This window comes from Centropristis striata, chromosome 13 (assembly GCF_030273125.1).
Source record: "Centropristis striata isolate RG_2023a ecotype Rhode Island chromosome 13, C.striata_1.0, whole genome shotgun sequence".
NCBI lineage: Eukaryota > Metazoa > Chordata > Actinopteri > Perciformes > Serranidae > Centropristis > Centropristis striata.
The window spans coordinates 19,765,417-19,837,505 of NC_081529.1; the positions used below are offsets into that span (position 1 = coordinate 19,765,417).

Consider the following 72,089-nt stretch of genomic DNA (forward strand, 5'->3'; position numbering starts at 1 on the left):
CACACAGAAGTGAGGAAGCAAACATCAGGGTTTTCTGGGAGTTTTTCTTAAAGTTTCTAACTTTTTCTTTCTCTATTTTTTGTGCCTAATCACTAAATGATCCGTGGTGAGTTTGTGATGGCCATCACCTACCAAGAGAATCCATAAATTATCTCTCCTTGTCGACAGAAAATGAGCTTTCACGCACTTAAAAACTGATGTGATCTGAGGTGACATGTTGAAAATCTGATGTTCACAGCACAGGTTCACGTCTGCTACCATTCCCTCTTATTTATTGCACACAATTTCCAGGTATATCCACTATATTAGGGGCACTGAATGTACAAAATCTAGTTACAATTTAAATTTGATATATATATATTTTAATAAATTAGCTCACTTTCCTCACATTTTGCAATTTTTCATCACATTTGAGACAGAAATTATTGTCAAAAAATGTGTATATGTAATTGTTATCAATATCTTTATATGTAATAAATAAATAAATGTTCAATGTTCAACTTAACCCTTTACCCCAATTTAAATATAAAAAAATATGCAAATTCTCCTTAAAAACATATGGAAAACAACTGTCTAAAACATGAGGAAATTACTAAATATTGAAAACATCAGCTAGAAAATTATCACCAAGTTTTTACATTTGGTGCCCCATTCTCATACTCTTCTATACAAACTGGAAAACCTTCACATGGACTCTAAGGTGACTCACTCCGGTTCACTGAGGTCACCTTCATTGATTCCTGTCCTGACCTGTGACGTCTCGTCCTTGGATTTTATCTCTGACAGCTGATTGATGTGGGTTAGTTATTGTTCCTTCAACTGCTTTGTCTACTTTGTCTTAGTCAGCCGTCAATCTGAAATACCTTCTACCTCTTCCTAAACTCCTCCATTCATTTGGATTCCCATAACAGTGAAATTTGTAAACTTATCTTTCTTGCTCTGTCAAAAATATGTTAAAATACTACATTAAAATATGCTAATTGATATGGTACATGCTGTGAAAACATTCTAAGTCCTATAATTACATAATTTTTACCTTTTTTATCTATTTGATAAAAGAAGAAGAAATTATCAAAGAATAGAAAATAAACAAGATAGAGGCTCAGTTGAACTTAATAATGAATGCTTTGGTCAACAAAAACAAACTTGTTAGGACCACATACTACTTACAGACATAATTTGGAGTATTTTTTTTTTTTTTACCAAGAACCAATATTTATGCTCTTTTTAGCTCTGTTTTTGGTTTCTACTAACTCCTGAGACATTCAGTGGCTTGTTAAAGCCTTTTTGTCTACAACATCTGTCTCAAATGTCACAAGCTGTGACAGAAAATGACTCTCATAGCAGTGGGAACCCTCATGTCATCATACCTAAATTACATAATGAAACAACATATATGACGGGGTTTTTAAAAATACGTAATTGTGAAACAAAACTAGATGGTTAGGGTTAGGAAACGATGGTGGTTTGGAATAATATTACTTCATAATGTAGTTCAATTGGTGACTTTGTGCGTCATTATGCATGTTAGTTAAAGTTGTTGGCTTTTTAAAAACGTTGACTTTGGAAGCATCCACCCCAACCTCCTCCATACATGGACTTTGTCACTCTTTAGTCGTCCTTCCTCCTATGCCCCAGTCATACCACCACTGGAGGTAGCCACTATAAACATAAATACCATATTTCCTCAATTTAAAGCCGGGCCCCTGTTAATGACCGGCCTCATTTAGTAACCGGGTGTAAAAACTCTTTTTAGTAAATAAAAGCCGGCCTCTTTTATAAGCCGGGTGTCTTACGGTGTTATGTCCAAGTCTGTCTAGACATTTTAAGTCCTGCTTCAAATGAACATTCAGCGTGCTGTTCATTATTTGTTTACATCCGAGTACTTCCAATATGGCTGACACCCGGGTAACTGGCTACAATGCGCTGTGTAAAACACTCTAAAAAGTGCCGGTCAGAGCTGCTCTGATTTTCTTTTTTTAATAAAAGCCTCCTTCAAATAATAGCATGCCCCTATTATTAGCCGGGTCCCAAACAGATTTTTTATTAATAGAAATCCTGGCTACTATTTGAGGAAATAAGGTATGGGTCATAATATAGGGCTTGCACAGATATTTTGGGTGAAGGTGGTCTGACGGAAACTGTAAAGCTGCCTTTTATATTAATAAGTATATTTTGTTTGTTTGGTGTGTATGACTGCACTTTTGATTGGGTTGGTGTACAAGCATGACTTGTAAGATATAGCTTTATAATAAACATGTACACTGTTCTGCTGCAACAACAACCTTTTGTGCTCCAATAGGCACAAAGTGTCTGAACTGTAGGAATATTTGAAATAAAACTTCCATGAAAAAGCTGTTTGAGATCACTGCTGTGTTACATCAGTTGAAGTCAAGTAGCAAAACACACTTTTTTCCAAGTGTTACCTTAATGCAGATCATTCTAAGACTTCAACCTCAAGTAAGATTCTTATATATTATATATTTTGCAGTTTGCATGTTTTAAGCTCTTGTGCAGAGCAACAACACAATCTATACTGTACTTAAACATTGTTCAGGCTGTATATATTAACAGAAGGAGCGGAAAGACTCTTTCACACAGCCACATTAAAGGCTAATTCACCTTAAGTACACACACTCCACACAGGCTTTTGTATATTTCTGGCCAGGGCTCTAAGTGCATATAACAAGACTTTTACACGTAGAGCAGTGCCCGTCTTCCATACATAAAACGCCGCTGATGCTCTTTGATGAAACTTGTATGGAGGTTCAGTTTGAAAGCCTGAATGGTAGCACAGAGGCTGGTATTCTTCGAAAGTCGAGAGGTTTTTTATGATCCGGTGATCTGCTGGCTGCAGACGGCCAAATATGTAAAAATCAATCTGTCTGACATCAAAAACAAAAATAGAAAAAGGTGTTAACATCTTAAACTACACATGGCATTAATAAAAGTTTTTTTCTGCTCAAAAGGCTGTTGGTCCTCTCTTTCTTCTAACATCCAAAATGGACCAAACACATGAGTCATCACAGAGTCATTATTAGATAACGCTTCAGAAAAATCATCAAATTATTCACTTCAAGTGTGAAAATCGCCCTTTGATTGTATCCTTCCGGCCAGTGAGAGGCAGAGTCCTGATGATTCTGGCTGCTTTCTCACCTGGAGCACCGTGTTCATGCTGACACCTGAAGGTCACCTGCCCCCACTTTTACCTTTAAAGAGGCCGTTTGAAATGCCTGTTATTTCTCAAATCTCTTCTCTTGGCTGAATACTGGAGCTTCCTTTTTAGGGGGTTGCATTAAGATTCATGTCTCGCCGCACCCAGTCAGTATTTTTAAGATAAAACATAATCCATTGGGGAAAATAGAGGTAAATGTTAATGCATGTTTAGTAGTTCAGTGTTGGCAATGCTGCAGTTTACATCATTGCACCTTTCACCCCTTTTTAACCAAGGCAGTTCCAGGGATGGTTCAGAGCCTAAACCTGAACCTAGGCTAGGTTTGCATTGTTCGAGAAGGGGTATAAGAGACCACAGGTGATTGCACGATTTATGTTTGAGTTTTTTCTAAAAACGCATGAAGCTAGAAGGGCACTCTGAAAGCACCAAAGTGTGCAATATTAGCTTGACCTATAGAATAAGAGGAATTTTCTACTTTGGTCGACTTTGTGTTCTCTCTGTGGCTAAATGTACCAAAAAAGTGTGTTTAAGGAGTCTGAATGTGTGTATTTATCTTGGTTGTTGCACTTAAGTATGAGATGTTTTCTTGCTGTGTGTGAGCTCCTGACAATATAAAGACCGAGTGACAATCAGCTGCAATTAAACACCACATTCAGCCAGTTAACAAGACTGCATGAGATGAAGAGAAGCAGGGGAAAGAAAGAAAATGTGTTGTACCAGTCGTGGATACTCGCAAAGCCATGAGCAACAACTGTAAATAGACGATGTAGTCTGCAATTGTTGTTGGAGAAGCAAACCGGTTCTGAGAAACTAGCACCAGCACTAGAAATAGGTTTGCATTGGTCGAAAAGGGGTATAAACACCACAAGTGGTTGCACGATTTAAGGTTGTTTTTTTTAAATGAATGTAGCTAGAAGGTGAAATAATCTGTTTCCTGTCTCTGTTGTCTGTCTCTGTGCATGAGGGTCACTATCTGTATCAAAGGTCACTGTCTATGCATGTGTAATTCACTAACCTTGTCTGTGCTATCTCTCTCTATGCAATTATGGATTAATCATGCAATATGCTTTTGATACAATGATTATGTTTGTGTGTTAATATTGGTTTAGAAACTGATTACTTTAAATACATGCATCCCAACTGCTTAAATGTTTTATTCTATTACTATTATTATACTGTGATTCTATTATCACACAAAAATATATTGTATGTTTCATATTTAATGTTTTATATTTTGTCTGCACATTGCAAACATCTTTGTCTCCAATTATATCTCTGTAAGACATAACAAGGCTGAGAACTTTGACGTCCCCTGCTCATCATTCCCCATCAAACGATCTGAGCAGAGAAATAGGTGAGAGGATTTATTTTTGGAGTCAGATAATTTTATTTTAAAGGTTTCCTCAATGCATTTCTCTAACAAAGGGCAGCCGGAGAGCCCAATATCATGATGTAGACAATGTTCTGCCTTGAGGGGGCATTCAAGTGACTTTTTTCCAATAGGGATGTTGTTTTATTTTTTATTTCCACAGCACATGGATGCAGAACACATGCCCAATTTTGCAATTTTAAGAATGAGAATGAAAAATGATTATAAATGTGTATCTGATCCAAAGCTTAATGGGTTCTTTTTTGGCCCATGCTACACCTTTTCATCAAGTTTCATGAAGATCTGGCCAGAAGTTTTGCCACATTCCTGCTGCAAAAACAGAGCCAAAAACATTACCTTCTTGGCAGAGGTAATAAGAGTGAGATGAGAAGATAGATACTACTTTCATCTTTCATCTGTATGTTAAATGTGAAGCCAAAGCTCTCCTTGCAAGGATGAATTAAACCTGGTCACATGCATCCTCGTGGTCAGTGTTCATGTGTTGGATGTTTTGCTGCATCTGTTTCCAACAGGACGTCAGGAATTGTGGGGTCGTTTTTTAGCTGAAACCTTGAGTGTTGGATTCTCGTTTGTTGCACAGGATTGCATTTCATTGGAATCGTACCCTGTATAATGTCATTTCACAAACAAAATTGATTGTTTTGATTGATGGATGTCAACTCTGCTAATGACAGGCTTTATATATAATGACACAGGTATCCTGTGTGTAGGTATTTAGTGTGCTCATAGGTGAAGCGAAAACAACCCGAACAGATTCATACAATCCAATAAAAACAGGTATGAAAAGACCTAAAGTGCAATTTCTGATCATCCGGTGGACTTCTCTGAAGACGATGATGAGTCATTTTTCTTTGATGGCAGATTATATTTATTCCAACCACAATACAAAGATGAGGAGCCACATTAAATGAAGGAGAAAAGAAGAAGATCAGAGGCAGAGATTTCCTGATGTACAATGTTTTGACAGAGTCATTTCCCAAATCTGTATCATGGAGGAGTCCAGTGCAATATTAGCTTGACCCGGAGAATAAGGAGAATTTCCTGTAATTTGGGAGACGAAGTCGACTTTGTATTCTCTCGGTGACTAAATGAGTGAAAAAGTGTGTTTTAGGATGATGAATGTGTGTATTCATCTGGGTTATTGTATATGAGTGTGAGGGGTTTTCTTACTGACAATATGAAGACTGAGTGACAATCAGCTGCAATTAACCATCACATTCAGCCAGTTAGCAGAGTGTATGAGACGAAGAAAAGCAGGGGGGGAAAAAGAAAATGTGTTGAACCAGCCATGTTTTGATGCCAATGTAGGCTCGCAAAGCCAAGAGCAACATTTGTAGAGAGATGATCTAGTTGTTGTTAGGAACATAAATAGTGACGTAATGAGTCTCAGGCCTGTGGAGAAGCAAACAGGTTCTGAGAAACCAGCACCAGCCCTAGAAATAGGTTGCATTGGTCTAAAACAGGTATTAGACACCACAGGTGATTGCACGATTTATGTTTGAGTTTTTTCTAAAAAAAAAAAAAAAAAAGAAGGACATTTGGAGAGCCTCCAATGAGGCTTCCAATATTAGCCTGACCTATAGAATAAGAAGAATTTCCCTTAATTTGGGGGATAAAGTCGACTTTGTGTTCTCTCTGTGACTAAATGTGTGTATTTATCTTGATTGTTGAACATAAGTGTGAGGTGTTTTCTTACTATGTGTGAGCTCCTGACAATATGAAACCTGAGTGATAATCATTTGCAACTAAACCTCAAATTCAGCCAGTTAGCAGAGTGTATGAGACAAAGAAAACAGGTTCTGAGAATGTTCGCAAGTTGAACCAACTGCAAACTGTCCTGACCCGGCTCAAAGGAGATGACAAAAATGGGAGAGACGCGGTGCACAGCAGATATAAAAATAGATTAATTTAAATAAAGTAATACAACCTAAAGTAACACAAGCATAAGGTGTGTATGTCAGTGGTTTCAGTCATGTAAATGTGGGTGTATTGGTCATGTAAGGTATGTTGTGAAGTGGAAATGAATGGAACGCCAAAGGGACCAAAAAAGGTGCGGACGCTGGCGAGGGAAGCTAGAGAGAGCGAGCTGACAGCCAGCAGTCCTTTTTATCGAGCTGGATAGGTGCTCCAGATCAGGTTGATGGCACCAGCTGATCACCTTGGAAGAATAGTTACGTAGTTACGTCACCAGAGTGAAAGAATAGGCGGAGCCGTCACAGAACCAGCACTAGAAATATGGTCACATAGACAAGGTGATGATAAGGGGTATTGGACAGCACAGGTGATTGCACAATTTATGATTGAGTTCTTACTTACCATGCATGTAGCTAGAAGGGCAGCTCGAGGGCGCAGACTTCTCGTATTTTGTGGGAAACAGTCAACTTTGTTTTCTCTTTGTAGCAAAATGAGTGAAAAAGTGTGTTTTAGAATGATGAATGTGTGTATTAATCTTGGTTTTCTTACTGTGTCTGAGCTCCTGACAATATGAAGACTCAGTGACAATCAGCTGCAATTAAATCACACATTCTGCCAGTTAGCAGACGGAGAAAATCAGGGGGAAAAAATAAAACGCTTTTCCCAAAATCCAAGAACATCAGGGCAACATTTGGCTGTGTGTCCTCTGTTCAGTTTCAGTGTGTCAACATTCCCACCTTGACAAAAACCCAGCAGTAATCCCAGACAGTGAGCTGTCAGATCAACAGGAGTGTGGCACACTTTGTTTTCCCGCTCTGATAATTGGGCAAATAACAAACGTGTCAGAAAAGAGATGTGTGCTGAGCTATTGATCTGTTTATACTGTCCACATCTTCTGCTTTCCCACAGCATCTATTAGCGCTTCTTGCCCCTCTCTCTCTCTCTCTCTCTCTCTCTCTCTCTGCTGCCTTTGACGTGCCGGAGCAGGAGATGGAGCGCTGTGCAGGCCATTGACGTCACACGAAACCCAAGGTCCATCATTAGTGGACCACAGATACCTTTTCCTCCACTGAAAACATGTATAAAATGCTCTATTTTTACTTCACTGTGCTGAATACACTACACGTCCATGTATATTAACACAATCGGATGTTGTGATCATCAAAGCAGGGATATGCATGTGGTGAAAAAAACATAACGTCACTTTCCTCCCTGAAAAAAACATCTGAACAGCTTCAGCACATGTTTGATTCATTTGGAGAGAAGAAATGTTTCACCCCGACATGTCACTGACCTAGATATGTTCAAATCTCCTCATGCTTCATGATAGTGTGCAACATTATTTATCCAAAAGCTGTTTAACGTGCACAGAACACATCTGTCCTCTGCACTTTAGTAATTTAGCACGAGAGGGAAACAAAGTGTCGGCGAAATTGATGCCTTTGTTTTTTTGTGTAACCTTCCTAATTGGTTTATTACTTAATAGACAGTGTGCTAATATTTCCTGAAGGACACAAACACGACACTGCAGACATGCTGACATTATACGTTTCGATGCTCAGACTCCACATTTTTTGTCATGAATACAGATGCAAAAAAACTCACTTGCAGCAAGACTTTATTCGTCCCCACTGGCTGCTGTCTGCAGCTGGAACAACCTGTCTGACTGAAACGAGCTGCCCTTTATGCCCACGTCTGTTTGTTATGATTGTTGCTTGATCCTCAGAGAAACAATAAGAAGACCATGTACTCAATGCTGATAATAATATATCATTATACCTGTCTGACCCACCTTTCTGCCACTCTTAAGTTATTACAGATGCTGAGCGATTCTGCAACACAATTAGAATTAATCAGAAAAACAAGCAGATTTTGTGATTATTCTGAAAGGTTGAAAATCTGTGTGCATAAACAGAGTCAACATCAGCAGGAAGTTCGCCTCAGTGTCGATGTGACTACTAAACTAAGGCAGCCGTTTAACTTTGTGTTGGTGCACAGAGCCAGAAGGAAGAGTTAAATTTGGGCAACGCTGGAGAGGTAAATGTGCTGCAAAAATCTTTCTTTTTTGCCTTGAAAAAAAAATACATTTATTTCATTGCCACTGTTTTTCTGGCCACTGCCTTAGTTTTGTGTCCAAATAAAGAGAATAAGAGCAGAACAGACATTCCCATTCAAACGAACATAAAAGGATGATCAGAGCAGCAGACGTTTTTGTACCGTGACCATCGTAGCTGGTTAACATCTGAAAAAAACTGACTCAGATCACATACTGACTGAGGTTGTGCAGTAACATCTAAACAAGCAGTGGAATAGCATGAAGCATGTACAGCAAAATTTAACAACTTTATGCTTCCACAAATTGTTGTCACATAGGAAAGCATGTTGCTTTCACCAGATGGGCGAAAAAACTTTGCTCCAGTTTTGGACATGTGCATCACTTTCTGCTTCTTGTGCATGCATAGTGACTTTTCAAAATAAACTTCTTTAGGCAATATAACTACTTGACTAAGGTTGGTGTAAAAGAAAAGGATTGGGCTTAAAAACAGCTACTTCTGCACTTAACTGTTGGATGCCGTTACACAAAGTGACTCCAAATAACCATGACTCTTGTTTCCACACAGGAGGCCATCTTTAACTCCAAGAGTATAATCTTCATATACATATGCATATATTACATTACAGTCAACAGTCGTGTTTCCATCAATGAATTTCTCTGCACATTTTGAAGATTTGCATGAGAAAAGCTTGATGGAAACACCAAAAATCAATAAAACTTTCGAAAATGTGCATAAAGGTTTTTACGCTCGTTCGAGATGTTTTTGTCTTTTTCAAGAAAAAAACAGTTTCTGTGAATAATTAGATAAATAAATACATTTTTTCTCTCATGGGTGACCAAAGATGTCCGATTACCAGCCTCTTTTCTATTATCTCTTCCTCTTCTACTGTTTACTGACGGATTAGCCTACAGCAATACATTACACTGTCATCTTATGGCCAAAGTACGTTACTGCAGCTTTGTGTATTCGCTCTAAACCAGCTGATGGAAACGTCCCTAATTTGCATTGTCTTTTAATGCAACATTTCAAGATTTAGGCTCAAAATTCTATTCGATTGAATGGAAAGCTGTGTATGAGCGTGCATACACATGCTGAAGGGTGCTTTGGGCCTCAGTAACACACGCCAAGGGCCGGGACAAAGCATCTGCAGCTTACAAGTTGGGAACAAGGCCGGGCTGGAAAATGAGCCCAACAAAGCTCTCTCTGCCTCTCCTCCCGCCGCTACGATAACTATCGCCGTCTGTCTCCAGAGCTGCCGACGAACCTAACAACCATCCAGACACCATAACAACAATAACCATTTTGTACAAGCCAGATAAACACAGCACACAGCAAAATGTTTGTTTCTGTTACGCTGAACGAACACCTCGGGGGGAAGCTGTGGATAATGTCGACAGACCCTTATATTTGTCTAGTTTTGTTAAGTAAATTAAGGAAGATTCCAGTAAAACACATCAAGTTACGGGAAAAGTGGAAACACCCTCAAAGTACAAACTCAGGACAAACAAACAACACTGAGTAGAGTCAGTATTTCTCCATTTAAAGATGGCTAAAAGAGAATTATGAATATCACATAACTCTGCATTTCCATGGGTGAGAGAACCTTTATGCTACGCTTGTTTGCATGCATTCCCCCCAGGATTACTCAACAAAAAGCTGTAAATATGCAAAGCAAATTAATTAGTTTCCCAAGGTCACCTGTACAGAAAAGGGCTCCATGCGTTAATATGCGATTTGTCTGCAGACGGCTGGATGTCTGCAGATGAGTTGCTGCACGGATTTTATTGATATTTGCTTAGGAGTTAACGAGGCTCTGTGCGAGGCTTCATTTGGCCAAAAAGTATTTCTGTATAATCCACAGCCTCGAAAAACCGCAAGGGTTGGAGTTGTTAGAGCATCTTAGTTCTGGTGGCTTTAACCGGAGGGTGTGCGCGCTGCACCTCAAAGTCCACAGTTCATTTGAATCCAGTGCTAAAGCCCTGCCAAGCCTACAAACTCAGCGTGCTGACTCAAGACGAGGCTTATTAGCTCTAATCCCTGGCAACCCTCTGTGTTTGTGTTATCAAATAGGATTAGACTGATACCTGTATGTCGCTTTACCAATCGGCTCAACTTTTACCTTCATAACGCCAACAAGTCAAATAACCCACCAGTGGTTACATAGTTTCTCTTCGGCTGAAGACAAACATCTGGGAAACATGCAACTACATATCATCTGCACAGAATATTTGCATTTTAAACGGTTTCAATTGCAAATAAATTATTTTTTTAAAGGCTGAATGTATGTTAAAAATGTTCACGATCAACTTTCTTGGTTCGTGGTTGGGTCAGATTGTCAAATATGGAAAACAATATTAGATATCAGCATGAAATTTCCCCAATTGATTTTTAACATTTAGACAATTATTTTTGCTTTCCAAGTTTTCTGAAGTTTAATGTTTAAATGAAGCATTATCAAATTAAATTTGTGCTAATTTGCATTCATTTCCAAAGTAGATATGTGAACACTGGATAAAGTGGGGTTCAAATTTCCTGTTTAATTATGTTGACGTATGAGAGGAAATTTAGGACTTCTCTTTTCATTACTTTTACGATCAACAACCATTTAAAAAAGGTTAACTTTCGCCATGTTTTTAGGTATAAATGTTGCATAAATTGCGCTATAAATGATTAATGTACAGACCCTTTTGTAAAACCTTCGAATATATGTATATAGGAATGAAACTGAGCCAGAAATCTCCATTTTAGTAGCCAAACACACAAACAAAAATATTTTTTCATAAATCGGCCTTCAAAGACATGTATTGTAAAATGTTATACCTTCTAATTGTATAGGGTAAAATTGTTATTATGTTGTTATTATACTATTAACTAGTCTGGATATCACACTAAACTTCCCCAGTTTATTACTTACAATAAGACAGTTATACAATATGCAAAATGAGGCATTCTCATGCAAATTACTGATGAATTTACTGGAAATCTACAGACGCAAATAGACAAAGTGTTGTAAAATAAACACCTCAGTGTGTGTTTTACATGTTATGGAAGGGAAACAGCTCGAAATCTACTCATGGACGAGGCTCATGCTTGTTGAGGCCCTTCAACATGCACACTTTGTTCCACTTAGTGATACAGTTGTTGGGTGTATTCTGGTAGAAAGAAAGTAGTTCCCACATGAAACTGCTCACAACAAGATCTGAGGATTATCTTGAGTAACCAGGTCATCACTCCTGGAAGAGACATTGTTTGTGAAGCTCAAAGAGCCAAAAGAATACAGCTGTAAAACTCAACACAAGAGTGCCATCTCGCTCCATTATGTTTGAGTTACAGAAGACAAGTCCACAGCAGATATCTCCAACACTCTGTAATGACAGGTAAAAGCTAATATGTATTTTTAACTGTGATTTCTGCCAGTAACAGTTCAGGAATTGGTTCAAAATGTAAGAATATTCAATTTATTAACACAAAAAAAGATAGAAAAGCATTGAATCTGAGCTGGAAGATGACTATATTTGGCTTTTCGCATACATTTCTGTCCATCAACTGATCAGTTAATAGACTTCTATTATACAAACCCTTATATCAATCAACCTTTTAGTACATGCACCATGTTTAAAGGCACATATCTCTTGTCTAATCGTGATTAAACACACAGTTATACGGAGGTCTGCAGCTCTGGCTCATCTCTCAGCAGCTTTACTCAGCAGTGTGAAATACCCTCAGATGACTATGATCAAGTGAACGGGATACAACCCACTTAAATGGACCATTAAGGAGAATTAGGCACATCATAATCTCGAGGTACTGTAGCACATTACATGGAATGGTTAATTAATTTCTCACATGTGGCTGCAAAATAAAAGACTGTGATGCATAAGGCACGTCAGAGTGAGCTGGAGGTGATTACAAAAACACTGAATTAACCGATTAATTAACTAATCCTGCAACTGCGACTGGATTCAATCATACAGAAAGCAAAGCACATGGCAGCACTGCCCTCTGTTGGATCGGGTGCCTCATTGCATGCATTGACAGGCTCCATCATGTCACTGCTGCACCACAGGATGGTGCATCTTAAACAGCAGTAATTTAATGACTTCATGCAGGAGCTTCAGTGTTTGCTAAGTAAGTACAAGTATCAGCGCTGAAGAGAACGGTTTTTAAAAAGCTGGCCAGCTGCTCTGCAGAGCGTAATCGTGTTAAAGGGTGAGCTCATGTTCGGATCAATGGCGACATACTGACACTTGTGTCTTCCCTAAAGAGCACACAGGGACTCAGATGTCATACCAGGGCTGTTTAATGGAAGCAAGTGTCATGTTGCAGAAACACCCCTACTTATGTTCCCGCTGTGAGCTTTTTGAAGGGGAAAAAAATCCTAAATTTGACAAAAAAAACTCTACCCTGCTATTTTTAAAGGGGTTAATTATGCTACACATTGATCTCATGTTCAGCAGGACAAAACTACAACTTGCAGATAATTGCTGCAGGGTACTTTGGGATCAATACTGTGCCAACATATCAGGGCTGTATTGGAAAGTCTCTGTATGGGTGATTGCTTGCTCCATCAATCCGGCTCTAACAGAGAGCCATTTCCCTGCCGCTGCCCTGCCCTGCTCCTCTTTGTGTGCAAAGAGTACAAGCCAATTGAGGCAGATATTTTTCCCCTCTCATTGTCCGGTTCCCTTTCAGGCTTAAACAACAAAAACCGGAGCTGTTGGTGGAAGTTTGTGAAAGTTAATTCACCAACCAATGGAGACATGAGTGGTTTGGGGTCTGTGGCTAATCCTCTGGGGAGCGGAAGACAAGCTCTTTGCCCTGGATGCAGCATCAGGAGTGACCGCCTGCGATGGTAGATGATGGTAAGGGGATGGTGGTGGTCACAGGAATCTGTGGAGGAGGTGGGGATAGCATAGGAGGGTTTTAGTGTTTAGTGGGGGGGAATCTGTAGCTCTGCATTTTTACTGGTTTCTCTGGTCGCACGGTGGGCGGAAAAAATTTACTCGGCGTCTTGCTTTTTAGATTTCTGGATGTTTTTCTGATGGTTCAGAGGTTTAAACTTGTTGTTCATTCTTCAAAAAATCCAGACAAAGAACACCAGATTTTCCAGGTTTAAAGGTGGGTGTTTGTTGTTTACTTCTATTCGTCTGGTTTGAACAGTTTCCAAGGAGCTAACATGTTTAGCCCTGACTTTATTAGATAGAAAATGTGTTATTCTAACAGGCTAATTTGGAGCAGAATCAACATTTTAACAATTAATAAATGCTATCAGTATGAATAAAGAGGTGGCTTCTTGATCAGTTATCTGCACTCTTGATATGATTTATTAAGAATTTAACTATAATTTAACTATTTTATCCATTAGTGGTGACTTTCTGTATGAGAAATAGAGCCTCAGAGTCACGTCTCCAGTCACAGATTGCTCCTAACGCCACTTTGCCTCCACAGAGTCACCCAGGAGGCCATGCAGGGCAGCCCAGAGAACATCCCCCTGGGAGAGTGCACCCTCTCCCAGTCCCGGGACCAGCTGACGCCCCCGAGCCGCACCGAGAGCACCGTGTTCAGCCTGTCCCGCAGCGAGTCCATCTGGACCACGGAGGCGACCCGCAGCAGGTGTGAGGAGTTCTGGTTCGCCATCCACCTCATGTCCACGGGGGGAAGCTTCCTGGCGTGTGGCATCATCATCAGCGGCCTGTCCTTCGCCGGGCACTGCAAGAGCGTGACCGGCATCCTGGGGCCGGCGCTGCTCTCCATCGGGCTCATGGTGTTCGTAGTGGGCGTGGTCCTCATCCCCATCACCAAGGAGAACAGGAAGCAGTCGAGCATGAAGAAGCCGCTCAGTTACTACAGGCCTCCCATGTTCAACCTGTGATGGACAAGTTCTGAAGACTGTGACTTTTAAGAGCACACTGGATTTGATATTTTCAGCATGGGACTCTTTATGTTTATTTCTACCGGATTGACTAAAACACTAAACGCTTATCTCAGTTTCAAGTGTGCATGGCAACATTAATATCCATGGCTGTGGGGGGAAAAAGAAAGCAGGTGAGAGGACAACAATGTGTTGTATGAAAATGTAATTATTCACACAGAATTTAGCGAGAAGGATACTAGAAAGCAAACTGTCCTCGTGAATATTCATGAGGGAAAAGTGGACAAGGGGGGATTTCCTAATGCTGTGTGGTACAGTATATGCCAATTCATGAATAATTAAAGGTTGTGAGAGCTCATAATTGTCAGTTCCCGGTTTACTGTGTCTTGCTGCATGCACTGAAGTCACTTTGAATCCTAAGGCATATGTAAAGGACAAAAACATTTGACTGAGGTGACCTAAAGCACATTTTCCTACCATTTTAATATTATTAGGCAGGAAGATTTTAATTAACCCCTTCAGAGCCACGCAGTGTCTGACATGAAATATTCATTAGCAGTGAAAGCTCAGCAGTTTGTGTTTAAAGCAGCTATAATCAATATAGAGTTAGTCACATGACTATGACTGTACTCTCATGTTCAAATACGCTTTAGTGGTTGAAATGTTTAAGTTAAGTTAATGAAACATTATTGTGAAATTAGATAAGTTAATAGTTCTAACCAGCTACAACTGGAAAATTCTGCTTTTATATTCATGCATGAACACTTTATACTTTTACTATTGTAAGTGCATTTCCCTGCTTACATAAGCAACATTTTCAACGCAGGAGTCTTACTTGTAACAGATTATTGTTAACGTGTGGTTTTAGTAACTTATTCTCCTTAAGTTACTAAAACCACACGTTAACAATAATCTGCTACAAGTAAGACTCCTGCATTGAAAATGTTGCTTATTTGAGAACTTCCTCACCACTGACCTTTGGTCAGATTAAACAAGATATCTGCATATGTAAATTAGGCCTTTATGATGGATGTTTTTTTTATATATTTTAAGACATTTCATTGCTATGAATCGAGATAATAATCAACATTATTATTCGGCGGCTGTGGCTCAGTTGGTAGAGTCGGTTGGCACCGAAGGGTTGGTGGTTCGATCCCTGACCATTGCAGCCTACATGCCGAAGTATCCTTGCTCAAGTATCCTTGAGCAAGATACTGAACCCCAAATTGCTCCCGATGCTGTGTTCATCGGTGTGTGAATGAATTCCCAATGGTGGCAGGTGGGACCGTTTAGGGTAGCCTCTGCCACCAGTATGAATGTGTGTGTGAAAGGGTGAATGAGCGCAGTCTGTAGTGTAAAGCGCTTTGAGTGGTCGCAAAGCGACTAGAAAAGCGCTATATAAGTGCAGGTCCATTTACCATTTACCATTTACCATAATAATTAAAAATGTGGGGGAAACATTCTGGTTGCAGCCCTGAAACTGCTTTAAAATATATTTTAAAATATATTCAAGTATGCTGACAAGACTTTTACTATATATTTTTTTATTTCAAATTAAAAAAATGTTTGTAAAATCAATGCGTAACACATGACTCCTTTAAAATTAAAATCTATTATTGAGACATTTTACACTGATGCAGTCAAAACATCTAATTCATTGGACAAACACTTTAAAATATAGATACAGGGAGAGTTCATTTGCAAAAACAAAATTTAATACATCAATGAACAAACCAGAAAATTGTGTTAATTTATTCATTTTAGGAAAACATTTTGTCAGATTTGTCATGTCTTGAGTGTATAACAAAAATACCTGATTCAGGAAAATAAAATAAAAAGTTATTATTGAAACAATCCAACACTAGTTTGGTTGATGGTTCATATTCCTTGCACTGTATAGAAAAAATGAAAACGAAAAAAGACTTAGGGTAATAAATCCAAATGAAAATGAATGAAATTTTGCAATTAAACTCTTCAAAAATTAATAAATAAAAATAAAGACACAAATAAAGACAAATTTAAATAGAAATGATGATTTAGCTTCACTATGAGAGAAGAAGGTTGGGGGGGAGGGGGGGGCAAAGAGGTTAAGCTCCAATACACCATGTCCCAAATAATAATAATAATAATAATAATAAATATAAATTCTCAAATATAAAGTGGTGTTTATACTGTATATGTAAATGCATCACATTCAGAAAAGGGCCGAGTCATAATACTGAACTTTGTGTTCCTGATTGTCAATTTGAATGTCAAATGACATGTTAAAACTCGGGCCTCGGGCCTGCATCTTTTGCATGCTGCAAATATTATGTGAACCTTTAGTGCCTGTCGAGTTCCCGAGGAAGCACACACATTAAGCTAACAGCCAGCAGACGCCAGTGTGTGTGTGTGTGTGTGTGTGTGTATTGTGAGCAGGCCTGGGGAAACACCTTGTTTATCTTCAGAGTAGGGGTGGGGCGTGTCTGGACAGGTGCAGAGGGAAGCATCCTCGAGGCCGTTACACTCTCTGTCTGTGTGTCTGCAGCAGCGGGGATGTTGCACCATGGAGCGGCTCAGCTGTAACGTTATAGGAGGATGTGTGCCTTTGTTTCTCGTCGCTGTGCTGTTTGATGTCATCGGCCTGATTCTTCTCTTTATCGGCATATTCGCCAACCTGCGCATCGACGGCCGCTTCTACGGCGACTTCTTGATCTACACGGGCGCCCTGGTGGTCTTCATCAGCCTGTTCTTCTGGCTCATGTGGTACGTGGGCAACGTGCACGTCTCGGAGGACGACGGCCTGCAGAAGAGCAGCAGCATCGTGCAGCTGGCCAGGAAGCTGTCGGAGAGGCTGAGCCAGAAGTTTAGAGGGGACGTAATGCCATGCGTAAAGTACGCGGATGATGAAGACTGCAGTCGGGCGAGCACACCTGCTGCACACAAGGCCAGCAGGGTGACGTGGGGCCGCTCCACAGCCTACCACAATCAGGGCTTTGAGGACTGTGCGGACTCCCCAGATTTGCAGAAGAAAGTGGAGGCAGGACCAGAACAAACCATCTGAACCTGCACCTGGTGGTACCTTAACATACTGGTTAAACATTTCAACTTCCAGGCTGCAGCGGGGACTACAGGATTTTAATGCCAATACTATTATAGTTGTATAGTTGTGTGCCAAAACTATATATATTATGATAGAAATTGTGTTGATATGCAGGTTTGTAGTCAGGATTTTTAAAATACTGAGGTGCAAATGACACTAACTGACATTAAGAAGAAGTTCTCTACATTTTTTTCAGCTGTTTTTATTTTTAAGAACACTCTATCTTGCAGGTCTGAATGTTTCCTGGACCGGATTTGCTACTAATAGTAAAAACTGATAGAGAACCAACTCAGCACTCTCTATTAATCAGTTACAAGTCTCATTGTCAGTGCAACCTTGAAAGTTTTAAGTCAGTCCACAGTGGGCCTGAAGAACACATATTTACTTGTTTAATATGAGGCAGTTGAGGGAATTCAACTTTTCCTCTTAAAGGTATATTATGCAGGATTTTCTATAAGAAAAAAAGACTCCTTTTCCTTTTCAATCACCCGTTATGACCCACTTGTGGTGTCTGTATCTGCAGATGCCCTCTGCATGTGTTTTCTCTTTTCTTTTCATTTTACAATGTTCAGAAGTTTCTAGGCGTTACCCTTTGAGCATGAAGCTACAAAAACAATGCATACAACACAGAGAAAATGTAAATATTGCATTGTGAAAGTCCAAGAAAACTGAGCTTCTTACAAAGTAAGTGAGTCTGGGGGTTTGGGCAGAGAGGAGGGGCCGAGTGTGAATGTTAATTTACAACCACTAAGAGTCAATTCCTGCATAATATACCTTTAAAATTACAACATTTCAAGTCAAGAAACTTTAAGAATTATGGACCTGGGAAAAAGAAACCCAATATGATTTTTGCATCTATTTTTATCCATCTAACGCTCCACTTGTATTTCATGTGTATCTTATTTCCAAACATCAAGGTCTAATTGACATTTCAAAGCTTTTCCACACTGCCAGACTCAGATAACTGAAGTGGGCGACTACCTGAGGCCCCAGAGTGTCCAGTTTCAATTAGTTTATAGCAATTTAATTAAGTGCAAATGTGTTAGTTAATATAGTGAAGTGCAATATAAACTTTAATGACAGGGACATTAAGGCAACACCTTCATTACTGCTTAAACTTAAGGGCCTTAAGGGTTTATTTCAAAGTGGTTTCAGGTTAATCCTGTTTGAGGACCTTTATTGTTTCAATTTATATTCTGCTGCATTTAACTTATTTTTAAATATGAACCCATGCACGAAAGGATGGGAGAAACATGGGGGCTAACAGCTCTGTTTAATCCAATCCTGCTGCATCCTGGATCCTGAATCTTGGACAAAAGTATATTGATTTATATGGAATTAACAGAATCGTTTGCCTACTCAGAAAGGCTGTTATATCCAGAGAAAAAGGTGAAGTGTTCCTGTCTTGATTATCCTCCTTTATTTCAGCTTTCAATATATTTTTTCAATATTTTGCCACTTGTTCCAAATACATTTCCCAAGTTTTAAATGACAGTAGCTGGTGCCCTTTAATTCGCTGTCAAAGCAACATTGCGACTGGTCAGACTGGTTTGTGGTGTTGTTGAAACAAACTTGACAATCCTCAGAGGATCATGTGTGACCGGACACCCTGTTTATCTCTGTTTAATGCTGTTTATCCACTCAGATGTATGCTGCAGCTCGATACTGATCACCTTTTTGTGATTCATGTGATTGTAGCTTTCAGAGACTGAGCCGCAATTACGGCACACCCTATGCAAATGTCACAGCCCTGTCAGGGTTTGGTTTATTGCTACTGAAGCGGCCTCGAACACATAAAGAGTCACTGTACGTTACAGTAAATAAAACATCATTCAGCTGAGCTGTGTACACCAGGACAGTGAGTCAGAGCAGAGACAAATAGTGGCATCTTGACTTGTCAAACAAGCTGCTCACAGAGAAGTTTCCATTGCGTGTATTTCCTCTTTGTGACAGTCACCTCACAATAGGTGTCATTATTGTCGAGAAGCACAAACTGTGGATGATCAAATATTTAGGGAAGGCTTGACTGCAGTGTATCCACCCTGCAGAGCTGCTCCCAAGTAAATATAAAGGGTGAATTTATTTCCCGGGGTAAATCTCTGAACTCAGTGGGAGCGAAGTCAAGAGGAAGCTTTGAACCATCTGATAAAAGATGCAACACACTGATGCAGCTCCGAATCACTTTGGTGTCATTAGCGGAACAAAAAGATCAGGAGGGGGCCCAATTAATTATAGCGGGCTTATCTCTGTAAACACAAGCTCAATGGCGGCTGATTGCAAAATATATGTGCATAAATCTGTCATGCAGGTTACAGACAATGGGTTGATGTGTCACATTAGTGGCACCAAAGGTGAAAAAACAAGTCAGTCCTGCAGAGGAATGAAGATGAACTGTGGGGCATTCAGCTGCTGTGCAACCTGTTGTTGTGGTTGGATACCAACCAGTCTTCCCACCAAGTCCTGTGCTATGAAAGAAATGTGAGGCGTTGCTGAGAGGGAAATAGAACCATCCAAGCTGCACTTTTCTAGAAAGACTTGCTCTCACTGCTGTCAGACGCTCGCAAGACGTGCACCTGTCCGTCTCCCGAGGCCCGGCCATGGAGGAGAGGAAGTACCCCGCCGTGTTCCTGGGAATCGCTGTGTTTTTGGACGTGGTCGGCCTTTGCCTCTTCTTCATCGGCATCTTTGCACCATTGAGTTTCTGGGACTTTTTCGTGCTGTCTGGACCTGTGCTTATTTTCCTCAGCCTGGTTTTCTGGATATTCTGGTACTTGGGGAACCTCACTGTGTCCGAGGAGGAGCTCAACCTGACCAAGCCGGACATACTTTGACCCCAGTCTGACTGAAGCTGGGCTGAGTCAGCGCCGGCCGACCCGTCCAGAGCTCCTGGATGATGATGGCGAGGAAGGGGACTGGTGGGAGAGATTGAAGCTCTCCCTTGAGGTTTTTGCCTCAGTGAAGGATGTGATAACACCAAATCCGGGCCCAAACCACGGACACATTTGACTAATCCCAGGAGATAAAAAAAACCTCTATTCCACCCTTTGACTTCAGGGTAAAAACAACTTGTCATGTTGTTTATGGACAGCAGAGATTCCTGGACTTGTGGAAAAATGTATTTCTCAGCACTTTTTATTGGGATGCTTTTTAAAATGGCACCATCATGAAGCTGTTGCCTTATTTATGTCATTATTATTGCCACAGATTGTGGGTTGATATCTATATTTTAACATGTACCTGCACATTTGTGTAACCCTGTGAAATAAGCGAGTAAACATGCTTTAAAGTGACTATTGTTGTGTCCTTCTATGAGGCCGCTCCTCCCATCAAAACTTGCCAAACAGGCATAGTGTGTTTTCTGCTCTGGGTTATTTTAGTAAGATCCGCCCAGTGCAGAGTTCAGCAGGAAGAATAAACATCGCTCTCACACAGGCTGAAGCACTGAGGTTATATAGACACAAAGGAGACATGTTTCTTCACCAAACAATGAAGCTACAGCGCCTAATAAGGTTCTCTCAATTAGCAATATTCTCTCTCAAAAAAACACAAATGTGATCATCAGTTTGCAACAGCCAGTGAGGAGAAGGAAACTAATACTCCTGCTCCACGCCCAATTCTTCCCAGGCTTAATCAGCACTCAAGGCACCATTAGCTCCCTCAGACATAGAGAGTGTTATTAATGTGTCCATTTGGTTCCTGCCCCTGAGAGAGGAAATGGAGGAGAGGCATAATGGCTCTCTCTCTCTCTCTCTCTCTCTCTCTCTCTCTCTCTCTCTCTCTCTCTCGCGCTCTCGCTCTCACTCTCTCTCTCTATCTCTCTCTCTCTGCTGCTGCTGCTCAGCCCCTCCTCCTCCTCCTCTGGGACGCCACCTTCTCTGTTGTGCTCAAATCCCCAAGTTGTCTTGATGGTATATGTCATTATAATCTTAATCACAACTGCACTTCTCGAAACATAACACCCTCTCCTCCGTGAGAGAGACGCAGAGCATGAGACGGTCTACTTTAGGAGCAATGACGCTCAGATACACATCCTGACTGGTTCCAGCTGAGATCAAATAACACAGCATGACGAGGCTTTTCCTCGTCCTGCAGGTAATGCTGAGCAGATATTCGGTCATGAATTGTAATCATGTGGTGTGTGAGAGCTTTGGCTGATCGTCGGTTCCCATTAGCTGAGCCGCAGCACTCACTGCGCCAGTGACTGACCGTAATCAATGCACAGACGAGGGCTGACCACAAGACACACAGAGAATAAGTTACATGTTTTAAAACTTCTAAATTCTCCCCATTATGTTCATTGTCATTCATACTAGTATTTCGGGTTGCTATAAGAATATGCGAATATGCTTACATGTTCAAACACTTTATCGGGTAAATAGATGTGCAGCAGCTATGGAACATACTATATAATAATTATTGACACAGTGACGTCACCCACTTGTTTGAGGACTGCTGCTTTGAAGCCTCGAGTGCAACATTTTGGCAGTCGCCATCTTGGTTTAAGGCCATGCTTGTTATTTTGCAACTGGTGCATGCACAGAGCGGATCAGGAACAATAATCAGAATCAGAATAATTCTTATTGCCAAGTAGGTACAAGGAATTTTCTGTGGTGTATTGGTGCTCAAGAACAAACAAACAGTGCACAAATATAGATATATAAAGGCAGTCTAAAGACAGCAGCTTAAACAGAAAATATGAATGTGAAAATGTACAAATATGGAATTATGATGCTATGTTATCAGCTAATGCTAGGTTCATAGTAGTATTTGGAGTTTCTACTGTAACATATTTAGATGCTTTAATGTTCAAAATACTTTATTCCTTTGCTGCTGCACCTCTATTCACCCCATAGACTGTATAATAATAGTGGACATACTCACCCTGACATCCCCTGTTGGTTTGCTGACTGCTGTAAAAGAGTGTCTTTTAGTGAGAGTGTCTTGAGTTGAGGCGGACCTGGTGTCGACTCACTTACTGCACATATAACAGAAGTAAATGCAATCCAGAATCTGCCAGATAAAGCAGGATTAAAGAGTGTCTTTTAGTCCAACTGAATACTGAAAAAAGCTTGTTAGCAACCAAAATGTTCCAGTTAACTTTGAAGTGAAAACACACAGAGCACAGTGTTAGAGAGCTGCCAATCATGCGGTAGTCACACCATAAAGTATTAAGATTAAGAACTTCAACCTCTGCATTAAACCCATCCTTTTCTCTAAATGAGACCATATTTTATCATGATGTATTGAAGAAGACTTTAAACTAATGATTGAGACCATAAACTCATTGTGAGGATGCAATCAAGATAACAGGTTTGCCCTGATGTTAAGATGTAGCTTTATGTAGTGTTTGTGACATAAATACTGTATCAATTGTCTTAAAATTAATGAACAAATACAGAAACCATCACAAGCTTACATCAGGTTGAAATGAAATGTTCAGAACAGTCAGAAATTTGACGTTTGTACATATGTGTGATGCATTATTTTAGACATTTGCCACATTTAATATGAGCCTTCAATATTTTAACATCATATAAATGACAGAAAATAAGGAAAAGCATAATATTTAATATTTGTCTGTTAATAATCTTGATATAAATGAATAAATGATTTGTAGTATTAAAATTACGGTCAAATTGGTTACTTCTTCAATCAGCCTGATGTGTGTCAATGTATTCTAAGATAAAGATGGATCCCATTATAGGCAGCTCACGTTGATAAAATCTCCACTCCTCCACACAAACGCTGTTATTAATAACCAGATAGATGCTGGAACACTTTGGCTGCAGGCAGATAATTCTTTCTTCAGACAGGTAATGAAGTGATGATAGGGCGTTTTATTATTCTGCTCTGTTTGTGAACAGTACTTCAGCCTAAAAGCTTAAAATGGCTGGTGAGTTCATGATGTCATCTCTGCAGGATTGTGATGGTGCATGTCTCCCTCCAGTGGCTGCATGAGTGCAAGTCAGAGGTTATTAATGTGACTCATTCTGATGGGCACTCAAATATTCCCCCATTGTTAAATATATTGCTGCTTTATGTGGCAGATTCTGGACTTCTGGTCTGCTTCAACTCAAGCTGATCAAGAATCAGTGTTTTTAATCACCATTTATCAAAATTGATAGTGTAGATGTGACATTTATCTGACTATTTTAGTTTTATGCTACATTATACTGATTATTCTCTACATTTCCAATGCAAATATTGAACATTTATTTGTCCAACAGCTGAACAGATTAAGATTTAACAAGAAGTTTAAATGTGCTCCCCCTCCACCTGCTGCACCATTAAAATGTTGCTTGTGTCAAAGCAGCTGTAATAATATTCCTGCAAAACATATGTGATATAAAAATATAACTCTGCCCAACAGGTTCTTTTACTTTGTTTCTTCTAGAGGATTTTGCAGTAATAGTTAGTAGTATACCACTAGTAGTAGTAGTAGTAGTAGTAGTAGTAGTAGTAGTAGTGCTGGTAAAAGTCCTAATTTTGAGATTTCACTTATGTTATTTTACTAGCAGTACCTTTTGTAGTTCTTACTTAAATATATATAATATAGTAGTACTTGGATATTATATTTAACTGTGTGAATAGACTTTTTTAAAAAGCATCTCACCTTACGTCTAGTATGCATTTTGAGACCTTGTTTTAAATTCTGGTGGTAGAGAAGTTAACAGACTTGGAAAAGATGCAGTGATAAAAAAAATATTTATATGTCAGGAATGTGAATATGAATAAAATACAGAAAAGGGAAAGATACATTAGCATTCCCCTGCTGTTTACTGAATATAACACAAATATATCTAATTTGATGATTATGTATTTTATCAAATTTTTGACCAATCAATGATTTGAGATATTTTACATATTTAATCTTTTTTTTATTATTATTTCTTCTGTAGTTTGAAAATGACCAGCTAGGAACATTGAAGCTGAATGTTTTCAATTAAATCTTTGCAATTGTAAAAACAATTGTGTATTTCAGCTCAATGCAATATAAAGCTTTAGGGTGGCATTGAAGAAACATTATAACATATATTTACCCTCCAATAACTTTCCAGATCAACCAATTAATTGCCCAAAAAAATGCAATTACAAGTTCTTATGGTGATGTTGTCAGATGCTGCTTGAACAAAAGTCCCAAAATATATTAATGAATTAAATATATCAGTTACAGAATGAAAGTTTCTCATTTTTTTGTATACATACATCCATTACTTCGACTATGAGGCACCTTTTTGACTAACATCCGATCATTTATTTTCTGTAATTGATGCTTTCATACCCTTACAGCCTAAAGACTAATATTCAGCTGGAATAGTACACCACATAATATCCTGTGTATTATTAATTTTTACATTATTATGTTAAGTATTGCAGGAAATGATGGACATGCAAAATATTTTTTTCATGTTTTGATTATATTTTGCCTTAAAGATGTTTTAAGATGTTTATTTTTTCCCTCTGTGGGCATTTTTTTTTATCCCAAAAAATAAGCTTCTATGTTATAAGTTTGTTTTTCTTATGTTAAGTAACCTTGGTTTTCACTTCCATGCTGCATTCAATGAAAACAGTCTGCTCACACCGGATCATCACTTCACACCCTCTCAGAGGTGTGTTATCACCTGATTGAAGCCTGGACTGGTTGCACGCGCGTGCATGCACGTGCACTCACGCAGGCCCCCCCAGTGTTTACAAACAAGTGGCCTACAGATGGCAGGGTCACTCACCCTGCTGATAACAAGGCCTGCACACAAGACGGGCCACACACCTGCAGCTGCAGCAGCTTCATATGATAAAAGTCTGTAAGAGGCAGCAATATGTGTTTGTACTGATTACACATTGTAACGATGATCATTTAAAAAGATAGCTAACCTAATCGTTACAAAGTAACGAGATGCTGCAAAGGGGGCAACGTGCAAAACCAGGCATGGAGTCTGTAGTGGAGCAGGAAGCCCATCATGCTCTGTGGCTTTGCGCTGCTTCGACGTGTGGACTGAAGGCAGACGAATCCTGCAGAAATCACCTCACACATGTGGCAGTTTATTGATCTGAATCCACAATTAGCCGGTGATATCGATGCATGATGATAGATTATCGATAATATATCGCTGTGGTGGATATTGTGACTGACTGCACGTGTAAACTCCACTCCCTTTCCTCTGTGTGGTTTAGAAAAAACCACTCCGCGTCTTGCGTCCCACCGAGCAGCATATGCGCGTACTGCTACTCAACAACCGACCTTGAATCTGTCCTCGGATTAAGTTCTCGCCTGTGGTTGGCCTCAGTCCCGGGGCTGCCTCGGCTTCCCGCATTCTCATTGGCTAGAGCTTGCTGTCAGTCAACCCATATCCGCCTCTTGCTCTGTTTGGTTGGATCTCTCTCTACCCTTTCTCTCGGCGGTGGGTCGGAGCCGCTGTCCCTGGCCTCGCATGTTCCCCTCTAAAATTCCTGTTTTGAATTTGATGCCCCTCTTGTAGATTTGATCCCTTTACACGCCTCTGTAAGGCCACAGTCGGGCGTTCATTTACCGGTGTTTTATTTGTCCCAGCATCGGTGTTTAGAGACCCCAGAACATGGCCGTGGTGAGCGGATCGTCTGGGCCGGTTGCCCGGCTTGAGGGCCGTGAATTCGAATACATGATGAAAAAGCGCTCGGTGACCATCGGCCGGAACTCGTCTCAGGGCTCCGTGGACGTGAGTATGGGCCACTCCAGCTTCATCTCCCGGAGGCATCTGGAGATATTCACCGCCAGCGACGACGGCACCGGCAGCGGGGATTTCTACCTGAGGTGTCTCGGTAAAAACGGGGTGTTTGTAGACGGAGTGTTCCTCAGACGGGGCGCCCCTCCTCTGCAGCTACCACGGATGTAAGTTTCCCCCTTGAACATGTGGATGCTAGCAGCGCTTAGCAGCTAAAGTTAACAGTCAACAACATTGGGATTATAGTGGCTAGCAGGGTCGAGAGGACCACGTGTTTTAGCATGTTAGCAAGAACTCCACATCCTGTCCCCAAATGCCATTTTCTTTGTTGACATTTTTGTTAGCAGCAGTGTTAATTAGCCGCCTGTTTTCACTCCACATTGTGGTTATGTTAGCCGCATTCCAATGTGTCTGTGTTGGAGCCAAAATAACCAAGCTAGCTCGCCGCTACAGGGATGCTATTGTTGATATTGACTTTTTCTGTCACGTGGGCACTTTTAAGTCGTACATTTTTATCTCGTTATACTGTGCACATTCGTCGTTGTTGTCATGTAAACACGTTAGCTAGCAGTTAGCTTCAGCTTCTCTGTAGTTGTGAATGGAGCTCGCCTCGACCCCTAAACGTAAACAAACCAGCCGGTCCCCGCCCTGCTGGCTCACAGAAGCCTCAGGGACCTTTGGCCTCTATTCAAACCAGCCCAAGTCGAGCTTACATGTGTGTTTCAGTAATCATTTCTCAACATTAACCATTAAACAAGCTATGAAGGTCAAATTCATATTTTAAATATATTTGAACTGGACGTTTGTTTGGAGTTTGTCTGGAGTTTGGCCCAGCTCTTGAAAGAGAGAGTTCTCAGAGCTATGTTTGAGCAGGTTGTAGCCTGCACCGTGCCATTGTTTAACTTTGAGGGTTGTTGATAATTTACTTCACTCGAAACAAACATGCATCACACAGATCAATCTTAACTGTAGTTATGGCTCTAGTAAACACGTTATTTGTTTTTGTTGTAAGCCATGTTGGGAGGATGATGCAGATAAAGTTGTAGATAAAGATAGGCAATAAAGCAATAACAAGCCAGGCTCTGCCTGCCATGTGGTAGGGCTCAAATGATAATTTCATCAACAGAAAACTAATCACCAACCATTTTGATAATCGGTTGATTGTTTAAGCAGAAATGGTAAACGTTGTTAGGTCCCAATATCTCAGATGTGAAGATTTGCTTGTTTTTATTTGGCTGTAAACCAAATGTTTTTGGGTTTTGAACTGTTTGGTGGAGAACAATAAGTAAACAATTTCTCTGTTAACTATTTAGCTAAAGGGCAGGGAGTCAAATGGCAAATTTGCAATTATTTTTTAATAGTTTTAGTCATTTATCAACAAAAACAACAAAGCAAGCATTTGCTACTCGTCTTTAATTTTGTACAGTGTGGATCGGACTGTTTGTACAAAAATCAGCAAAGGTATTCAATTTTCAGGATGTCAGTGAGGCTAGTTGGAAAATGTGTCTTATTTATTTATTTCAACAATTATCTGGAATTTTAAATCATAACCAGTTAGTTGAAGAAAAAAAAACGAAATTACAATGAAAACAGTCATTAGTCCTGCACACACAGAAGTGAAACTAAAACAGCAGAATGGGAAGCTCATATTTGCCAGAAAATAAAACAAACCAGCTTGTTTACATTTTGGCCCGACATACTTATTTGGGATTTATTTTAGCACGCCAAAAAGTTGCTGCAGTTTATTCACTGAAGTGACTTGTTATGTAGACAAACCTGCCAGACTTCCCAGACTGTCATTTATCACCAAAATGCAAACATTTGCTTCTTTTCTCTCATTGTATACTGAGTATCTTTAGGTTGTACAATGTGCAATCAGTCAGTGGGAAAATGTATCTTACAGTTTGATTATCATTTAAAATGCCAGACAATAGTAACAGTTAGTTGAAAACAGACAGAGTAAAACAATAGTTGTTGCCCCTAAACTAGATTATATTTCACCAAAAACATAAAACAAACCAGCTTGTTTACAGTTTGGCTCAACAGATTAATTTGGAATTGAAGCATGCCAACAAAGTGGCTGGTAGGTTTATTGACATTAAAGTCATTTCAGTGAATAAACTGCAGACTCCCCACATTGTCATTTATCAACAAAAAACAACAGAAATTAAAACATTTGCTTCTTCTCTTTTAACTCATTCACATCTTGAATATAATTAAAAATTCCACAAAATTGTGACTGTTAGTTGGAAAAAAGACAATGCAAGTCGACACAATTGTTGTTGCCCCACAAACAGAATTTAAACAAAACAAAAATACAGAATGGGAAGATTATCATAAACCAAACCAGCTTGTTTACATTTTGGCCCGACAGATTTATTTGGAATTGAAGCATGCCAAAAAAGTGGCTGCAGTTTATTCAGTGAAGTCTCGTAATGTAGACAAACCTACCAGAGTCTGCCACACTGGCCAGACTTCCCACACATTATTGTGCAACCTCTCAATGTGAAACCACTTTCACAAAAGCTTGTTTTGATTTGGTGCAACTTCTGCAACTCTAAATTGACCCTTTAGTGCAAATATATTGTCTGCAGCTGAACTTTTTGTTTTCTAGGTTGATAGTTAGAATCAATCTGCACTGCTGTTAGTCACATCAAACATACACCAATGCATTTCATTAGGAAAGGAGCAGCAGTAGTGGTTTCAGGTTCTCGTATCGATCAGGCCGACTGCCAATAAAGAGCTTTTAATCAGCAGTGCTCTTTACAACATGCACTTCTGTAAGTAAGACACCTAGCACAGGGCTCAAATGCTCTACTGTAATCCTCCAGCCAGAGGAGACACTTAGACGACCCTCACTGTGCACGATTAGACTGATAAAGAAGCCGATTGACAGCATGAGAGAACTCGCAGAGCCGTGGCCCAGGGGACAGGTCGGTTGTATTCCAGGGATTCCTTTTTGGTGATGTAAACAGACTGAACAGACTCCCTCCCTCCCCTCCCTGTCCTCTCCCACACCCTCAAACCCTCTGCAAGTTGGTGCTTTTCCTGTCTCGCTGTCTTCTTTTGTTTACATTCTTTCTTTTTTTTGCATTGTGGGTGGGGGTGACAATCAAGTGAAAGTTTTTCAGCTGAACAAGCTTTGTTTGTTGCCGTCCTCGCAGCTTAGCAGCATAGCAACTGTGTGTTTGTGTTTTGGAAGTTCAGGCCTCATTGTTCATACAGGAGAGAAATCAGGTCGATAAAGAGGCTTCAGTGAATGCACGCTTTGAGGGGGGATACTTAACAACGTGGACACAGCTTCCCATAACATCGAGCCTCACTCAGACAATTAAAAGTGTCAGATTGTGAATTCATTAAAAGGGATGTTTTATATAGTGCTGAAATGTGTTGTTAGTTAAGCAAATAGTTGATGCTAGGGCTAGGTTTGAAACCCCAGGACTTCTTGAATATCGGCCAATATATGGCCATAGATTTGAGTATATATTGTGTCTATTTTTGTGAAAAAGTTGGCATTGAATGTCTGATCATATCCTTCTTGTGACTAGACTACCAGACTGTTATGGTAACAACTTAATATTGAAAAAATGTAGAACATTGCTGGTCAGACCGTCTCAAATTTGAGGTTTTATATCATTTTAAATTGAATAATGATGACGATAATAAGTCCCAAGTTGCATTTATATTGATTAGTTAGCATTTATCACCAGTAATAACTTAACGGTAGCAAGGAATTTCAAGATGTTTGGTTCTCTTCTCATAACATCCATAAAATAACAATATACAAAATGTGTCTACAGCATAAAGTATCAAAGACTGCAGAAAATGTTGACAAGAAATTAGATACCAACTTTTGATACTTTGACAATCAGGTTTATTTATTATTCCATCACATTTATCACTTTGATCACATTTTAGACAAGTTTCCTGTAAAGCTGCTTGTGTTAGTACAATGTGAAACACTGCTGGATTTAAAGAGTTTAGTACAAAAAGAACAAGTACATATCTCTGAAACCATGGTATTGAGAAAGGTATTGTTTCCTGGTGTCTTTTATACCAAAGACTGGGCACTTCCCATGGAAAACAGACCATCTCTACTAATAAAAAACAAATGAAAAAACCCAATAACTACATTGATCATGGCACAAGATGATCTGTGTGGCCCACCACCTCTGCTGAACAATGTCCTTGGGGAAAATCCCAGAATATATCTTATTTGAAAAACTTTTCTCTGTCCACAAGACATTTTCTTACTCTACTAATACTTGTCCAATTTTTGTTGACAAATCGATTAGTTTGTTTAATCAGCAGATCAGTTTCTCCAAAAAGAATTATGCAGAATTCTACTTTAAATGTTGTGTTTACCAAAGATATGATTATACGTTTCCTGGAAATGAGTTATTCAGCATTAAAACCGTTGACTAATCAACTAAGAGGAGGCAGTCCGAACCACTAGACTGTGGCTCAGGCTACATTTTTCTGTCTGAGCTTAACCCAAACCCAACAGTTTTTTTAGATGTCCAAACCCACCAGAGCCTGATGCAATCCATGGCAGCTATTCAACATGAATATTTACCATCTTAAACGTTCTGTGTTGCATTTATGCATTGTCACTTAAATGACAAACCACATTACAGAACAAGAAGTAGCCAAATGCAAAACGTAGGTCCATTTTTATTTATCTTTATGCTATATTTTCACTCAGATGAACTTGAAGCTCTGTGTCAGGTAGGCTGAACCTGACCCAAATATATAAAAAGTAGATATTTGTCCAAACCCAGCCCATAATGCACTATATTACTCTGACGTAATGACGATAGGGAAACGTCTTTGTTCATGTGGGACTAGATTTGACTATATTAGAACAGTCTGAACTTCAGGAACGTCAAACCAACTTTTGCTGCCTATAAAATACAATAAACCGTCCTCTTTTATTCAACATTTCCTCATCAAAGTCGCTCTTACGGTTGACAGTCGAGCTCGTTTGTGTTGTGAGCTAATACTTATATTTAAGTGTACACTCGTGCTCATTGACAGCGTGGTGAGACACAGACATGAAGGCACAGGACTGTTTTTGATATTTTATTATTTATTGATATATTTAGATCTCCCTGTCCCCACTCTGTCAGCTCTCCGCTGCCGCTGGATACTGAGGAGCGCTCTGATGTTATTTCAGGATCCTCCACAACTTTGTCAGATCCACAGTGAAGTCTGTACCCTTTTTACTGAAAAGCTGCTGAGAGGGAACATGCACAATGAAAAGTGTCTCCCCTCACCGGTCTGGCTCCAGGAAGTGTTTCAGTCTCCTCCTGTGTGCGGCAGAGCTAATTTGAGATGTAGGTGTCGGGGATACGGTTCTCTCAGCAGATGCCAGCTCTGCGAGGGCCTGGCAGCAAAACTGCTGTGCCTGGCACTCTTTAACTAGATGAAAACCAATGTGTGCCTGCTCCGTCTCCACAGTGTCAGGCCGCCTGATTCCAACTCTGATTTAGTAGAGTTCCCTCCTATTCACTGGTATCTGTGAATGTCCCCCCCACCCCACCCAATCCATCATATGTATAAAAGTCTGCACTCCAAGTGAAGATGAGTCTGTTTTTATCAAATACAAAAACATTTTAATTGCAAGGAATCCACCCCGAAAACTCGCTCAGTTCAGTTTCTGTTGGCAACATCCTCGCATTCCTGAGTCCATTCTGTTGGTTGTTGTAATTCCACTGCATATCAAATGGAGAACCAAAGAAAGAAGTGTTTCAGTCATTTAAAACAAGCAAAAAGTCCAAACGAGACCACGAGAACTAACATATGATTAGTAAAATAGATTTAATCGCCCCTTTATCCTCTAAGTTTTGCTGCAGAAATAACTTGGTTTCGTTCATTTGCGTTCACCTAAAAACGGTTCTAAAATGGCAAAAAAAAAAAAGAAGGCCATTACTGTTTCCTAGAGTCCATTGTCACGTCTTGATATTTCTTTTTTGTCCAACTAGCTGCAAAAGCCAAATATATTCAAGTAACAGTGTTATTAGCCATGAAAGTCAGAAAATAGTTTAAATTTGCATGAAAAATTAGTTTATGGATTCCTCTTATATTGAAATACTTGGTGATTATATCTTTTCATTTGTGGTGTCTCAGCAATCATGTTTCTATCAAGACATTTTGCTTATTTTGAAGATTTGCATGAGAAAATCTTGATGGAAACACCAAAATTCGATAAAACTTTTGTTTTATCTGTTTCCCACCAAAACGCATTGATGGAAAGGTCCATAATTCACATTTTCTTTAATGCAACATTTGAAAATTCACTTCAACTTAAATGGAAACACTGCTAATGAGGAACAAGCTAATAAGTGACTGCTATAGGCATCTTTGAGGCAGATACCAATAAGAATATTTGAGTTTTTACAGTTATGTATTATTTGTCAGGCAACCTGAATGCAGATTCTACACCCCTGTGAAAAGCTCTTATTGGAGACCTTTTCTTCGTGTTACATGGTTTCTTGTTGACATGCAGCCAACAGTCTCACCTTTTATCCAATATGTTTCCATCTACATTGTTGAATCCAAACTGCTTCCTCACATTACTCCTCTGGTGGTTTGGTGTGGTGATAATCAGTGCAGCGCGGCTCGCTAGTTTTCTCAATTTCCCGTTAATGTGGAGAGCCATAATAACCAGGTTTACCGAGGGAGGACATGCAGCACATCCATCCTGGAGGCAGAGATCCCACAGCATTATTTAATGCAGCAACCAGACATTTAAGAGGAAATGGAACCAGTCCGTACCCCGTATTTAGCTGTGTGTTGAAAGCTGTTGTGGAAAATATTATAGGAAAGGTTCAGAGGATGTTCAGTACAACAGAAGAGAGGAATAGGTTCCATAGTGGTTGTTTGGGGTCTTAAATAACTACCTAGTACAGATTATTTTCATTATTAATGAACCACCCATTAGATCTGTTGATTATTTTCTCGTTTCATCGTTCCGTCAGTAAAATGTCAGGAAATTCATCAGTTGGAACCCAAAGATATTCACCTTAATATAATTTAAAACATATCTGAGAGGCCGATAAGGAGAGGATTTTCTGCCCTTTTTACATGCAAATTTATATTATATTTCTATCAATTGACTAATCATTTAGTGGACCAAAGGTTGCAGCCTTACCAGCCGGTAAGATTTAACATTTCATGATGTCACCTATAAACTGTCTGAAAATGGCAAAAAAAAAGGCCATTCGAGTCCATTGTCATATCTTTATATTGCTTTTTTTTAACAACCAACAGACCAAAACCCAAATATATTCAATTAACAGTTATAAACACAATAATCTGTCAGTTATTTTCTTTATTAATAGTTTGATCCATGAAATGTCAGAAAATTGTGAAAAAATATTCACCGTAGTATGATTTAAAACAGATTTGAAGGCTGAAAAAAACAGTTTCTGCCCTTGGAAACACACATGGATTAATAGTTGCAGCTCTAACACCCAATAAGATTTAATGCATCATGATTATTGTCTGAAAATGTCAAAATTGTTTCCTAGAGCCCATTGTCAGATCTTTATCTTGCTCTTTTTGTCAAACCAATAATCCAAAACTTCAAGATATACAATTTTCAGCATTATAGGCACAGAAAAGCACCAAATCTCGATACTAAAGAGCTGAAAGTCATGCATATTAAATGTATATTTATATTTTTTTAATGTATAAATCACTGTGATGGACAGGTAAATCAATCAGCTCATTTTTAAGCACACATAGTCACGCTGCACATTACCACGTTGCCACGATGCATGTTTTCCAGAGGCTGACATGGTGTCGAGGCCTGTCTTTATATTTACCACGCAGCCTAATTTGGGCCTGTCGTCCGCTGAGGCCAGCACTCCCCTGAACACTGACAGCAGCTCTAGCCCTGTGCAGCGTAGTAACGTGCAGCTATCTGCGATAATCCTTTCTGTTGCTTCCAACAAAGAGTGTGTGTGTGTGTGTGTGTGTGTGTGTGTGTGTGTGTGTGTGTGTGTGTGTGTGTGTGTGTGTGTGTGTGTGTGTGTGTGTGTGTGTGTGTGTGTGTGTGTGTGTGTGTGTGTGTGTCTGTGTCTGTGTCTGTGTCTGTGTCTGTGTGTGTCTGTGTGTGATCAAGCCATTGCATCAGTATTCAAATTAATTAACTTACTCGTTGTCTCTTCAGCTAATTAAGTCAGCCCGAGAACCTACCAGCTGAGGTTTATGTGCTCTTATCAAGCGCTCACTGATTTCATTTGCTGTTTTTAAATGCTGTTTGCATCGACGGGCACCTCTGCAACTTGTTTTAAAAACCTTGTGTGTGTGTTTTTTGTTTTTTTTTACCTGCAGGTGCACGTTCAGGTTCCCCAGCACAAACATCAAGATCACATTCACAGCCCTGTCCAGCGGCAAGAAGGCAAAGCGTGAAGCTCCAGAGTCCCCAGTGAAACCAGTCCAGCCCCAGATCTCCCCTCTGACCATCAACATTCCAGACAACATCGCTCACCTAATGAGCCCCCTGCCATCGCCCACTGGCACCATTAGGTACGCACTCTGCAGATGATCACGTGTTCACTGGCTCCGAGCAGGCAGAATGTGGCTTTTCTTTGTGTGATTATTTCACTCAGCAAATTAGTGTCTAGAAACAATCTTCATCAACGTCATAATGCCAGAATTCTAAACTTTAATGCAATTTTAGAACAAAGATAACAACCTGCTGTGGTTTTGAAAGAGATATTAACAACCTGCACACAGTGTCGATGCAGGAATTGTCACAAACCAACACACAGAACTACAATCAGATTTTAAACCCCAGGCTGCACAGAGGAAACTGCAGGGAAGAAAATCAGCGGGGTTTTTTTACCCCAACAAAGTTTCAGTTCTTTTGATATCATCAACTGCTTTTGACACTGTAAACAGTTATTAGTTTGGCTCCTGGCATATCAAACCCGACAAACTAAAGTAGTTAAACGCAAGATGTTGATCTTACTCAAGAATAAAATACTCATGATAAAAGTTACTCGAATCAAAGCTAATATGAACAGCTGATAAAAGCTTACTGAATTAATTTAAACCCTTGATACAGTTTATTTCATGTAATCGCATTTATAAACAATTTTTAGATGTGATGATAAAGGCTTCAAGAGTCTGGAAACATGTTTAGTGGCGTTGAGACTCTGGACGAAGCTGTACGAACCCTGACACTAAGTTGTAGACGTGAAACCCTGATCAGTGATCAGTCCCGCCCGCTCCGCACCTCGTTGACCTTGACGTGTCAGCTGACCTTGACACGGTGATCAGCTTAGGCTTAGCTCAGTGACTGCACAGCCTCCATCTCAGACTGTCAGATCCTCTCAGCCCCCTGATCTCTGCCATCTGGCCCCCATCCAACCAGGTTTCTTCTGTCATACAGGTTCCATCTGAAGGTGATGTGATAAAGCGCGTGTTTACTGTTGGCAAACAGACAAACAGTCAGTTGCCGTAATGAAAGAGGCGGCAGGTGCAGCAGCACACGATGGAATCCTGCTTCTTACCTGCAGAGTCCCCCGAGTGCTCAAACAGACGTTAAATATGGAAATTCTGCTTTACGTTAAATCTCTTCATCCCCCGGTTATTCTAGTCTATTAAACGGATAATTAGGCTATATTAAGGTTGGGGTGTGTTGATGCTGTAGGCCTGATAGTGGCTCCTGAAGAGACTGCAGTGTCTGGGAGGTAGGGCCATTTGCATAGGTGTCGGCCGAAAGCGTGCCACTGCAGCACAGACTGCGGCTCAGAGCCAGCGTGCCCCTTCTGCCAGCTTACGTATAGTTTACCTGTAAGCACTTAATTCCAACCTGTCTTGAGTTGGTATAAATCACGTCTTTTGATCTGTCTGTTCATTCTTTTCTTCTGCAGTGCTGCTAACTCGTGCCCCTCCAGCCCGCGGGGCGCCGGCTCGTCCGGCTACAGGATGGGAGGACGCATGGTCAGCTCTGCAGAGCTGCAGCTTATAAACGACAACTCCCAGCCTGAGAACGACAAAGACGCCTCTGGAGGGGACAGTCCCAAGGTGAGACAGTCCAGACAGTCTGTTAAGGCAGAAGATTTCCTTTAAACCTGACCTTTTAGTTTGAGATTCTGTTTTACATTTCAGCACTTATTTCACTTAGGCCTGGGCCGATAATCAATAAATCAATTAATCGCACGATAAATTAAATTAACTCAATAATTTTGCCGGCCTCGATATATCGCCATGCGCATGCGTGTTTGTTTTCCTCGTCTGTTGCCTCCAAGCAGGCTGGATGACAAGAGGGTTCACTCTGTGCTCGATCTCAGCACCTGGGCGCTTTTGTTCCATAGCAGAATGAGCGGAGTGAACCCTCCTGTCAGTCATCCAGTCTCTTTGTCTCTGTGGGGAAGGCTGGGCCGCTAGCATTGGCTACACACAGAGTGCAGCAGGTGAGCCTCGTGCGGAGCAACGCGAGGAAAAAAGATGATTGCAAAGCCAAATGCCACAGCCCCGGTGTGGGAATATGTCGGTTTCAAACCGAATGAAAAAGGTGAGCCCATCAACACACGGACGAGCCTGTATGCCGAATTTGTTCAAAAGTGGTGGCAACAAAAAAAGCCACCACAACAAACTTGCATGCCCATCTAAAGCAGAACCACCCGACCCAGTTTTCCCAGCTGGGGAAAAAAACTGCACCTGGAGATGCAGAGCCTTCGTCCCGACAGTCAACACTGGTCGACAAAGTAAATATAAACGCTGTGCGCTCACAGAAAGTGGAGTTTGCTACATCGCAAAATAAATGCTGCCCTTTTAAAAAAAAAAAAGGTTTGTTTTATTTATTTAGGATATTTAAACGTTCTTAAAATTACAATTACAATGGTAAAAAACACTGAGAAATAAAAGTGTATTGTATTTGAAAGGGTGTGCATTATTATGATATATTATCATGTTGACAATAATATCGTTTATCGGCAATAATTTGTGGGACAATATATCGTCCAGCAAAATTTGTTATCGTCCCAGGCCTAATTTCACTCACTGTCATTGATTTTTTTTTTGTCAATTCTCCACTGAGAATCATGCAAAAAGGCACCACTTTAAATCTTAGGGGCCATCCAGCAGGGAAAAAGCATAAAAAAATGACCAATTGAAACAAGAAATCTATGTCAATTAAGACCAAAATGGCCGGTAAAAGATGTCAGCCCCATATTTCACCTCACTAGTGTCACAGCCTTTTAACACACCAAAATCACTCTTTTCCTCTATTTAAAGACCTATTATAAACCAGTTTGAGTGGGATTTCCTTTAAAGAACTGAGTTCAGAGAAATTCCACCATATTCTACTGAAAAATATCATTTAAATTGGTGAAACAAACTCCCACACTAAAACGTGCAACGTTTTGTCACATTTTAAATACAAACTAAGGTTTTGAAGGCTGTTAGTCGGAAACATCACACAGTAGATATTTTTTAATCTGTTAAATATCTTCTGATGCATGTTTTTAATGTCCTAAGGTACTCAACTAACAGTCACATGATTTTCAGTCAACAGATCTAAAACTAAGTTTCTCTTCATGCAAAAGCAACAAGAGGTCAGCCCAATATTTCACTTAACCAGTGCCACAGCCTTTTAATACACAGCTAAAAAGCGAAATCCCACACCAACTGGTTTATTATGGGTCTTTAAATAGTTGAAAGGAAATTGGAAGAGAGTTTGAAGTTATTCCACCATGTTCTCCTTGAAAATATCGTTAAAATTAAAATCCAGCTTGGTGAAAACAAACTCCCACATGCTAAAACTCACATTGTGTGCTTGAAGGCTGTTTGTTGGAAACGTCAAACATTAGATTTTTTTTATCTGTTTAATATCTTCTGATGCTTTTTTTAATGTCCTATGGTACTCTTACATTTTCATGTTTAAAAGATAAAACTAACACCTGATTTTGTTGTTTCTCCACTAAGAATCATGCAAAAGCTCCACTTTAAATCTTGTGTTGTGAGATGTGCTCAAAGGTTTCTTGGAAATCAGTTTTATAGAAGGAAAAAAAGTATTAAAAATGACTAATTGATACAAGAAATCTACGTCAATTAAGACCAAAATGCCCACTAAGAGAGGTCAGCCCAATATTTCACTTCACTACTGTCACATCCTTTTAATACACCAAAAATCACTCTGTTCCACTATTTGAAGACCCATAATAAACCAGTTTGAACATGCTTCTTCAAAGGAAATCTCACTCAAAGAATTTCCACCATATTCTACTTGCAAATTAGCCTGGGTATACCCAGACTGCCTTGCGCGCTCGAATTTAATTTCGAACCTACAGACGGTCTGGCAACTAAGCCAGTTTCGTAGCCCTGTTTTAGGGATCCAATCACAGAGCGGGGAGGGACGGTGAGACGATGACGCGTACTACTCGGCACTTGGAAGCTTTCCGGATCCAACATGGCTGCTGCAGACGCGAAACTCTCTTTAGCTGTAGATGGTGTTTTAAATAGTTTAGAGCGAAAGTTGAAAGGCGAAAGGTCTCTCGGCGGCTCCGCTGAGATCACCGGCGTTATGGTAGCGGGGCTATTAGCGTCGCTAGCGGCTATTAGCGTCGCTAGCGGCTATTAGCGCCACTAGCGGCTAATAGCTATTAGCGGCTAATAGCTATTAGCGGCTAATAGCTATTAGCGTCGCTAGCAGCTAATAGCCCCACTACCGCGGACAGCGGAGCCACCGAGAGGCCCGCAGCAGCTTGTTTATTGCCCATAAAATCAGTGGATGTGTGTGGCAGAATGACATGAGGGGGAATAAAGCGTGAAAATAAATAATCTTGCAGAAAGCGAGAACTGGAGAAGCAAAGCAGCAAGCAACACTCTCTCACAGACACACACACAACAAACATCCATCTCTGTTGCTCTACTACGTCATCTGGTATAACTGATCTGATTGGCTAAGAGCTACCTACAGACGCTTTAATAGACATTCTAAGCGTCCAATAAATGGCTCTGGAGGATCGTAAACCACACCTCCTCTACGGAGAAATAAACAGCAGGTGTCCAGACCTAATCTCCAATGAGATTTGGTCTGGTGTTAGCCAGGCTACTTGCAAATATGAATTCAAATGAAAATCCAGCTTCGTGAAAACAAACTCCCACACACTATAACATGCTACATTTTGTTACATTTTAAACACAAACTAAGTGCTTGAAGGGTGTTTGTCGGAAACATCACACATTAGATATTTTTTCTGCATGTTTTTTAATATGCAAAGGTCCTCTTACATTTCATGCTTTGAAAAAAAAAAAACAGTTTTGTGGTGATTTAGGCCTTGTTGTCTGTGACTGTAATGTAACATTTGACAGCTGGAAGAGTTTTTTGTCCCTGGTTCATGAATGTGCGTGTCTCGTCTGCTCTACAGGACGACTCCAAACCTCCGTACTCCTATGCACAGCTGATCGTCCAGGCCATAACACTGGCTCAGGACAAGCAGCTCACACTAAACGGAATCTACAATCACATCACAAAGAACTACCCGTACTACAGGACTGCAGACAAGGGTTGGCAGGTGAGACAGAGCAGAGTCTCTGCATTAGAACTGTGTTTGCACCATTAAAACATGAATAATGCATCTCTTTCTGCTGTAACATCCTCCTCTCTCTCGTCTGGCAGAACTCGATCCGTCACAACCTGTCGTTGAACCGTTATTTCATCAAAGTGGCGCGGTCGCAGGAGGAGCCAGGCAAGGGCTCCTTCTGGAGGATAGACCCGTCCTCGGAGGGCAAGCTCATCGAGCAGGCCTTCAGGAAACGAAGGCCCCGGGGCGTCCCCTGCTTTAGGACCCCACACGGACCGCTCTCCTCCAGGTCTGCTGTCAGCACACACTCCTGCTCTGATTTCACACACAGAATGATGGAGATTAACAGCTCTCTGCTGCCTCACAGATCCACTTGAAACTGTTTTTTATTGGGACATTTTTGCTTCACATGGAAACATTTTGCTGCATGTTTTGCAGACATAATCATTGATGTTTTCCTAAATTGCTGCATTGTTTTGGTCTTTAGCAGCACTTGCAGATACTTACATTTCTTATTGATGCAAGAGCACCACTTATGCATTGATTGCATTTATACATTTCAGATATTACTGCAGTATTTTGATGCTACTTGGGATTAAAAAAAAAAACATGCTCAAGATGCATGCTTTAAAAGAAAGTAGCTGCAACAGTTAATGAAATGCAGACATGCTACAGCCTAATATGACAACATTGTGCAAGATTAAAGACTAATGTAACCACAATATACCACAAATTGATCCCAGAAACAAATGTTGCTCAGTTATTGTCCAAAAACGAATAAAAACTTCAACGTGTTTGGCTGCACACACATTATCTTTATCATTATCACACTCCTGCTCTGATTCCTACAAAGAATCGTCTAAATTAAGTTTTTTGCAGCCTCACAGATCGTCTTGGAACTGTTTTTTATTAGGACATTTGTGCTTCACATAGAAAGTGCACATTTTGCAGACATCACTGTCGATTTTTTCCTAAATTGCTGCATCATTTTGGTCTTCAGCAGCACTTGCACTGAGTTACATTTCTTATTGATGCAAGAGCACCACTTGTGCATTGGTTGCATTTATACATTTCAGATATTACTGCAGTATTTTGATGCTACTTGGGATAAAAACGTGCTCAAGATGCATGCTTTTAAATAAATAAGCTGCAAACAGTTATGTGACAGCCTAATATGACAACATTGTGCAAGATTAAAGACTTAACTGCCATAAAAAAAGTACCACAAATTGATCCCAGTAAACTATTAAAAAAAAACTTCATCATATTTGGCTGAAAAACATATTGTCTTAGGAGAACTCTGAAATAATTGCTTTTCTCTCAGCTTCATATTGAACAAACGTCTCTTTTAATCATCTTGAAAAGTAATGTTGACGATTGCCCTGACCTGTCTGTCCGCTCCTCAGGAGTGCCCCGGCGTCTCCCAATCACTCGGGCGTTCTCTCCGCTCACTCCAGCGGCGTCCAGACCCCCGACAGCCTGTCACGAGAGGGCTCCCCAGTTCCCCTGGAGCTGGAGACCTCCTCAGCCACTGCCCCGGCCACCACCACGGTGGTGCAGCCCAAACTGGCAGTCATCCAGGAAGCACGCTTTGCACAAAATACACCAGGTAAGAGAGCCTCAGTCTCTCTGTCTCTGGGCGTTGTGAGGCTGACGTGTTTGTAGTTTTCTGTGGAACTCTGTGGTTTTTGATTCTGGCTTCAGTGCCAAATCTCTGCTGCAACATGCTCTTCTTCATTTCATTGTCAAGTTGATTCTGTTCAGCTTAAAGACACACCTTTTTTAAAAGTAATTATTTATGGTCAAGTCACAGATGAAAGAAGTGAAGAAAAAAAAATCTCTTCAGGAGATTTCACTGTAAAAACATTCTTCAGTTTTATTGCCACTTACATTATTTGTTTGAGCACGTTTATCTGTTCAGTTTAAACAAATACAGGTTACAGTTAATTCTTCTCAGTTTTTAAATATCAGTTTTACACATGAACGGTTTATTTTGACTGTTAAAAAACCTCAAACATGAAATTCCCTGGAATGAACATGAATACATATTCCTGGATTGTTTCTTCATACCGTTATATTCATTTTTACCATCTATATATATCTATATCTATACAAACCTGCATTGTTCCTAAAATCTCATGTTCTTAAATCTGTCTGTGCGTGCGCGTGTGTGTCCCAGGCTCGCCTGTTAACAACCAGCCGGTACTCATAGCAGTCCAGCGCCAGTTACCTCAGACCATCAAGCCAGTGACCTACACCATGGCCTCTCCCGTGAGCACCAGCACCTCCCAGCCCGCCGTGCAGACGGTCCACGTCCTGCAGCAGATCCCCGCCGGCTCGCTCAGCTCCGCCGCTGTCATCGCCCAGCCAGCCACCATCCTCAAGAGCGAGCCGCAGGAGAACGGAGAGCACACGGGGGTCAAAGGTGAGGCAGCAGGACGAGGGAAGGAAACAGTGTTGTACAACACCATAAAGGGTATTCAACTTTTTGGTTACAGCTTGTTTTCTGCATGAGAGATAAGATCAGATTTTCCTTTTATTAGTCCCACAATAGGGAAATTTCCAGTATTACAGCAGCAGCCGTGGACAGCGAGATAGAAAGGAGCTTCAATAAAAATAACAATAAATAGTAAACAAGCAGTATAAACTAGAAATATAAGAAAGGTATTAGCAATTAAACAAAAAGTATCAGCAGTTTATACATGTAGAAATATAAAAAGTATTCACAATTTAAATAAAAGGAAAATTAAATATGATAATAATAATTTATAAAATAATTACAATTTATTTTATAAGAATAAAATTTCAAGACATAATCTTTCAAGAGAGAGTAATGATGTATTTAAGAAACTTTTTTTCCCCACACCCCTATAACAAAGTATTGTAGGTTGGTATCAAATATTTGTCCATTTCTTGCCTACTCTAAGGAACTAAAAAGTCTGGCATTTTATTGGTACCAATGTCCCAGAGCTCGAAAAAATGTTCCTAAAAATCATATAGAATTTCTCGAAAGTAAAGGTTATCACATCCTGTAAATCATACTATTATTTTGATGTTTTATGAGAATAAAATGTAATTGTTTTTGACAATTTCAAAAAACAAGAACCAATTGTTTTATAAATAAATTGAGCTTGTTTAATGGAGAGATGCCCATGTACAGGGTTCATACAAAGTCTGGAAAGTTGTGGAAAATGCTTAAATTTGAGTGTTATGTTTCCAAGGTTAGGAATGTGTTTGAATAATGTGACCTTCGCCTAGAGCGCAGCCTGTACATCTTCCGCCGCAGGCTGAAGACCTATCTCTTCCAACAATACCTCGGTTAAGCCATGGTCACCTAACACATATATATATTTAAAAAAAAAAAAAAAAAAAAAAAAAAATTTGCTCTTCTTCTTCTTCTTCTTCTTCTTTTCTATTCTTTTCTTCTTTAACATATAGCACTCCTGTAGCAATGACAGTTAGCTCTTAAAGTTATGTACTTACTTGATTCCTGTGGTCTATGTCTAGTACCATCAGGTTGAATGCACTTATTGTAAGTCGCTTTGGACAAAAGCGTCTGCTAAATGACATGTAATGTAATGTAATGTAATGAATATACTCCTTGAAAAATGTTTTTTGGATTAAATTAATTATTATTATTATTATTATTATTATTATTATTATTATTATTATTTAAAATGAAATGATCCTATCGTTATATATATGATTTATATTTCTGTTGTCCCCTGGCGTTCTGTCTGCTCCTCTGCATCATGAGGACGACCATGTATTATTTAAAAAAAGCTTTTAACAATTGCATTCATAGTGACAATTTAGATGTGATTATTAAGGCTTTGACTGTCTGGATATTTTTGATTTAGGTACCTTGAAAATACTTGAAAACTGCTTCAAATTCACCCTCAAAAAGCTGCCAGAACCCTGTACATATTTTTATTGAGAGCATGTTATATTTTAGTAAAGTATAGAGAAGATAAATAAAAAAAGCTATAATACTCAGTAATGCACCAAAACCAGCCATTTAACAGTGCTGTTAGACTTTCTTTCTGAATTTAGAAAGTAAGAAAGTAAATGGCTGTAAATGTATATTAATTCGTCTACAAAAGATGCATTTTTCAGAATAGTTTATAGTTTAGTAAACGGGTGTAAAGAAATGAGAAACTGATAATTTCATGGCTGGTTTTGTATTTCTAAGGTATGGAAGTGTAATATTTGACAGAAAAAGAGTATGAGCAAGATGAGCTGTAAATGTGCATGAATTTGTCTATAAACTATTCAGAAAGCTGCTTCCTTTGGTACTTTAGTAAACTGATGTAAAGAAAGTGGTAAACTGATGACACCTCTGCTGGTCTAGTAACTGTGACTCATTGTTTCTGTTTGTGTCCTCTCAGTCAAAGTGGAGACGGTCCCCACCATCACCTCTATAGGTGCCTCCAGTCGCATCATCCAGAGCTCCCAGTCCGGCGCCCCCCTGCAGACTGTTACCATAGTGCAGCAGGCCCCCATGGGTCAGCACCAGCTGCCTATCAAGGCCATCACACAGAACGGCACCCACAGCATCACCACTGCCATCCACGGCCCCGCCAGCTCTGGTGAGACACACTGGACCAGAAACAACAAACATTTCACTACATTTCTGTTTTTATTAATGAATCCTGATACTGAAGTTAACTTAAGTTTAGGTGTGATCTGCTCAGCTGAGCTTCCGACATTTAATATTTTAGCCCTCTGGAGTCACCAAAAGCGCCAAAGCATGACTTCTTCATCACATCCAGACGTAAAAACAAAGCAGCGTCGAGCCCTACTGTAAATTTACCTCTAAAGTTCTTTGATGATATACCAAATAAAACTGGAGATAAGGTCAAATATATTTTGTATACAATTATAGAACTGGATGAAACCCTCTTAACATTTTTTGCAACATTTCAAATTCTTTATTGAGCATGATAGTGTTTTGAAAGTAAAAAAAAAGATTTTTCTTTGTTTCTTTTTGGTTCAAAATGTTGATCCAGTAAGTCGGAATAAAAAATCAATTATTATTAGGTCATATAGGTGAGGTTGTGCTGGAAAAAAAATATTTAAACATTTTTTAAGTGGTGTATACAGGCAGGATGAAAAGGATTAAAAAATGGACAATAGCCCAAGACTCCATAGAGTTAAATCAAACAATTAATAAACCAAAAGTGAAACAACACGGCTTAAAATACTGACAATATTCACTACAATTAAGATTTGTTTTTTGCACTACACTGGAAAAACTTGTCATGTTTGCTTAACTATAAGAAAAACTTTTTATCTGCATCAGTGCGTCAAATTTCTGTCATTTTGTATTATGATATAAAGTTGATAAATTACTTAATTTAAGGTTACAGTTGACAATTATTTCAAAATGGATTAATCTGCTGATTTCTACCGAACAGTCTTTGAACCATTTGGTTTTTAAAATGTCAGAAAATTGTAATAAACCTATTTTCCAATGCCTCAGGTGATGACCAAAGATAATAAATTTTACAAACATACAGGATGAAAAGATACAAATCTTCACATTTCATAAACTGCAACCAGAGATTTAATTGTAATTATTGTGTTAAAAATGGCAAAACAATGATCAATATAATTGGAAAATGAACCAATTGTTGAATGTTTTAACTCTAGCTTCATGTTGTCAGTATTAAATATTTAGATGATGGTTTTAACCCACATATTAAGGTGAACCTGACAGATATTATCAACCGATATTATTCAACCAAAGACATATCGTATCAGTGTATATGCTGTCTGAGATGTGTCAATATGAAATGTTTTTTACATAATATATAATGCTGAAAATATTGCTTGCTGTGATTTAGAAATGGTGTTAGTTATTCTTTTTTCTTTAGTAGTCAGAAATCGAATGAAACTGAACAGTAATGTTTATTTAGCTATTGATTTTATTCCTATTTCTTCAGTTTTAATTCATATAATTGGCTGACAATGTAATACATGGTTATTAAATAAGATTTAAAATGATTATACAAAGTTTTATGTTTGAGAAAGTAGCTCTGAGTACATTTGCAGAGTGAAAAATCAGTGCACAATCCACTTAAAAAAGCCTATTTTCATTCCAGTTAAAAAAAATGTTTTTACTATATCTGATGCCATATCAGTTATTGATGAATTCTCCCCCTCTAAAATCAGTATCGGCATTTGTCTCAAAAATCCCATATCCATCTGGCTCTACACAAGAACTCTGACTCTGTTATGTTATGTTCAACTTTCTCGAGTCGTATATAAAACCGTTATAATCTCGTCCTGTAGCAGTGTTTCCTGTGTTAACCCCGCCCCTCTCGGTCTCTCTCTCTCTCTCTCTCTCTCTCTCCAGCTGTGGCGAGCCCGCTCCACCTGCTGGCGGCCCACGCCTCGGCCTCGGCCTCCCTGCCCACCAAACGACAGAACGGGGACCAGCTGGCCAGCGAACAGCCGGACGCCAAGCGCATAAAATCAGAAGACGAGGAGGCCTCGAGCCACCAGGCCAACGCGGCAGACTCGGACTCGTCGGCAGCTAACGACCCGGGCCTCAACTAGTCTGTGCAACATCACACCACACCACCTTCTCCTCCCCCCACGGCCTCTCTCTCTCTCTCTCTCTGTCTCTCTCTGTCTCTCTCTGTCTCTCTCTCTCTCTCTCTGTCTCTCTCTGTCTCTCTCTGTCTCTCTCTGTCTCTCTCTCTCTCTCTCTCTCTCTCTCTCTCTCTCTCTCTCTTATTTGTCCCCCGTCGTTTCTTTCGTTTCTCCTCCTTCTATCACTGACTCCCGAGGTGCCAAACGGAGAAGATTCTTTTCATTTTCAGTTTGGGTTTATCTGTTCTAGAGCATCACAAGTAGAAAAAAAACAGAAAAAGAGAAAATACTGTCCACCCCTTTAAAAGACTGGAATGTGGGTTGAGAACAAACAAGAAGAAACGGGACAAAGCTGAACTGAAAGGTGTCCCCTGTGAGCCACTGCAACAGGAGAGTGACTAAACCAAGACCACAGGAAGCCTTAACAACAATTAACCCTTAAGAGCTGACCTTTGACCTCACGTGGTCCAGCGGGGGGGGGGTGGGAGGAGGGCCTGACTCCGCTCGGGCTGGACGCCACCTTTCTGTCGTATCTACCTCAGAGCAGATCGGAGACGCCGGCAGCCAGCAGAATAAATCCTCCCCGGGACCGGACCTGTCGGGACGGCTCTGGACGGACGAAGCAACCAACGAGTACGACAAGCATTCAACGGTTTAAAAAAAACAGAAAAAAAAACGACGAAAAAAAACGGTCAAAGCATTCAGAAAGGGATCAACTCGGAGCCAATATTCCTGAAACTCTGGCAGCTAGCCTCTCACAATACTGACCTTCCTTTATCGCAGCTGTACGTAGATATGCAGTATTTTGTTGTTCAAATGTGGAGCATAGCATTTTTTTTATGTATTTTCACTTATCTAGATAAGTAATAATTTAATTAATAAAGGAAGCGTGCAAAAATAATGAGGTCGAAGACGTTTCGGTAACTAAGTTAGAAATCTCACTTCTCTTTTTTTTTTTATGTGGACTTCCTTTTTTCTGTTCGGTGAAACAGTGTAATAGTTTTCGTAATGTTTGTTTTTTTTCCCCCCTCTCGTTCTGACATATCCATATGAAATTTGCTTAGTTATACCTACATATTTTAATACTTGCACAGATAACCGATATAAGCATATGAAATCTCCATGTGTAGTTCCAGATGTTGACCTTTGCATGTATCCGACAACAGAAGAGTTGTAAACTGTAAATTGAACAGAGGAAAAAAGACCTGCTTTGTCCAAACCAGACCTGCACTTGATTAAATGTTTGTGTTTTCATTTCCCTCCTCCTTTTCTTCTTCTTGTTCTTTTCCTCCTCCTCCTCCTCCTCATCCCTCCCGGCTGTGTTGACGTTGTGGTGTTGGCAGACCTCCTCCTCCTCCTTTGCTTGATTATTTTACTCTGTTCTGGCGACCTGGCGAGTCTGTTTTCTGATTGTACACGTTCCAAACAATAGTAAAAGAAAAAAAAATTGATGTTTGTTCTGCTTCAGTGGAGAAATGCTTTTTTTAAAATAAATTAATTTAAAGCCCTTTTCTGTATCCCTGCATCTTGATTTATAATCATATATATTAAAGGCATAAATCTTTCAGTTTCTGAGGCTTAAATAAAAAAAGTCTTCAGTTTGGACACTGCAGTTCCACTCTTGTCCTCAGGGGGGCGGTGCAGCAGCAGGTTTCAGCCTCAGATGTTACAGAAACAGCAGATAAACTTTGTCCTTTGACACAAGACGGCTGAGGCTGGGACTTTATCTAAAACATTAATAAAAAAATGCAATAATGTGCAAATCATTTGTGATGTATTCAGTTGAAAACGGTACAATTTATGCTCAAACTGATAACTAAAATCAGAATTTAGTTAGGTCAGGTAAACAAGCAGGAACAATTAAAATATATATTTTTTCCTATTTTTATTTCTTATTAATTTAATAGATGTGAATATAACACAATTAACTGACTAAAATGAGGATATGTTCAGTCTCAATATGTGTCACTGCAACTTTAAGTTTCGATATCAGTAAAAAGGCTCTGCTTCTCTTCAACTTAACACGGAAAAATAAAGAAACAAATTGCTTTGAGAGCAGGATACGAGGCAGAAGACCAATGGAAACGGGAAGGAAATCTACACAAACCACAAAACCTCTAGTTAAATAATTAAAGAAAAAGATCCTGGTCACCTTTAGATAATCTTTAAACACACGAGTGAAAAGATCTGAAGAAGTGGATCCAAATCATATGAACAAAGGGTAGAAACATTCATAATAGGCACCTGATGGTGCAGATTAAAGCTAACAAGTTTTATTTTTTTATTTAATCAGGCAGTCTCAAGAGACACCTGAGAGCAAGAAACCTTCACAAAACAGAAATAACACAAAATATGTAGAATCATAATAAACATCAGGTAATAAAAGCTTAAAAATCGCCAACTGGAATGTATGAAAAATTACCATAACAATGCTCAAAATGTTGATATTTCTGTCAGAATCTCTTTATTCTACATGTGTCATTTAAAATAAAGTGTTTGCACTAACTAGATCCTGTTGAAAACATTAAAATCTGCTCCTCAGAGACACTGTGAAGACATGATTGAGAGGAGAGGAGAGGCTGTAAACATGACAATACTTCAATATGTACAAAATGTGGGAATCCAATTCATTTTTCCAGTATTGATGACATTTGTGGGCACTTGGAAAAGTTTTTAAATATATAAATTCCATTTTATTTCAATATTTAACAAATAATTTCTCAGATATATTCAACTGGCATTTTTCATTTTCTGTGTAATTCTGCACAAATACATGTTTGAGTTGTTTAATTTCTTCTTGAGGTAATGTAGAAACTGTGTCTATTACAGATTATTCCTAGAGAAAATACTGAAGCAGCCTAATAAAACAACTGTTTCACACACATTTCTGAGGTTAAAGGTCCTCAGCTCTTGCAGGATCTTTACCTGTTAGTATGAACACAGTGATGGTGTATCTGCAGTAACAGAGCTGAACAGGATGAGGCAGTGCAGCCCGTAAGAAGCTCTCTCTCTCTGTTGATGTTGTTCTTGTGTGTTTGGGGACAAACAGGCGCCCAGCGACGCTGTAAAACAATTATCCAGTTAGCCCCCCGCAGAGGTCCAACATTCCTCCTTTGTGTCGAAGGAGCTAAATAAAGCCACTGTGCTGAAGGTGTTTCCTCACTTTCAGCTGCAGCTGCAGGTTCAGTTAGAGCTGCTGCTGATGTGTTGAGGTGAGAACACAGAGACTGAACTTCATGACTTAATGAGACACTTACTTACTACAGCTGTCAATGGAAATAAAAAGATATTAATATCCCGAAACCACAACCCTGTTTCACCTCAGAGGCAGCAGTACCTTTACTCGGGTACTGCAGTGCCTGAGTAAAGTATACTCTTCATCAAATATTCCTCCAATACAAGTTAAAGTTTAGTTAAAAAACTGGAGTACTTGCTTTCAAAGGTACATTTTATGTTTTTAATATCAATGCATTGTTGTATTTTTGCCACAGTGCATTTACTGAAAAAACTAGTGAATGCACTGACCTGCTGTAGTTTTACCTGCTGCGGCGTGATAATAAGCTGCATACAAACTAATATTACAACAAAAAAGTGCAGACGAAAGAACCAAAAAACATCTGAGCTTATTTTATCATGATTTTGCTCAGTATCCATCCTTTCACCTTGCACAATACATATTGCATTTTATGAAGGAAAAAATCATTAATCCACTGACTTCCAGGTACCTTTTTAAGTACTTGAGAACTTTGGAACCTTTACAGGAATGTAGTGGAGTAGAGGTCGTAAGATTCCCCAAAAAATAAATATTTAAGTAAAGTGCAGATAATCAAAATAAAGTACTCAAGTAAATGAACTGTGTTACTGTCCACTCCTGAAATAAAATAAAGATAATAAATTAGAGTTTAACATGATTTTAGAGACCTGGAATTTATATTTGAATATTTTGATTTTATTTATTATATTATATATCAATTATTTTATATGTATTATATTATATTATATTACATTTAATTTTATTATAATTCAAGCAATTTGGAAAATGTCACAAAGATTTGATTTTTTCAAAAATGTAAACATTTTTTTATAACGTCCTTTGTAGTGAACGTCAGGAGCACAGTACAGCACAGTGCTTGTATATTATACACTAAAATGCACTTTTATGAAATAATAATTTCAAGGGTATTACACATGCTGGTTGTACAGTGTGTGCATTTGTGTGTTTGTGTACAAGACAAATAATCTCGGTATGTGTGACTCTTCCACAATAATATTTAACAAAATCTTTTCTGCATCACCCCACGCTATTTAGTTGTTTTCTGTCAAGTCTTTCAAATATTTGTTAGATTTTATAATATATATAAAAATGAAAAGAAGCATCTCACTGTCCCCTATAACTGACCTGTTAAAATGTGCATTATGAAAGGCTTAAAATGAACACAATCTGATTATAATATAGTTATGACTCCTATAAACGAAAACAACATTCTTATAAAGAACAGAAGTAATATAACTTAATTCATGACTGCCACGGAACATGTTGCTGCAGGTCAGATAGTCTGCATGCATTTTGTTTGAAATAAAAGTCCTCCACAGAGGACAGTATGAATATTCAGGTGTAAACATTATCTCATTAATAAGGATAAATTCCAGCATTGGGCTGCAGGTCTGTGAGCTGCTACTTAATGATCCCTGAGGGGGAAGAAAGCAGAAACAAACACTGGATCACAGATGAAAGCTCATATACAGTCAGACCTCCTGGGAATAACAGCACACTGTATATGAATAAACATAAATCGTGTTTTGCTAACATATTAACGGGCTGGAAGCTCATTAAAAAATGTTCGCCGCAAGCTGTTTACACTCTCAGGTACACAGACGGAGGAACAGAGAGGCATTTATTTACATTACGGCATCAGTAAGAAAAAATGCTTTGAATAAATGGGTTTGTTTGAGAAATGTGGTAATAATTCTCAAGAGATGGTGTTGAAAAACAGTATAGTTTTATATCAAACTGAACTCCTCACATCATCTCATCATGATCACTTCAGTTGGTTTTCTCATTAATCAATAGATAAAATAATCATAATACATTCATATTTTGTGAAGTCCAGGAAATATCCATCAAGCTGCTGTTGGGTTGTTTCAATAAAATATCAAAAAAAGTTTTTAATGTTTTTTTATCAGGCATCAAGAGAATATTAATAAAAAATGGTGCTGGTTTATTCATTTTAATGTTTTTTTTTTCATATGCTTTTTCAATTGTTAAAAGTAATTGTTAGTAAAATTATGCTTTTTTTAAATTTATTTTTGTTTGGATTTGTTTGGAAAATGTGTTAATATTTCGTAATATAAGATACTGAAAAACTCCAGTCACTTTTGTCTGTTTTCTCATTAATTATTGAAAAATAAGATTTATTGATTTATTTTATATTTTTTATTTTATATTTTATTCATATTTTATGAGTTGTCTGTAACAGTGTAAGAGGACTGTAATAGTGACGGGAATCTGACCTCTGACCTCTGGCTGCAGAGCTTTCACACACACACACACACACACACACAAACACACACACACACACTGGACAACATGTGTGAACATTGATCAGTGCGGCGAGCTGATGGACAGCAGTGGAAGGTGACTAACAGTGAGAAGCAGCAGCAGAATTTAAAACAGAGGCAGATGTGGGGGTGTGTAGGTGTGTAGGTGGAGTCGCCATAGAAACCAGCAGCTTGGTGCCTCTGCCTAGACTCGTGTTGCTGCTCTGGAAGCCGCTTTACACATATAATGAAGAATGTGATGTCCATAACCCAAAAGAATCTGCTCTGCATCATTTGTTCTCAGAACCTCCCGCCCTTTTTCAAGAAGCTAAAAGCATTAAGAGACACAGAAAGAGCCTGACGTCTTTTATTAGACGTCGCTGGGGTCATGAGGCTGCAGGTTTGTATTCCCAGAGGGAAAACTATTCCCGGACTCTAATCCTCTGATAATATCTGCTCCCTGCATGCTGACCTGCAGCTCCTTAAAGCTGCTGTTTCCACAAGTCGGGGTGGACATCAGCGGTGACGTGCAGAGCCGGAAAAAGAATCTATAGAAACTCAGAGATATTTCTACAGAATAAGATGTGTGGAGCTATGCAGCTCAGTTCTGGTTACACAGAATCTCCACGTGCATTTCCTCTTGTGATGCGGCTATTTTAAGAGCCTAAATCCAGTTATTTGGTCATTATTGCAATCCCTGTTTTGACATAAACAACAAGCCTTTCAGTGCTTCAGGCTCACAGCACCCAGTTATCCATTCAGAGCTGCGGTTGCTGCAACTGAAGCAGAAACTCTGCCTGCAAGCTGCAAACATACGTTTTACTGATGCTCTTTTCGCCATTGTTGCCTTTTTTGTGTCATGTTTTTTTCTTAGACACAGCAACCCATTACAAAAATGATTGTCTCACAAAATGAAGCTTGCTTGAGCTCTCTTGCATGCTTACACATTCGTCTGGTGTTTAATTTCTGCTCTGTTTTCAATATTTTAATGTTATTTGTTCTTATTCAGGGCTTCTTTTTTATTGTTTTGTTGCACTTTTACTGTTCACAACGATGAATCAAAGGTTCTTTTTTTCTGACTTTGATGGAAAGAAGTAATTATTTTGTCTCATGGAGTGTTCTGGGTGATTTTTTAGAATACTTAAATACTGGATTTGAATGTGTTTTTCGGTTACTTGTACTTTCACTTTCACTTTGTACTATCACTTTTTACATTACTGCACTCCTTCAGCTTATATGGTTTGTAGTTATTTTAATTTTGCATAAACACATTTGAGTCACTTATTAGATATGATGCATTGTTATTTATTTAAGGCACCGCTGACCCTCACAAAGAGTCATCATGTATGCAAGAATGCTAAAGTTTCCCCACATAAAAAAGGTTTTATCTTGTTGCACATAATAATAACTTGTGTGCACAAATAATTTACTTGTGTCCATATCATAATTATATTAACAAAATAATGATAGTAATAATAATAATAATAATAACAATAATAATAATAATTATTATTATTATTATTGTTATTATTGTTATTATTATTATGTATTAAATATGTTTTATATTACACACATTTTAAGTATTTTAATAAATAAACAATATAATAATAATATCAATAATGTTTATTTATTTAAAAACATATACATATATAAGATATTTTAGGAACAAATTTAGGAATTAGAAAATGAATTTTGAATACTGTGCATTTACTTGTAGCAAATTATTTTACATTGTTACTTTGGTAAAGGATCTAAGCATTTCTTCCACCGCTGGACCTTCTTGTCCCTGAGCAGCTAATCGAAAAGCTCTCAGAAACCGTCCACAGAATTAATTCATATTAGTGTTACAGAGGAAAACAATAACTGCAAAGGTCATGCACTCCAAAAACCACAATCAGTATGCAAAAAATGATACATGATAAAAGTAGAAAAATCTGACTTTTCATTCACAACAATCTGCTGTAAGGCTGCAGTACTTTTACTGACCTCATGATGACAGTGCAGAGCAGAGCATGCAAACTTGCAACACACACACACACACACACACACACACACACACACACAAACTCATCCACATCACAACAGAGTCACAAGTGCTGCATCGGATGACAGTCAGTTCACAACACTGCACAGCAGAAGTGCCCTCTATGTTGAATCTAATGGGTTCTTTTTCACCCTATCAGCCTCTCAATGGTCCTGACATCCGAAGTCAGCTGAGCGGCAGCCATTTCCATAAGCAGCACAGAGAGAGAGAGAGGAAAGAGGACAGAGGGATGAGAGCGTGATGGAGACAGAGTGGGAGAGAGAAGAAAAAAAAGCAGTGAAGCAGAGACAGAGAGAAATGTGGGTGGTTGTGAGCAGAGGAAAGATGCTCCTCTCTGTGTGGAGGCTGTAACCCAGCTGCTCCACAACTGGCCCTCACCAGGCCCCCAAACATGCAGGAGTTCCACTGAAAACCTCCCTCACAGCAGCAGCTGCGTGTAAAGAGCACTCAGAGGTATTTCAGCAAGAGGCCTCAGCATGCACACACACTGTGCTGCTGAAGTTTACATGCTAATGAGATGCTTAAAACACCTGACACGCCGATTTCGAGGTGCGTCTGCTTTGTGTCAGCTCCATGAAGACTGCGGTGTCTTCACTCATCTCTATCACGTCTCATCTCTCCATCTATCTCTGGGAGGATGAGTTTGAACATGTGGCTGGAGGGTCGGGATCAAGCCAGCGGTGCTCCAGTTCATCAAGAGGTCTGAAAACAGGACATGGGAGTCTTTTGGACTGACATCTCAAGGGGCAGAGAGTTTGTCCATCCCGTTACACATTAATAGGGCTTCATAAACACTGGCAGACTGTGAGGAAGCATGTTACTGAGCATTAGGGTGGCATATCCCTGAACCTCATCGAAACTTGATGATATATCTTAATGAAAAAGAGAAACATCAACAACAAAAAGAGTTTGCTAATAACACAACTTTGTCCACCCACAAGAGAAAATGAAGAGAAGTCTTCAGGAATTAGATTCAACTGGATAACTGTTCTTTCATGTCAGAGGAAACAGTTGGTCAGTCATGTGAGTTAAATGTTTGCTACGTCAGAACTAATTCAGAAAAATAATTTCCATCTCCCCTTTAGCCCATTATTAATGTTAAAACTACTACTGATGTAGTATAAAGAGCAACAAAGTCCACAAATGGAGGAGACTTTTACCCAGGAGAACGGCGTTCACGTTCCTATGTAACAAAAATTGTTCAAACTTCAAAATTTTTTTTTTTTCACTTCTAAGTGACCACTGATAGCCTGCATCATGCTATAGCCACTGATATGTTATGATATATACGACATTATATAAATTATTTTAGTTTAATCCCCTTTTTTACTTGTGTTTGTGATGAGAAGCCTGCCTATGTGTTTTTAATCACTAACATTTAAATGATGTGATGATAGCAGCTTTAAATTAATTCACTGTTTATTTTATTAAGATGTTCTAACTGTGAAGTTTATTCTAAATAAATAACACTGACAATGAGTTGTGTTGATCACAAGTCAAATGAGTCCGAGAGGAACCATTTCTGGTGAAGCCTGATAAGAGAGGCAAGTCCTTTTATTTCATAACATTAAACTGGGCAGAACACAAGATCTCATGTCTACTTGGCTCGTTAACAAGAATCCGTGAAAGCACAACACGTTATCTCTGTAACATCAAGTATTAATTTTAGTGAGTGATCTTTTCCTCTGAGAATCAACACCCGAAAGTAAACATCTGCACTCATTTGACCTGAAAACCTGCATGGTGTTCGGCCTGAATGTGAGCTTGTTTATCAAGAATACAAACACTGAATCAATAACTGAGGCTGCAGGACAGAAGATAAAGCTTTTCTGTTCATCACTGAATAATATCCTCGGCTCTATGTGTTTGACTTGCACTCAGTGAGCTTCCTGGGCATCGACCAGAACCACTCACACATTTAAAGATGGACAGTGCTTCTCTACCTCCTCCCACTGTACAGAAAAAGAAGCAGAAATATCACAGATATAGGAGCTGTCGTCTGGTGACTGGTGATGCATGCTGCCCGACCAATCGCATGTCAGTTAGAGCTGTCAATTATGATGTTACACCCCAATTTTATAGTATCAAATGACCAATTAACCCAGAGGAGGTGGGGTTTATAACGTCAACTGCAGCCAGCCACCAGTGGGCGATCACAAGTTTTTGGCTTCATTTTTGGGGAGCTGTCATGTCATTTATCTTTGCAAATTTCTTCCACATTTTGCAAAAGATTTGATGAACCTTCAGTTTCAAATTCAGTGCAAGACTGTAACTGATTGTTCGAATTCCACCTGGTGAAGTTATTCCCCTAGCAGTGAAGAGTGAGGCTGAGGGACCTGGCAATTATTTTCGGGCAAGGTCTCAGTTTTTTGGTTACGTTACAATCTGTTAACTTGTTGGCAAAATAAAGCAATTAATACAAGTTAAAAGTTACACTTTTTCATGGAGAGATTCAATATTGTCACACAAACTGAGATTTTTTTTTTTAGCAATTGAATTGTTAGTTTGCATATTCATGGTCCCCACAGGATAAGTTGTGATGACTCCATGTTTATTCCCTCTGTGCCAAAATCACCGGATTTCTTTGAAATGCATGCTGGATATTCATGGTCCTCAGATGATTTTAAATGTGAATCTTTTAACCTTTTATCCAAATAAGACCAACATTGTTACATCTTGTATGTTATTTGTTTTGTGCATCATTTTAATGTCCCCATGTGTCATCATTGTGTTGGCTCTTTTTCTTGTGTTTTCTTTGTTTGCTTATGAAAGTGCTTTTTCTAAAGATTTTTTTTTGGGGGGGGGGGGGCTTTTTGCCTTTGTTGGACAGTACAGCATGAGATAGAGACAACAACAGGTCAGAATTTAATCCAGGCCAGGTGAGCTGTTAGGGCGGCCCAAAAAGTTTTTTCATCATTTCAATGGAGAGCAGAAAGCCAAACGAGTTGCTGTTAACTTGTAAATTACAAATATCTGGAGCTTGGACTAACCTTTGCTATTAGATATTTATTTCTTAATTCAAATCTCTAGTATGCACCAAAATCAGACTTTAATAAGCCTTTACTCAGTGCACAATAACAGCTCCAATTAAAGACTTAAGTGCCTCTCCATTCATGCATTAAGAAAAAAAATCCCCAAACATGCCAATATGGTGTTGCATTTTAAGAGAAATTCAGTGAAATGTGATGCAATTAGGTGCACAAGAAAGATAAAAGCTGTAATAATTTGCCTTTTAATTGCATCCTTCAGCGAGGTGACTGAACGGCTCTTGAGGCCATGTGAGCGCAGTGGCAGCTCGCCTCTTAATTGGTCAGTGTCACTCTCTGCGAACGTGGAAAGCCTCCTCGCAGTTCCCAAGGAAACAACGCGGCCACTTTCACACTGCAGTAGTTTTTTTCTTCTTCTTCTGCCAGTGTAGCATTTGTGGGCTTCCACGCAGTCGACACACAGGCAGAATGTGTTTTCTACTGAGCCCAATGGAAACCTTCACTGTCCGTCCTGCAGTGGATGCAGAGATCACATCTCACACCACGCTTCCATTTTGTAATGCTTACCTCACAACATGATATAAGGTCCCTGTTGAACTTGTTGCATCATATCTCCAGGACTACCGAGCCTTTCATAACACAGAAGATTGCTTATGTTTTCAAAAGAAAAACACACCTTTACGCCTGCAGATGGGTGTAAACTCTGTGTTTGCAGGTCACTTCATCTGTTCTCACATCTGCACCAAATCCAAATAAAACACCAAAGAAACAACAATGAATTGACCCAATTCACAAGTAGCCTGAGAGCTAGAAATGTATTGCCATGTACACACAATCAATAGTTCACACACACACACACACACACACACACACACACACACACCATCCTGCTGCCCCAATTACTCACTACAGCACCAAATCTGGATTAATTCGCTGCTGAAAATAGTCCCAAACAAATGCACTTATTCCACCTGTTGCAGTAATGGTTGTTTGTATAAGAAGCTTTTTGTGACCCATATTTATTAATTTAGATTTATCTAGAGGCTGCTGTAATAATGTAAGAGAAAGAGTATTTTCTCTAATAACCAAGTAGTTCTAATGTGTAAACATAATCACATTGTGGCCATTTCACAACATTAACCAGGTGTTTTAAACCTGAATTGTTACCTTTAGGTCTGAGAATCTCCTGATAATTTAAGAAATGCTCCTGTGGGTGGTCCTGTGGTTGATATGCTTATATATATATTAAATGGTGTATATTATACAGCTTATTTCGGCCCATATTTATGTTTGTTTTGCAAGGCTGCGACCTCTTGCAGCTGCAGTAATTGCACCTATCTTAAGTTACAAACGTTGTTGTCTTAACCCAAACTAACCCAATCTTTTCCTAAACCTAACCAAGAAGTTTTGGCTCTTAAACATAACCACATTGCAACCATTTCACAATCTTAAGCACAAGTTTAAACAGCAACAGTTGGTTTTTAACTATTTATATATTCAGTAGGAATACCTGCATTCATCACAGAAAATAGATTTTTATATTATTAAAAAAAAGTAACTAAAGAAAAGAAAAAAAACATCATCGGTTTTCTAAACACAGTAATTTGGAAAATCTAAATAATAAAATAGTTTTTATCCAAAAAAAAAATGTATTTTAAGCTTTTAGAGGCAGTCAAGTATGCTTTAAAATCTGTAGGAGGAATTCTAGACAAATCATTTTATGGATATAATATTTTTTGCTAAGAGTTGGAAAGACAATAACAAATCACAGAGGTTTACTGATAACAGGTATAATATTAAAGACTTTACATAAATTCATAATTTTGGGACATGTTTGAGGGTTCAGAGCTGAGAGCTAATGAAAGTTGTTTTTGGTATTTTCATGGAATTGACTGGCAATAATAATTATAATAATAACAATAATAATAATAATAATAACAAAGTAGAAACCATCAGTCGTATTCTTTCATTTGTGGTGCTGTCAGTGAAGGGATACGAAATGTTCTACCGCACTGATTCTCCAGTTGGAATGTGATAAAAAATCTTAAATATAATATAATTTCCTTTGTTTGAGAGACGTGCTGCATACTTTATGGCTTCATTGCTAAATCTTTTAAATTACTGAAATTACCAGCATTTCTAATCCAGACTGTTAATGCTCAAATTAAAAATGTGCATATGGTGGATTGAAACACTCGTACTATGCTTTCAAACCATTTTTTTTACAGTTTTAACTCCATTTGACCTTGTTCTGTCATGTAACCAGTGAGATGTGTTAAACACTCCTAATAAAGGTATTAAGAGGTGTTTCTGGGTTGACATGTCATTTCTTGGTGTCAAAATGTCTCCTGTGAAACAGTTAATAATGCTCGTCTCTGTTCCTGGGCCCTGACCTGCTCGTGTTCACATGCTGGATAAAGTGCCAGGTGACTCACCGCCCCCCAACTTGCCGACATGTAACATCAATGTGCCTGAGAGCCGCAGTGACCGCTAATGACGAGAGGACTCCTCAGAGCTCCTCATCAACACACTTCACTCTCTTTTATAATGATTGAATAATGTTGATTAGAGGCAGCCAGTCCTTCTTTTCCCTTCAGTGTCTTTCTCAGAGCTGCACTGAGGTTTTAATCATTTTATACTGCTCGCTGGGGATTGTTTCACTAATGTAGAAGATGTTAGAAGATGAGTGTGCTTTTAGCCGCTTTATTAAATTTATTTTCTGCTCCCGCTCTTCTTACTGCTGAAAATTCTCACCACCTTTAGTATTAAAAGGCTTCAAGGTTTTATATGGTTTATTGAGGATCATTGCAGAAACCAATCTCTGTGGCAAACACATTTATGATTTTTACACATTTTGTTCAGCAGGATAATCTCCACAAATGAACACCACTTTTATTATGTTTGAAGTTAACTGAATTTACGTACTCAACTTAAGCTACATTAAAAAAAACAGCAGATCTGTTTCAGTCTAAAAGTCTAAAAGTTTTTCTTTTCAGTCAGTACTCTTGCATAAATCATATTATTACAGAAATGTGTAATAACTAATAAAAAAAATCTGTGTCTGTGTGTCTATGTGGAATATGTTCGGATTTCCCCTGATTCACGCTGAAAATAATTGGATCTCAGAAAATGTTATGCCCAAGAAATTTTGCCAGATTTTGCAATATTCTGCCGAGTGAGTTAACAAGAAAAAATGGTCTCAGGTTTTGTTGACAAAAGTTTTGCCTGGTTTGTCATAATCTTTATATTTTTCATTATTTTTCTAAATATTCTTGTTCTTTCTGGCTAATAATTATGTTTTTGAACCAATCTGGTAACACTGCAGGAACAAGAAGGCAGACAATGAAGGATTACAGAATGTCTTTATTCCTGAATTCAGGGACATTTAAATAACCAAAAATATTAGGTGTTTCTCTGACAGTAGATTCACAAAAGATTCACTCTTTTCTGTGAATGACATAAAAAAATACTGATGTTCAAAAATACAGAATGTATGCCACACTACTGGTATTTAACCCAAACCTCGATCTTTTCCTAAACCTAACCAAGTAGTTTTTATTTTAATTCAAAACGTGAACGATGTCTTTAAAACTGCGACTGTATTCTGGGAGAAAATGTGTTTATTATTTTTATTTGTTAGGAGACAAATTTGAAAGGTAACAATATTTTCTCAATTTGCAACATGAATGACACATTTTCTGAGCAGTTAATTGTAATTTTTATACAAAGTACGTAAGAAATTTTAATAATAAACTATAATACAATGTATCAAATCATTTTAAGACAATCATAGAAACACTTCTAAAGCAGTAAAATACTTCTTTGTTTTCTAAAGACAAAAAAAAGTCACGTTTTTTACGTTTTATTGTCTCAAACTTGGAATCAAAGCTGATTTAATGTGCCTTTTTTGATACTGATCAACAGAAAAAAAACCTCCACATCTCTATAAAGTAATTTAAATCATTACAAATTTAAAGTATAAAATTCAAAATGTGCAGGTGGATTCAGCCCTTTCGCTCTGACACACCTGAACCTGATCACTGCTGCAGCTGGCCACATAATTACATGAATGCAGGTCACATGTGAGGAGTCACAGGGGTTCAGGTCATTGCAGAATAAATGCAGCTGCAGCTGGAGGGTCAGGCCTTTTGTCAGTCACAATTCAGACTGTCCAAGACAGAAAAACACTGAGAAACACATGAAAAAATCTGGGATCTGTCACAGAAACATTCACAAATCATTGACCAATCCATGAGAGTTCAGTTATATCAATCATTAAGCAAAGAAACGAGCATGACACTGCAAAAAACATAAAAAATGATTGTAGAAATATGGTGTGACAAGTAGAAATTAAGCATAAAAATGTGCATTTTTTTTGTGCTTCTTTGCAGAAAAAAAGTGACTATTCTTGAAATCCATGGACACAAATCTCTGCAGCTGATTAAAGCGTGAACTGCAACATGCATCTCTAATGCTGAGCTTATGCATCATCTATCAGTTGTGCCTGTTGAGTGTCTGTGGACAGCTGCATGAGGCTAACCAGCTCCTTTACTTATGGCTGAGGTCAGAGGTTAAACCTCCTCAATAATCCCTCACCGGGTCCAAGATAGGAGAGTAGTGTTTAAGATAATCCACGAAGGGAGAACGCTGACCATTCAATACGTTTCATCTGTCTGTTTGTCCGGGTCAGCCTCTGAAAATGCAACTTTACACTCAAAATGATGTTTTCACAACTTCTACTTTAAATCTGTGAGGTTTTTCAGGTTGAAAATGAGCGGAAATCTGCAAGAAGAGTATCAGATGACCACACAAACAAATGCATCACTTTAATTAGACTAAGCTTGAGATTTGAGAGGTTGTTTCCTCTCACTGCCACTAGGGGCACAAGACTGACACCTTACTGTGATATTAATCACTTGACAACTCAAACTTTGGTACAATTGTTCTGGTAGCTTTGGTCAAAACCAGAAATAAGATGCTTGTGAAGTCATTAATAGTGTTTAAATAGACATGTCAATTTTGTGTAAAGCAATGGTTACTCTTAGTATTGTTAAAAATCCTGATATTTGTTTTAAAGTGAAGTGATTTCTTGAATTTACTCATTTTTTTCCCTCGAAAATTGATTAAATATTAAATATAAACACAAACTTTTACATAAGAAAAATTTCTCTAAAATTATTTTTAAAAATCTTGAAAATATTACCTTTTCAAATGTATTTATTTTCGTGTATTGAGATATTACCGTGAGAACAAATTGAATGCATTTTCACACTGAATTAACTAAATAAAGACATTGCAAATGTGGACTTTTCAAAGTAATGGATTTTATTTTCATCAGGATGAAACGCATCAAAGTTTTAAGGTTTTAATTAAGCTGTTTTTTTAATGTATTTTCCAGAACAAAAAAAAAACTAGGTGTTATAGGCATTTATTTTCACAGAAAATAAATACAAAGTCACAGAAAAATTAAATGATAATAAAATGCATGTGTGGTATAACCCTACTAGGGGTTCATCTAAAAAAACTCATCATAAAAGAGATTATATATATATATAAAGTCAAAAAAATAGGACATCTCATAGAAAATCAATATTTCAAGGCATACAATATAAAATATTTGCTTAAAAATGGAGATCTCAAATGAAGCACGTCAGAGGTAAAAGACCAAATTTGCTCCAATAACTTGCCAAACACCTGTCAACTTTGATGACTGATTAATAACTAATTTCCAAGGAGTTGAAGATGAGATGTTTCATCCATTAGTCACCATGAAAGTCATCTTATTGAATTAATAAAGAAGAAGCTGAAGATGTTGACAGAAGACACTGATAAACCGGTGTTACTGGGAGCTCTGGTCTTGAATGAACTGCAGCCCAGTTCACGTCTGTGTACACTCAATCTATCTTTACCAGCCAGTAAGGCCAACATATACATATATATATACATCATACATATATACATGCTGCTAGAGGGCTGAAGACGTGTCCCACATGTTCATCACTCTGAGCTGCTCTGTGACCCAGCTGATGTCACCGATACGCCTTCACACTGCATGATATTAACCCGGATTCTCCACTCGCCAGTTTCCAGGCACCAGCCTTTGACAAGGAAGAGAAATGTGTACAATGTACTGCCAGTACAAACAATCCTATGGTCTCATTTTAGATGGGGGACGAGTCTCAAATAAAAATGTGTGTAAGTCTGTGCTTGGTGCAGGTTAAACTGGTAAAACATCTGCACCAGAGCAAGGACAATAGTGAAAAAAAAACCCCGCAATAATGTTAGCATTTAGCTGGATATCTGGATTTACACAGCTTATTTAGAAAAATGTATCCTAAACGTACTTTGCTTCAAAGTGAAAAACTGCTCCCCAGCTTGTGTTTTAACAAAAAGTTATTCTGGGTTCGGGCAAAATATAGTGATGAAACGACTGATGACTTATTAGCTGAATCTGCAGCTCTTTATAGTGATTTTCAGGTCATTATTTATGTTTCCAGCCCACAACATTACTGTTCTAGTTCTAGTTACTGCTCTCAGTCTGAGAGCAAAAAATCGCATTCAGAGTGGTGGAGACCAAAAACAGAGCTAGAAGAGTGATTAACGGTCATGCATAAATCATGTGGACAAGAGCATGAGTCCAAATGAATGATAAGAACTTCAACATATCAACTTGAAAGGTGAAAACGTGACTGTGTTTCAGCTGGCCCCCAAAAAATCAATTGTTGCAAGTTTGGGCTCTGATGTCGCTCAATTGATTTGTTCCACATTCTGTCTGCTTAATTTTCATGCACATTGTATTGGTTTTTGAACATGTTTTATGTAGGTTATCAAGTTTGTTTGTTTCACCTTGATCGAAGAAGAATTTCCCTCAAGGACAAAGTTGTCGATCCATGTTTGCTTACAGTGTTTGGTTGGGCAACAGTTTAGACTCCAAATGTGAGGAAAAGTCAGGGAAACAGTGGCGGTGATGGCGGTAAACAGCAGAATAGTTCAATGTTACTGACCCAGACAGTCTGTGATGACTTAGAGCAACAGATACCAAAAACACAAAAACTGATTTGAACTCAATAAGTCACATGAGTGGAAGAGTTGAATCTACAACACATTAGAAATGTCTTTAATGCAGCTCTTATTCTTTCTGTTTCTGCCTCAATTATCTGTCTCAGAAAGGGTCTTTTTTTTTTTTTTTTTTTTTTACATTAAATGCTTACATATTTAAACAGTCAGTCTAAATGCTGCAGAGAAAAAATAATACTCTAATAGGCAAAATGAATGTTTTCAGCCTGAAGGAGAGTCCCAGATGATTAAAAGTCATTACATGTTGGCGCACTCATTAATTACACTCATTACAAAACATAACCAGGCCTGATCAACCTATAATTAACCCCAAAATTACTATGTGAGACATTTTTCAATGTCAGTAGCAATAAATTAGGGCGATATCATAATTATGAATGAGTTTGAGACAGTTGGCTGTGTGTGTGTGTGTGTGTGTGTGTGTTGTTTTGGTTGATATGTTGGTTTCCTGCGTGTCAGTTTTCCACCCACACGATGATGGCGCAGCAGAAAGTGCCCTAGCAACAAGTGCAGCACAAATACTGTACCTGCAGCTCCAGGCGAGACGAGACGAGCGCAACATAAACAAAAGGTAGAAAATAGCAGGAATGCAGCAGGGTGGGTACAGGGTCAGAAAGTGTACATTGCCCAGATTGATGGTGTGACACATGTGTGAGGCCCTGTTTCTGTGAACTACATTCCTTGTGCAGGGAGGCCTCCAGGATAGGGGCTTGCTGCAGTATTCTTGTGCCTGCCTGTTTAATCACATTTGCAGGAGGCAACAAGCAGCGGCTGGGGAGCGCCGGGCCGACTGGACCGGACTCCGCAGCTCACATGGCATACCATGCTCGCTGCTCCTGTCTGGAGCACACAGTCACGCCTCTTTTTCTCTTAAATCGTAGCTCAAACCAATGCCTAACCCCGTCCGTCAGCGATCCCCCCGCCTCCCGAGCTGCCTCCGCTCCTCCCTCAGTTCGCCTCCTCGCCGGATTCCACTCCGTGTCTTATCTGTAGCTTGTTCCCTACTTCGAAAGTAGGTCACTGTTTGCTTTGTATTATTCAGCAACTGGAATGATTGTGCGGTGAGGGTTCTTGACTGTGATCTGGGTGACATGCAGCCAGCCAGTGGTGAGCAGAGCAAAAGAGAGAGAGAGAGAGGTATCCTCCGGGCAACGACACATCTCGCCCCGGTCGATTAAGATAATGTTTGGCTCCGGAGAGCAAAGCGAAACCCTTCCTGATCAGTTTTGCACTCTCATGCTTTAACTGCAGCCTCAGTGAGTGAGTGACCCCACTCTGCCCACACCGGCCTGCAGCCTGCATGTCACAGAGGAAACAGATGGATCCTCAATGCGTAGTCATGAGCAGGCTGATTAATAAACAGTAGCTAAAGCTGTGAGTAGAGGAGAAGAGGGGTCACAGTGACAAGGGGTCAGTGTTTCAACATGGAGGAGCATGAAATGAAACAAGGCTCCTGCAGACGTGATGAACTCACCACAGCCCCTGCTCAGCCTGCAGCACACTGATCCTTTCTGGAGTTTAGTCTGCAGGTTTATACAGCATATTTGTAGCCCACACTGGTATGAAATATTTTTGTTGTTTTATTGTGTGTGTGTGCAAAGTGAATCTGTATTCAGTTCACATGGGCATTAGCCCGGGTTGGGATCCTACCTGGAATGCGGAGCGGTTATGTAAGTCAGAGGACTTTGGGATGATCTGTGATTGATGCACTTTGTGGCATGTTTTTTTGGACCGGCTCCATCTGAAAATACAGCAGTGACACACACACACACACACAGAATAAAAAGGATTGGTGGGGTAGTGAACTTGTGAATTACCATCTGTTGAAAAACAGAAACTTTCTGAGAATTTATCAACCATCACTGAAATTGTTAAGGACTGTGTGCAAATCATTCTTTGTGCAGCAGAGTTTGTCATCTTTGGAAGAGCAGGGGAGATCTTTCAAATACTCTAACCCCAAATTTATATTTAATTTCAGACTTCCCTTGATGTCATTGTTGGGCGTAATGCATTACAGAGCTAGCCTGGGTATACCCATACTGCCTTGTGTGCTCGATTTCATTTCGAACCTGCAAGCCGTCTGGAAACTAAGGCTGTTTCTTAGCCCTGTTTTAGGGATCCAATCACAGAACGGGGTTGGGACGGCAAGACGATGACGCGTACTACTCGACAGATGGAAGCTTGTAGTTTTGTAGTTTTCTTACAGATCCAACATGGCTGCAGCAGACGTGAAACTCTCTTTGGATCTAGCTGTAGACAGTGTTCTAGATAGTTTAGAGCCAAAGTTGATTTTAAAAGAAGAACGTTTGAATTTACACTCATGTTTCACCATGAAAAGGATGTTTTAGCCTTGCTTCCGACAGGATTTGGCAAAAGCCTAATCTACCAATTAGCCCCGCTACCGCTCACTGCTGTAACGCCGGAGATCTCGCTACGAGCCGGGGGACAGCGGAGCGGCTGAGAGACCCGCAGCAGCTCGTCTATTGCCCATAAAATCAGTGGATGTGTGCGAGAACTGGAGAAGCAAAGCAGCAAGCAACACTCTCTCACAGACACACACACACACACACCAACACTGCTGGTAGACGGTGAGCAGCCAGAGTCTCAAAGTAGAGATGGGCTAGTCTGGTTATGTAAACATCAATTTCTGTTGCTCTACATACGTCATCTGGTATAACTGATATGATTGGCTAAGAGCTACGTACAGACGCTTTTGATAGACATTCACAGCGCCCAATAAACGGCTCTGGAGGATCGTAAACCACGCCTCCTCTAAGGAAAAATGAATTGCTGGTGTCCGGACTATTATCATTTGTGATATAGTCTGGCGTTAGCCAGGCTATTACAGAACAGCATGTTAAAGTACAAACTACTTTTTTGTTGTAACGACTAACCTTATGCTTACATTTTGCAATGCAATTTCTTACTCCAGTCCAATATTTTCCTCTTTCTTTTGACACAAATATAACAAACATTTCTGTTTCTTTGCTCCTCTGTGGAGGGTAACGATACCTGTGTGGCAGTGGAGCTTGTGCCTCTGCCCTTGCTAGTGAGATGGCATACAGTAGATGCCAGCCTGCCTGTCGTGCAAGTAAACAACCGAAGCAGTGATCTAATTAAGTCGTAACATGCTTGTGGAACACAATGTACTAAAAGCCTTACAAGCCCTTTTTTTTTATTGTGTTGACGCCTCTGAACAATTTGTTTGTCAGATGACGCCACTTTCTATTTACTTTCAGATACTTCAAATAGTTCAATTTCTTTTTTATTGCATTTGATTTGCATAGGAAATTACATGTTGTATGAACTCCTTAGGGTATACATGCATGAGCCTCCCTCCCTTGAATCACATATTCACATATTGCATCATCCTGAGTTACAGATTATAGGCCGAAAACTACATTGTTATGACAGTAGTTGATAAATTCAGAGGCAGACATACAGTTAGCAGAGCTCTGTCCGGATATTATAACCAACATGTTTACGGATATTTTTCTCAGTCAGTAACACTGTAATGTCACAGGTTAGCTTTAAAAGTTACCCAACGCTGCTTGAGGTGCACAAAGCTGCTGCAGCTATAATGGACTTTACGCATCTTTATAATGAGTTTTGACTGTCTGGAGCACATTTTCACTTCACTTCATTTTATTCACTCTTACCACTCTCATGATGTAGTTTTGGGTTAAAAAAAAGCTCTTAAAGCCCACTGTACCCTTGCTTCTCAGCTCTTCTCAGCAGACAGACACAAGCTCGTTTCCATCAAATTTAGAAGCGAAATTTTGAAATGTTGCATTAAAGAAAATGTGAATTACAGAAGTTTCCATCAACTGGTTTAGAGCGAATAAACAAAGCTTCATAGATGTACACTGGTCAGAAGATGGCAGAATGTATCGCTGTAGGCTTATCCGTCAGTATACAGGAGAAGAAGAGAGAAAACAACAAAAAGATGTTGTTAATCCGACAATTTGGGCCACCAAGTCTTGAGGAATTAGATTCAGCTTGGCAACTTCTAATTGGTCTTGACCAGCTGATCAGTCATGTGACTTAAATGTTCGCTACATCAGAACCTATTCAGAAATAGTGTTTCCATCTCTCGTTTAGCGCATAAACTATTTTTACCAAAAAAGACAAAAACCTCCTCAAGCGAGCATAAAAACTTTCATGCACATTTGGAAAGTTTTATTGAACTTTGTTGTTTCCACGGCTACAGTTAGAGTCTAGCTGCTGAACATAGTGTAGCATTTAGCAGCTAAATAGACAGATATTTCTCTCTGAAGTTGGTGGAGACCAAAAGCGGAGCTAAAATTAAAACCATACAGATCAGTTGCCCTCCCCATTCCAATAACTTTCATACAGTCCCTTAGTTTCTCACCTTCTTTCCCTCCTGATTCCATGTATTCTCATTCTGCTGAGGCTGAATGAATAACCTTCATAATAACCGCAGGGGATGTAAGCTGTCATCGTGTTAATGCCACTGACGAAAAGGCCGAATGCCTCCGAACACAAAGCCTGCAGGTTTCAAACTGATACACTGGCCAGAATAAAGACAGCATATGAGCAGGAATAAATCATCTCCTGGTTTCCTGCTGTGGTTCTGATAACCTTTTCCTTTTCCTCATTAACAGATGGAGATTACAGATGTTCCCCTTTTTTTTTTAAGCCTGTCATGGTTTCATCTCAGCGTGATAAAAACCCATCAAACAGGCTGCCTGATTGAGCTGCCTCGCTATTTGTAGCGCCCACAGTCATCTTTGGAACTTATCTTTAGTCATTAAATGAGATTGGGAAGTTTGTGAGACAAGTCGTGTACAGGAAAAGTGAGAAGAAACAAAGGACAGCAGCTGTCTGCCTTCAGCTGTGAGCCTGGAACTTAGTTTCACTTCCGGAATAGTCAATGACTGAAAAAACGACAGTTTCATATCTGCATTTTAATTGTTCATCACAGCAAGACAACTCTCCATGGACCTTGGCGTTCTCCCTCATTGAATCAGAAAGTCCTGTATTTTTCAAAATGCCCTGCTAACTTCTTTTTATCTTTCAGAGGCTTTAGATGGCTCAGTTTTGTCCAACCGTGTTGTGATATCTTGTTGGAAAGGAGGTGAAAAACTGACATAGCCATTTTCTAAGGGGTTCCTTGACCTCTGACCTAAAGATTTCTGAATTAATTCATTCTATGGGTACCCAGGAGTCTCCTCTTTATAGACCTGCCCTCTTTATGCTAATCCATGCAGGTTTGAGGTAAAAACATGCTAAACATGGGTTCCTAAACAGTCTGTGAGCTGCATAAATTGGGTCCGACTGGAAAGCTGAGACTCTTGTGGATTCAATGAGCCCTGTTTTTTTCATGTGTGATGATGTTAGTCCCCATAGTAACCATTTAATTGTATTAACAGCATTTTTTTAAAGCTTCACCTTACTAAATAATATGAGCTGCTGTGACTTCTAGGATAATCACAGCCTCATCAAACTTTACAACCACAAACTAGAGACCTAGAGCATTCAGAGGATGGATGCTTTCTATATAGACAATAAGAGGTTTTCTAGGCAGTTTAGAGAACAGAAGTTTTTGAAATCAAATCACAACAAGCATTTTCTATGGTGTTCTTCAAGGTCTTGGTGTCTTACTATGATGTTCTGGAGGTAATTTACCCATTTTTATTAATTCTCACTATAAAAAATGAATAAAAAAGATGAATCTGCACTATCAGTCAGGAGCTCCTACTGTCTGCTATTACTCACCTCCCGAACATCAAACTGTGCTAAAAGCATCAGCAGCTTTTTTGATCTCTAAAGAATTTTAATGCCAGGAACAGGGAAAGGTTAAAATATGCATGATTTGATTCTCCAAATTAAATCATTTTATAAATGGCAGTACAAAGGCTCCTACTTGTGACCAAGGAACATAATGTTGTATTTTCTGCCCACGGCCTGAAATTTATAGTTTGTGCTCCTTTTTTTTTTTTTTTACAACATTGCATTAATTTCCTTTTGCATTTAAGCGTTGAATCCTTTCCAGGACTCAACATGGAAAGTGCACCAACTTGGCGGTTTCAGTGGGAACATGCAGCCCACACAGCTGCCTGCTCATCTCACTGTGTCTTTGTTGCCTGGCTTAGTTGTGGGTCTATAGCTGGTACTGTTCTCTGCCTCGTCCTCCACAGGGAACAGCAGACAATCATCCAACGTGTCCTGCAGAGCAGGAGATGGAGGACACTGTCTGCTTCAAATGAGCTCTGTACGGAGGCAGAAAGCACAAAAACATTCTGCTCTTGCAAGTGATTTTCTTTCTTTGGCATCATTGGTCTAGTGGTCATGTTCTGTAGCAACTGAAAATTTATAATTACCACATTTTCTTCAAGATTATCTCCAAAAATCAGACACAGATCCCAGGTAGCCAGCCAGACTGGGCTGACTGCAGCTGAGTGTCAGCAGCTCGGTTCTATTCAAACAAATGTCAGCTGGTTCTGGCCCACGTATTCATGGTTAGTCTAGATTTTTTGTTATGTGAACATGGGTCACTTTCAGCTAAAACTCTCCAATTAACAGCAGACACTGGCCAAGGTTCAGGCCAAGCAATTCTGGTTACCTGAGTCTAATTTCTGTTGCAGAAAGAAACCAAAGTTTAGTCCATTTTAAGTGAACTCTGGTGGTTAAATCCTTGTTACGGTTTGCTTGGTTATTAACACTCAGTCGTACTCTGGTGCGACCAAAAATTATCAATATATTGCTCAGAATAACTTAATATTTGCCTTGGTGGTAGAAGCAGATGGGGGTAGAAGCATCAAGGCTCTCCTTCTCTGATTCTACAGCTGTCTGATCGCAGCACGTCGTTTGTGGAAATAATGGATCAACACATTGTTGACGAACCGGAGCCTCAACAGGAGCTCCTTCTGACCGTTTCTCTCCACATTAGTTTGGTGAACACCAGAGCAGATTACGGTCCCTAGAATCAAACAGACTCGGTTTGCCCTCGGCTCCACGTTGCTTTGTTTATTTTCGTGTTTATATTATTCACCGCAAACTTTTCAACCAATAACAAATAAAACTTCCAGTAGATTTCCATCCCTCCACCTTTCGTATGCGCCACTCTGCAAAACTCTGCTCACATTTCTGCACTGTGAAAGAAAGCAGACTAAATACAAAACCACCCAAATGTATCAATTTCACTCTGATTCAGACAAACCAAACAAGCTTGTTGTGAAAGCGCCCTTAGATGCAAAACAAATGGAAATGTTGAGAAGGAAACAGGTGTCATACGATGTTTGTGTGGGGAAACTTTTCTACACTTGCCTTGTTCATTAGCTTTACAGCAACTTGACAGCAACAGGCCTTTACTTTATGTCACAATAATTCAACACACAGTGGTTCAATGTGTCTTTTCGTTGTCTTAGAAGCATAGAAGCAAAATATTCTTCTCTTGTGGAACTGTTGCTTTTTATTGGTCTTATGGTCATGTTTTCTCAATGAGCTCTGCTGCAGCCGAAGACATATAATAACCACATTTTCTTCAAGATAATCGAGGCTAACCTCATGTCAGCCTCGCACTCAAGTCCTTTAAACCACAGTGAGAGTATCAGGAGTGTCTATCGCTTCTGTCTTGTCTACAGTAGTTAAAAGCATCAAGCAGAAGAGGAGCAGTCAAATTTTCTGTGGCAGTAAGTGTTCAGTGTAGGTTGCAGTTTGCCCATGAATATACAGAAAGTCTGAGGGGTTACAAGCTTCCAACTAGGCTGTAAAATGTAGATCAATATATCCATTCACAGTCTTTGTAGGCCTCTTTATTGGGCATTAACCTCACTGTTTACATGCATGTTGTCGAAAAAATAGACTTGAGGCGTAAATGGATGCTTCAAGTTGCATTAAGATGCAGCTGAGATGTGAGTCGACTGCATGAATTCAGATTAAAGCGCAATTTGCTGCTTTAAATGTGAGTGAAAATGCAGAAAATTGCAGCAATAAACATCAGATAGAGGCTTTAACACTTGATGATGCAGATGCTTTAAATAAACAGTGCTCCCCAGCTGCTGTGTCACTCGTTATGAATCCTAAACTGTGAAAGCTCTCTAAAATGCAAAAAAAGAAAAAAGAAAAAAAAAGAGGAACAGAGTCTGTT

At 39.2% G+C, this 72,089-nt stretch overlaps 3 protein-coding genes across 4 annotated transcripts; all 3 read left to right on the forward strand.

Moving 5' to 3' along the window:
- The first annotated feature begins 14,000 nt into the window (after positions 1-14,000).
- LOC131982689 (phosphoinositide-interacting protein-like) lies at positions 14,001-14,633 on the forward strand. The gene has a single exon (XM_059347245.1). It carries the CDS (start codon positions 14,001-14,003, stop codon positions 14,406-14,408), a length of 408 nt encoding a protein of 135 aa, XP_059203228.1. The 3' UTR covers positions 14,409-14,633.
- Positions 14,634-16,953: 2,320 nt separating this feature from the next.
- On the forward strand, positions 16,954-20,768 carry LOC131983381 (transmembrane protein 238-like). Its single transcript, XM_059348103.1, has one exon. It carries the CDS (start codon positions 16,954-16,956, stop codon positions 17,449-17,451), a length of 498 nt encoding a protein of 165 aa, XP_059204086.1. The 3' UTR covers positions 17,452-20,768.
- A 5,094-nt stretch (positions 20,769-25,862) lies between these two features.
- On the forward strand, positions 25,863-47,838 carry foxk2b (forkhead box K2b). Of its 2 annotated transcripts, none has more exons than XM_059348312.1 (9): positions 25,863-26,356; positions 34,530-34,724; positions 36,077-36,230; positions 39,578-39,724; positions 39,829-40,022; positions 41,140-41,342; positions 41,913-42,209; positions 44,122-44,322; positions 46,092-47,838. In XM_059348312.1, the coding sequence occupies exons 1-9, from the start codon at positions 26,064-26,066 to the stop codon at positions 46,292-46,294; spliced, it is 1,887 nt and encodes a 628-aa protein (XP_059204295.1). In that variant the 5' UTR covers positions 25,863-26,063; the 3' UTR covers positions 46,295-47,838. The 2 variants fall into 2 exon arrangements, with proteins under 2 accessions (XP_059204295.1, XP_059204297.1); XM_059348314.1 differs by having other exon boundaries at positions 25,864-26,356; positions 41,913-42,158.
- The last annotated feature ends 24,251 nt before the right edge of the window (positions 47,839-72,089 follow it).

Coding starts and splice junctions, on each gene's coding strand:
- LOC131982689 (XM_059347245.1), top strand. CDS start 14,001: ATGCAGGGCAGCCCAGAGAACATCCCCCTGGGAGAGTGCACCCTCTCC.
- LOC131983381 (XM_059348103.1), top strand. CDS start 16,954: ATGGAGCGGCTCAGCTGTAACGTTATAGGAGGATGTGTGCCTTTGTTT.
- foxk2b (XM_059348312.1), top strand. CDS start 26,064: ATGGCCGTGGTGAGCGGATCGTCTGGGCCGGTTGCCCGGCTTGAGGGC. Junction 26,357..34,529: donor CCTCTGCAGCTACCACGGAT/GTAAGTTTCCCC, acceptor TTTTACCTGCAG/GTGCACGTTCAGGTTCCCCA. Junction 36,231..39,577: donor CTGGAGGGGACAGTCCCAAG/GTGAGACAGTCC, acceptor TCTGCTCTACAG/GACGACTCCAAACCTCCGTA.